Source organism: Tribolium madens, unplaced genomic scaffold (genome assembly GCF_015345945.1).
Source record: "Tribolium madens isolate multiple individuals breed KSU strain unplaced genomic scaffold, Tmad_KSU_1.1 Scaffold_19;HRSCAF=116;Tcas5.2_LG9, whole genome shotgun sequence".
Taxonomy (NCBI): domain Eukaryota; kingdom Metazoa; phylum Arthropoda; class Insecta; order Coleoptera; family Tenebrionidae; genus Tribolium; species Tribolium madens.
In genome coordinates, this window is record NW_025400983.1 from 16,565,647 (window position 1) to 16,624,275 (window position 58,629).

At 33.8% G+C, this 58,629-nt stretch overlaps 1 protein-coding gene and 1 pseudogene across 1 annotated transcript; both read left to right on the plus strand.

Annotated features, from left to right (window-relative positions):
- The first annotated feature begins 19,482 nt into the window (after positions 1-19,482).
- On the plus strand, positions 19,483-38,286 carry LOC123011865. The gene is made up of 3 exons (XM_044409552.1): positions 19,483-19,552; positions 37,688-37,924; positions 37,975-38,286. The coding sequence occupies exons 1-3, from the start codon at positions 19,483-19,485 to the stop codon at positions 38,082-38,084; spliced, it is 417 nt and encodes a 138-aa protein (XP_044265487.1). The 3' UTR covers positions 38,085-38,286.
- Positions 38,287-39,072: 786 nt separating this feature from the next.
- LOC123015714 lies at positions 39,073-40,679 on the plus strand (annotated as a pseudogene).
- The last annotated feature ends 17,950 nt before the right edge of the window (positions 40,680-58,629 follow it).

Consider the following 58,629-nt stretch of genomic DNA (forward strand, 5'->3'; position numbering starts at 1 on the left):
GGCAACTTATGCCAACACTTGTGATCTCCTCGCCACAAGTCCCTTTGGAACACCTCCTGTGTTCTTCTTCTCTTCAGCACCTCTTGTGCTCTTTGTGGCCTCCTCACCACGGATACTCCTTGGCAACTTATGCCTACACTTGTGGTCTCCCTACCACAAGTTTCTCATTGGGACACCTCCTATGTCCTCGTCATCTTCTCCCGGGCATCTTCAATCTTCGCAGATTCATTTTCTAAATTCTTGTCTTTACCTTGCTTTGTACTCATGCTCTTCTCTTTTATCTTATTATATCTTAAATTTGACACCTACAATACTTTTTCTCCTAAACATTATTAAAAAAATTATTTACTGTCAAGGAACAGATTTTCCTCCAAATCCTCCTCCAAACCACACTCATGCCGCCATTTACGAAAAAGAATTTTATGGACGAAGTCATCATATTGGCCTCGTATAGGGTTGTGTCTGCCAATAAATTAGTCTTTATTTCCTTACCTTTATCGTCTGCATCTGGACCCACCGACTTGGCAATTTTACCATGCTTTTGTTTGACTATTCCCATAAGTGAATCGCTACTGTCAGCAGTTTTGCTGATACCTTGACCCACTTTTCTTACCTCGCCTTTTCCTCTTAAAAGTTCTTCTTTGGGTTTTCTGTGGCACAACATCCTCCTATTCTAAACGTTTAAGACCAACGAACCCCCGTTGGTTACTTACTACTAATTCCCATAACATATTTACCTACTTACTAAATAGTCGTTTAAATTTACTGACAGTTATTTCCTTTGCGTCTTTTCTTCGACTTTACACGACCCATCTTTTATTTACAACACCCACATACTTCCAATCTCAACCCTTTTGCCTGTTCTACTCAATTTTCTCATTGCTAAAACTCATAAGAGACAAATATGAAGGTTTGTCCCTCCGAGAACTTAAGTTTTCGCGGTATGTGACAAGATGTCGGGTAGTTACTGTAATCCACCCTTATCAGTATGACAGTGTCATATTTGTTTTAATGCCTTTAATTTTCAATTTCTTATATAATTAAAATATTTTGTACATTATGTATTTTATAAAAAAATAAAAAATCAAGAGTGAACCTTAATATAAATATTAAATTTTTCTAAACATGATTTTTGTTGTAAAGGTCTGATTGGCTTGTTGTAACCGAAACACGTCATTATAATTTCATGAAATGTGATTGTTTTGTTTTCTTTTATAAAACTTAGCAAAGTGAACAATTTTCTGAAAAGGATTTTAGAAGCAAAATTTTGCAAATGGATGTGATGAATTGGCAAAGTGATGAAATGGGATGTGATGACGTGTCGCAGTGATGAATTGCCGCCGGGATGAAGTGTCCGTGATGAGATGTCGTGGAATCCTCGATTATTATAAATCGCTTAATTATTCTCGTTATATTAATAGCTATTATTATGATTATTTTTATGTACTTAAAAAAGAGAAATTAATAATAATAGAACATCCCAAAACATTTAAACAATTTGGTTTAGATACGATAATTTCCAAATTAAACCAAAAACCACCCATTAGGTTAAAATTTAATTTGGGGGGAATGAAATTAACAAGAGAACATTTCATTCATCGTAAAATTGCAAAATAATTCGGTTCAGCTACGTTAATTTTAAAATTAATCTCGAGTTTACGGGGGCTACACCCTCGAATTGTGCTTACGGGGGCTGTGTCTCCAATTGGGGCTAACGAGGGCTGTGCGCTCGAGTGGGGCCTACGGGGGCAGAGCTGCCGATGGGACTCACGGGGGCTGCGCCTCCAAGTTATGGTTACGGAATCTGCGTCCCCAAATGCAGCTTACAAGGGCTGTGCCCTCGAGGGGGGCTACGCATGCCAGAGCTTAAGCACTTATGATTTTGATGCGTTTCTTGTAATAATTTTTACAATAACCCTAAACCATCTCGATACGATTGTACTGACAGTGATAGGGTGGAAGTCTTAACATTTTTACTCCGTTTTTGTACAATAATTCGTCAATTTTTTAACGTTTTATAAATAGTATATTTGGTTTTATTATATCCCAGAGTTGTTTTTATTTAAATTATTGTCAAAGGGAATTTTATTATGCTTGAGCCAGAATTCTAATTTTGATTTTTTCTATGAGAAGCTGGGAACTTTTTCGACAAGGACTGAGTGGTAAGGTGCATTATCTAGGATAACGACCACTTCACCGCTGAACGATTTAAGAGCAGGCATGAGTTGCTTTTCAGTCTAGTGCTGAAAAAGTTCTCTATTCATAGTTTTGTGGTAGTCTTTACTGTTCACTTTACTATCAAAAAACAAGTCGCAATCTTCTAAAAAACCATACCTACCTCCTGCATGAAGTACAGTGAAGCGTTTACCTTCGCAAGCAAAAACTTTTTCAGGCATCCCTCTTCCGCCACATTTTCTGTTATTGACTTTTTTATATCTGTAATATATCGTTTTTAAAACCTGTTTAAATGTTGTTAAATTCGATGTGTAATTTAGTTCTTGTTTTGTAAACCGGAATAAATCAGTGGCGATAAAAAACTCATATTTTGTGTTTTTGGGATAAATGTAAGAACTTAACTTTTCTCTGAATAGGATATCGTGGTAGGATTTTGAGGAGGGTGGCCGAATTTATGTTGGGATATTATATTCTGGACTTGAGTTCTTGAACACTAATAGATTAAGAGCAATTATGAAATTCCATGGATCTAAGAGGAAACAAAAGGAAAATATAATTGTAAACATTACCAAAAACATATTTTTTACTTTCTCCTCTCAGAGGCTTTTCAGTTTAGCGAAATATTTAATAACCGCCTGTTTGATGTGTTTATTTAAACGCTTGTGTTTTTTTTTGTAGAAAAATTTATGTTGTTGGTATACACGGGTATTATTAATTTTAAATTTGAATAGAAAAATTATGAAAACTGCGCCTGTCACAACTGTTGACAAAATTTGGTTATTTCTGCTGCCAACATAGACACAATCAACACACTAGAGGTAGCGGGCTAAGTCCTAACAAATTTGAAATAAATTAAATGGCCACTATGAATTGATCGCTGGTTTAGAATGTTATTTATTATTAGAACAGGCTGAAGACGTTCGTTACAGCACATAGGTCTGTTTCAAAGTCACAGGACCCAGGCCACGGTTGACCGTACGTTGGAATGTAGCTGGTGCGTTTACTAGCCCGAATGACATACGAAGATATTCATAATGTCCATCGGCAGTAACGAATGCTGTTTTAGAATCGATCGGTATTTGGTGATATCCCGAGATAAGGTCCAGACTCGTGAAATATCGACAATCAAACAGCCTATCCAAATGTTCGTCTATGCGTGGTAGAGGATAACAATCTCTTATTGTCTTGGCATTAAGAGCCCTGTAATCCACGCACATACGCATTTCACCTGTTTTCTTCTTGATTAATAAAATAGGGCTACAATATGGAGAGTCAGAGTCTCTGATGATGTTATTTTCCTTAAGGTCATCCACAATCTTGGGAACTTCATTACGCTCGTTCAATGAAAGTTGATAAGGTCAGTACGTTACCGGTTTCTCATCGTTCAACTTAATTGACATTTCCGCTACTGTACATTTACCCAATTCAAAATTCGTGTTAGTAGCAAAACAATCGCGATATTCGTTAATGAGATCCAAGAGCCTTTGCTTCTGTACTGGGTTTATGCTGGTATCTACTTGAGTGTCCACGTTGGACAAAACAAAAGCTCTCTTTACTCTGGCCACCAAAGCAGAAACGTTTTCTGTACTTTGGACCTCGGCCTGACAACGCACACCTCGTGCAACTACCTTATTGCACTTGTAGGTCACTGGCTCTGATGACATATTTACAATGGACACGCCACCTAGTGGAGAGGACGTCACACATTGGACCACAAAATGCTCCCTCTCAGGAACCCTCTACCATCGTATCCACTGCAAGGGACCTCAATGAATTCCACAGAATTAGAAGGAATTTCAACATCCTTTCTCGCCAGAAGAGTTGTCTTCCTGGGTGAAAGCTTATCCAAAACCGCGACATCAACTTTGTCGTTCTGGATCAACCTTACATTGTCGTTCCGGGCGACCATCGTCTTATCACAAACTGTGTCCAAAAATACAGAAACACTTTGGACTATATCCTCTACGACTAATGCCTCCATGTCACTTTCTGCTAGGTCAGCTTTAAGATGACATTACACCTTACCGACCACTTTGGTCGAACTGTTGTTGTAACTGTATTGTCCGTACCCGTTGCTTATGGGTCCGTCAGATCGAGGATAACCAAGGGTTTCAACAGATCAAAGGGATAACGTTAAACTAGCTTTTATTTCGCCATGTTGTTGATGAGTTCCTGACGATTTTCTTGTTTTCTCGTTCAGCTTCTATTTGCGATCCTCTTATCTTCACGATTTTATATGGTTTCGGGTCGTAACATGGTGTGCGTTACTTGCAGAGAACTGTATCTCCGATTTTGAAGAAGATAGTCTTTGGCTTTCTTCTGGCGTTAGCTCTGTCGTTTTGATTCTGTCTATTTTGTTTTTCTATTTTAGGATTGTATTTGGATGACTTCTTTTTTTCGTCGGCCACATGAGGTAAGAAGGACTTAGTTTTTCTACCAAACATAAGTTCATACGGAATTTTCTCTCTACTTTAATAAGGATAATTCATTAAAAATCTGTGTATTTGTGAGCGATTGTTGTTTTTCGAAGTTGAGGCGGCAAATGGAATTTTTTATGGTTTTAACAAACCTTTCCACCATTCCGTTTACTTCGGGCCAATACGGGGTGACTGGATGATGTTTGATGTTATAGTTTTGTAGAAACCTTTGGAAATCTGCTCCGTTGAATGGACCTCCATTCGACAAATGTTAAAGTCGGACAACGGACCTCCGTTGTCCGACTTTAACATTTTTGGAAAACCGAACGTGGTAAAAATTTATTCAGAATGGGTTCTAAATTTTTAAAGCTGGTTGATGGTACGAACTCTGCAAAAGGAAGTCTTGTATATTCGTCAACTAGTAAGAATACGTATTTTCCGTCTGGAAAAGGACCTGCGAAGTCTACGTAAACTGATTCAAACGGGAATGTCGTGCTATCTGTGGTACGTGTTGGTTCTTTATTGTATACCGGAGTTGTAACTTGACAAGCTAAACAGCTTTTAACAGTTTTTTTCCACTAGTTTATCGAGGTTTGGGAACCATACTTTTGTTCTAAGAAGCTGTTTTGTTTTTACGACGCCTAGATGACTTGTATGTGCTAATTCAACTGCTTTTTCCTGAAGACTTGATGGCAGGATTATTCTGTGTTGCCTTAATAAGGTCCGTCGATGACTGATATTTCTCGTTGAATATTTTTAAACGGTTTCAAATTCTCTTCTTGCCATGCTTTGTCGTCGTTTTCGGTAATTGCTCGTTTTAGTTTTTGAAGAGTGGGGTCTTTGTTCGTTTCTTCTAGGACTTCTTTTGTGGATAGGGCATGTGGTGTTGCACATTTTAGTACGAACCTAGCATATTCTTCAATTCGCAAAGTTTGTTCAACTGTTTCTTCATCGTTGCTTAAGAGGTGTCGAGAGAGATAATCATCTGGATTGTTAATGCCTATTTGATGTTCAATCGTGAACTTAGATTGTTGGATTTTTAAACATAGCCGTTCAATGCGAGTACTAGGAGAAGCTTGCGGATTTGAGAGGATGGATACTGCGTCAAGGTTGTTCCTTGCAAATATATGTTGAAGTGTTGTATAGCCCATACAGCTGCTAACAATTATTTCTCGATTTAACTATACAGGGTGAGCCAAAACTCGCGCCCCAGTGAAAATTTTCAAGTAAGGTAAGATACCAGGAACATGAAAAAAATGTTTAAAAAATTCTATCTGTCAAAAATTTTTGACACTTGACATTTTTTTATGTCTATTTAGTGATACTGATGATCTTGTATGTGTTTTTTTTACAATTATTTAGTAAATGTACAAAAATATCGACAAAACCCACAAATAACATTAAACTGAGTTACAATTTCGGATACTGCTTTCTTGTTTCCTTTTTTAATAGCCTATAGCAAAAAAACGCTACATCACGTTCCCAGCTGTCGGATGCCAAGGGGACCCATCGGTGGCCGCCGTCGGTAGTTTGAAAGCGGTATCGATACCTTCCCCGCGGATTATTCGGCGGCCGGAATGTCCATAAGGGAACCGGAAGATCCATGAGTTCCGGAGCTGGTGGTAACTTTAGTACTGGCATTTGTCTTCCTCCTGGCTTTATGAGAGCCCGCCAGACCTGGAGAGACTGGCACCGGGGAGAAGGCTATTGGAGTCTTGGGGGACTCCAACCAGGCAGTCGGACTGGCCAGTACTGGGCTTGCTCCCATCTTCCGGACTAGCGCCTCTCGGAAGTAGCTGGGGTAGCTGCCACGGATGCAGCTCCAGGATCGGACTCCCTGGAGATGCCCCGAATAACTCCAAGAGTTTAGTTTCTAGGGCGCTTAACTTGACATCGTGACTATTATTAATATGCGGGTTTAAGGTCTTTTATGTGAATTCTTTTCAGAATTTGTCCGGAGGACTCATTTTTAAGGTTGTACACAACAGGAGCCCTGTTGTGAGATTTCTCCGGTTTCAAAGTTCAACACTAGTTTGTGCTCCTTGATCAAATCCATCCCTAGGATTATCGGACTTGTTAAGTTCGGACGAAGCAGAAAATTCCAGGAAAAATTTGAATCGGTAGCTTGGAATTTTATTGTGTCGACGGTCACCCCATTTGCCATCTTGGCTTGCATTCTGGAAGCTAAGAGTTGTGGTTGGACGCCTTGACTTTCACAATAATTGGTCGTCTCTTCGTTGATGTACGAGTGCACGGATCCTGTATCAATCAAAGCCGGAATCTCTTGACCTTCCAATTTTCAACGGGTACGGTTATCATTTTCGGGATAGGATTGGTTACATTGGCGGTGACTCCTACTTCCGGGGGCTGGTCGGAGCCTCGGGGGCAGTCCCCTTCGAGTTTGTCGAAATTGGCGGGCAAGGGCATTCCATGGATTTTACCCCTTTACGACCACACCGTGAAAAGACAATTTGAATAGGTGGTTGCCTACATTCCAGGCGTGTATGGCCCTGCTGTTCACATCTCCAACACAACCTCATTTTTCTAAAATCAGCTGATTTGTTGTAATTTCGTATGCATCGTGGTGCTGGTGTGGGTGATGGTTTTATTACCAGAGGGACGGGTTCCTTTTTTCCCCAACTCGAGGTGATGTTGAGACTGCTTTTAGTCTCGGATTTTGATTTCCGGATTTCCTGTGCCAAGATTCCGTATTCTTGCATCTGGGACAATAAGTCGATTACGGATTTTACATCACTGCTCCGGATGTATTGACGGTATTCGGGTAGTAAATGCATACCGGAGAAGTTCCGGTAGTGCTCGAACTAGCTGCTATCGCATATTCGTCTGCTAATTCTTCCACACGTTCTATAAGCGAAACAGCGTCACTCTTTCCATTGAACGTTATATTCCATTTTCGGATCTGGTTAACAAAGTCGAGGTGGGTCGGTGCACTAGCTTCTTTTTTTTTTTGGAGCGGCCATGGAGGAAAAAAAGTACTTGATGCACGCTCTCCATATTTTCTATTGAAGAACAGTGTGGGACTCACAGTCATCTTGATGTTGTAATGTGCTACCCATTAAAAAAACCTCCGTGTAGATTTTTTTTTATTTAACGAGCGCTTAACTGACCACTTGAAAGTAATTCGGTATAGCTTCAGATTACAAGGTCTCATAGGTGGATAAATTATTACCTTTTATCTTCTAGCTAATACGTTCTCTACTGTTCCAGATTTTGTTTTTCTCTCTCGTCTGTTTCTTTAGTTTTCATAATCATTGTTATTAAACTGCAAATTTGATCCGAAATCAGATACTACTACTGCTTTATTCCTTATTAGTACGGCCACATCTTTATGTTTATCTGTTATCCACCCTCCTTTTCTATCACGGTTTTTATTTGGTTCACACAGTATTAATATGTCGGCTTTTAAATGTAATGATGTTGCTAATGCCATATCATGAGCATTTCTCCCACGGTCTATGTTGATCTGCAATATATTTATTTTACTGATCATTTTTAGTAGACTCTTGCCCCTTCATCCTACTTATCAACTGCCTGTATACAGGGCAAACCATTAATTCCGCTCTGTGCCCCTCTTTGTTGCACAGGTAGCATTTAGTCTCGTTTTCGCATTCTTAGATTCTATGTTCAAGGCTACTGCACTTATGACACGCCTTGTCCATTTCTTTACCCGTGCACGTTTTTGCTTTATGTCCTACTCTCCAGCACCTTAAGCACCTTGGTGGGGTGAATAGATCCCTCACTCTCCACCTTTGCCGCCCATAACCTATCCTTTTTTTCGCAACACAGTACGCTGCGGCATTTGCTCCCTTTGTCACAAATGCGTATTTTTTGCCTGCACGGTTTACTTTATTTGTGATCCTAATATTAATATCATTTTCTGTTAAACGTTTGTTTTCTAATTCCTCGATTAAGACCTTTCTAACCTCGTCTTCTGTTACTGTAGGATCGAGATCCACCAGCATTACCGTTTTCTTTTTCTGTATATTGATAACTTCTGCTTTATCTTTAATTTTTTCCTTTAAAACTCTTTTGAAGTCGTCCCTGCTCTTTTCTTTCCCCCCTTTTATCTTTAGCACAATTTCTCCTCTTCCGTTCTTTGTCATACTGTCAACCCTTACATCTCTTATCTCTACCTCTTTTTTCATACTTTAAATTACTTCCACATAGTTGCGACCAGCGTTTCAGTACCCGCTTTCATTCTGTCTACGTTTGGTCTCTGTCTACAGTAAATGGTCACGTCTGACCCTTCCTTTCTGTGTGTTAGTTCTATCAGTTTCCTGATCACGATCTCATTTTGGGGGTTTTCCACGACGCATCCTGGCTTTGTTCTTCCTTGATTTCTTGTCCTCGAGCCGATTTTTTGGAGGATCGTTCTGATTTCTTCGATTGCAGTCGTCCCGTCATACCAAGTTTCTTCGGCCGTAACGTGCACTAGCTTGTCGCTAGAGACGCTAGAGGCGCAACTGACCACTCTCTGCTCGTCTAAGGTCTTTTCTTGTAAGACCTCTCTAATTTGGGGGAAACGGTCAATGACAATCACCATCCTATCTTCCCTCTGCTCTCTGCCTTTATCGAGTATTACTAGTACTTCATCCTCTGTAGGCACTTCTTCCTTGACCGTCTTACATCGGGCAAACAGGCCGTCGTCCCACCTATACCCGATGACCTTTCGTCGTCAGGGTCTGCATTAAGCGCAACGACAATTTCTGATTTTCTCCGTACCGCTTCGACGTCAGTATCATCCGGGTCATACTGGGTACCGACATCATTGCACGCAGTCGTCCTTTGTGCCGACAACTCCCTGTTCGGTTCAGAGTCTGTTTCTTTACGCTGCAGAATTGTCTGGATATCATCAGTGTTGATTTGGCTCAACAGACTAGCGATTTGCTGAGTTACTTCTTTGATCTCCACCTTGGTGTTGCAATTTCGTCAACAACTTTTTTGAGAATATTAATCCCTTTACTTAATCTTTTGATTAGGCTGATTAATTTCCCTTGGAGCTGCCCCTTTGTTCCCATCACAGTTGCCACCGTGGCTACTTCAACCTTCGGGCTGGAATCTTCCACTCTTGGTCTTTTGACCGATCTGCTTTTACGCTCTGTATCATCCCAGGTCAGATCGACATAACTTACTCGATGTTGGTGACTTGCCGGGCTTTCCTGATTTCCAATCTGGTGGGGATGATCTGGTGCACTAGCTTCTGGTCGTGTCTCTATGACCGATGGTCGAGGAGCCGTGTATATTGATGTCGGCATGGTAAGCGGTGGCGGCAGATTGGGGAGCGGTTCCCACGTCCATCCTTCTATATAAAATGGACTGGTGGAGGTGACGTTTGTCGATGTTACCTTTGGTACTGCTCCGGTATCTGTGAACGTCATCTCCTTTTGTGTTCCAGCTGGATCTGATGTTACTGTTACCCCGAATGCCACAGGACCCTCTTTGATGTACAGACGCAGCCGACGCCTCAGTTCCTGGACATTACCTGCTGTCGACAATCCAAATCTTTTCAAGTCGGTGACCAACTCATGTTTCTTCAGATGGTAAATCCAACTAACTTTAGTGTCTGCGGCCTCGTTATCAGATCCATACTCCTTGTCGGTGCTGTTACTCATGATTTCTATACTCTCTCGTTCCTTTCTTACCTTAAGACCCTTTTAACCCTTTAGTCCCTGCTCGGGCGCCAAAATTTGTAATGCTTTCTTTTCCGGGTACTCAGTCGACTGTAGGGTTCTTCGGGGATTTGGTGACTTAATAGAGAGAGTCGGAGTAAATAAAAATGTATTTTTAATTAACAATGAAATGTATGTACACAAAGTCAAATTAAACTTATTTACTATTCCTATATAAACTACGTGCCAAAAAAATTGCACCACCAAGAAGGAGTCAAGTTACAAAGCTAAAATTTTCACAGTACACTTCTCTTAAGTAAAGAATTAACTGATTTAAATTTGAAAAAAAATAACAAAAATTAAAGCAAAAAATTTAATAATGTGGCAGGTCACCACGGTTTACAATACACTCCCTAACACGCCGAGGCATGCTCCGAATAAGGTGATCAATTTCTTCCTGAGGTATCTCATTCCAAGCTTGCTGCACATGACGACGCAACTCTTCCAAAGTGTTTGCTTGTGGTCGAAATCCTCTTAAACGTCGACCCATGATATCCCACACATGTTCTATAGGATTTAAATCCGGAGAACGAGCTGGCCAAGGAAGAACTTCTACTTCTGCTTCTTATAGAAAGTTCCTACAAATCTGTGCGATATGTGGCCTGGCGTTATCTTGTGAAAAACTACCCCAGGGTGTTCCGTTTACACCATATCAAAGAGTGTCTTTTTGTACTTTGGCATGCAAAGTTTTATAATAATCGGATAAACGATAAAAAAATATTTACAAAAAATCATTTTCCATACCGATTTTCGGAAAGCTGTAATTTTTAATTTTTTTGAGTTAGGTCAGTAAATACTGTGCTCTTTATTCTCATTTGTAGAGGGGTATTCGTGATTAAAATTATGCCACACATTTTTGAAACATGCGATATAAAAAAAAAACAAACCAATATTGCAAAGATTTATTAAACGTATTTATTGTTTTTAATTGCATGTAGGCGCATTAATCTTTTGATTAATGACTCACATGTCTCCTCGAAGCTGGAAGACTCCGATGTTGACTCGAAACTGTAAAAACCACCTAATAATCGCGCCTCAACGCGCGAGCCATTTGCCGTTCCAACACAACTTGTTGTTTGTTATAAAGTTTTAATAAAATGGCTCTCTGCCCCACCTCGTGAAAGCCTCTTAAATGGCCCGGCCGAAAATGCAAGACTCCTTTTTCTAACTGGTCTGCTTCAATTAAAACTGCCTCGGCTGAAATCACAACTTTTGCATAATATTGCCGGCTAGCGCTGACCACACGCACGTTGTGAAATTTAATGATGATTTGATTGTCTTCTCGACGCTGTTGTACCTCGAGTAGAGATTTTATCAATGCATTTATTTCTGCAAAAAAAGTTTTTTTTCACTATTCTAAAGTTTTTGCATGCATACCTTTCGCCATGTTGATAACGATTAACACCACAGAAGTTGACAGAATAAACACTGATTTGCACAGATAAGGTTGGGTTAGTTATTTCTAAGTGGTGACGGCGGAGGACAACGTCCGGGCGACAAAATATGGGAATTTTGGCTCCCTCGATAAGAATACCATACAATTGAAGCCTACAAATCGTAAGAACGCGATAAACGATATGAAGAAAATTAGGGCTGATTAAAACCAATTTGGTACCTTTTGGGTGGCTTCAACGTGTGGACAACGATTTTGGTCTTGGGAACTCCAACAAATGTGAAAAAATCTCACTTACAAATCCAACTAAATACGATACTTAAATTTCCAAAGTTGATGACTTGAAATTTCCACAATAAAATTGGATTAGCCATAACCCCAACTATATGCGACACTAGAGCAGAAACAAAAATGTTCGAACGGTTTTTCCGCTCAGGGTTTTAAAAAAAGACCTGAAGAAAAAAGTGATAACGGAAGCAAAGATGTTAAATGTACGCGCCAAACAAGAGATAAGAACAAAAGTGGGGATTTTAGGAATGTAACTGAAAATGACATCTAAAGGTTAGATTCAAATTCAAAACAGAAAACTAAGTAAAGAACAACGTGGGCAATTAAACTGAGGCCCCCACAGCCCACATGGGAACCCCTAGGGCAGGCTAAAGGAAATAAGGTGGCTATTCGGCCCCAACGAATAGCATTTCCGACAATCTTCCTTGGTTATTAACAAATTACCTATTGAAACACCAATTCAAGATGTTTTTAAACAGAGACATTTACAGGCACAATGGACAATGGACACTGAGAGCCTATAGCATTCGAGTTTGCCCACGGCTGAATGCTAGACGCACCGATCTACATAAAAAAAATCATTAAGAAAACGTTTTTAGAAAGTTGACACAAAGAAAGGGACAATACAGAAGGAACATGAATTTTGACGCTACGACGTCAAGGGCATTAAAACCGCACCCTGACCCGCCCTTCTAAGTCAGGGCGAATTTTTATACGTAACAAAGGGCATTCGAAAAAAGAAGATTACGAGTAATTCATAAATTCTTATAAGTGTCCTCCATTCGCCTCCACACACGTTCTCGAACACGTCTAATAAAATTCATCCTCATGCGTCGAAGAGTCTCAACAGACAATCGTATACTTTCTACGATGTCTCTAATTCGTTGTGTTAACTCTTCGAGATTCTGAACTGAGATTGAGTAGGCCTCTTGCTTAATTTTCCTCCAAACAAAGAAATCTAATGGATTTAGGTCCGGACTTCTACGGGGCCAAATCAGTGGCGCAATATTGCCACGACCAATCCACCTGCTGGAGTGGCTGCTGAAGCCACTCTCGGACTTCCCTGTTGTAATGTGGTTGAGCTCCATGATGCATAAACCACATATTCGCTCGGGTCAATAATGGTATATCTTCTAATAAATCTTGAAGATCCCCCCTCAAAAACTTCAAATAGCGATTACCATTTCAATTTAGAGGCAATTCAATCCTCCCTAAAATATGGTCGTCCAAGACTCCCACCCAAAAATTCAGTCTAAATTTATTCTGGGTATGATTTACCACAATTGCATGTGGATTTTCATGCGCCCAGTGTTGACGATTTCTCAAATTTAATATCCCCTTTCTTTTAAATAAGGATTCATCCATGAAAAGGATTTTTAAAACAAAGGTTTCGTTTTCCTCTTGTTTATGAAGGAACCATTGACAAAACTCCAACCGTTTTAGAAAATCTCCAGGTAGCAGTCCTTAGAACTTCACTTCATGGAATGGATGACGGTGATCTCCATGAAGAACGCGCCAGATCATAGTTTGTGAACTGTTCATTTCACGACTTAACTGATTCGTACTAAGAGAATTCTCCTCTTCCACACGATTTAGAATCTCTTCTTCCAATTCCACAGTTCTGACGGTCCGGGGTCGTCCTCCACCTTGACGTTTGGGTCGAAACGATCCAGTTTCCCGAAGCTTCCGGTCAAAAGACACAATTAACGTTCTCGAAAGTCTTCTTCTGTTTGGAAACTTTCTGATATAATATTTTCTTGCAGCAAGGGTATTTCCATCACATTTCCCAAACGCCAAATGGATATCGGCCAATTCAGCAAATAAAAAGTCCCTTTCCTGACGCCGCCAAGGGCATTAAACCGCACCCTGACCCGCCCTTCTAAGTCAGGGTAAATTTTTACACGTAACAAACATAACCTGCGACATACGCAAGTGCTTGCAGTTCAAAGTCGTTATTTTCTAATAATTTTGCATCAAATGTTCCAGGTTCTAAATCCAAAAGTTCATTGTTATTTTTAGTATCGTTACGTGGAGTCTACAAATTATCATTACTTAAAAAATCCTGTAAATTATCTAAAATTGTACCCTCAGCTTTTTCACAATTCCCATTACTCTTATGTGAAATTAAGTTATTCAAAATACTAGTTTTTAATGCTGAAATGAACTGGAAACATGTAGGATTAGGATTTGTATTAGCCGCACCATGTTACCTTATTACGGAAAACATATTCTCTAATGAGTCTTGGTTTAATTGTCTGGTTTTTAAAAATTTAAAACCCGCGTTTTTACAATTATTCCAGATAAGCCGAATCGCTTTAGTATTATTTAACCATCCATTTTTAAAAGGCATGGGCACTTTAGTCTGTCCTGTATTTTCATTGACAAATTCCCACGTTTTTATTTTTGTTTCCATTTCTTGTGAAAAATGTAAATGTGTGGTCAATCCACATCTTAAAGGTGGATTCCAGTGCTTTGTATTAATCCCGCCACAGTTAAAGCAATCACAGAGATTATTAATATCATGTACAAAGTCTGCTGTTTCCAAGACATCGTGAGGCATATCAGGCAAAGTAGCAACAATTGTTTCTATTGCCGCAGCCATTGTATTACTTAATGTTTTTGTTTTTTTAATATTTTTTCTTCTCGGACAAAATTAAGCTCTAAGTGAAAGTTTCATTGTTTTATGTGTGGCGTAACGAAACGTGCGTTTACGAATTTTATTGGATCGCGCTTGCTTTGTTAAACAGTCATAACTTTCTGCTCGTTCTCGTTTTAGTGACACTTGTTTACAAGTAGTTGTTCATCTTAAAATTACATAGTAACGTAAAACTTCTTCACTAAAATCGTCGTTATGTTCACGGCGACCCACTAAACACTTAAATTCGTATTCATTTACGCTATTGATTATTTTAGTTACCGCATCTCGCTCCAAACTGGTAGTAAAAATATCACTAATAATAGAGAGTTCTTACAAATCGTTTAGTTTAACATTAACTTTAACTAAACAGAGGTACTGCCATCATATGTTTTTGACACTGACAGCGGCTTTTTGACCTTGAAAAAAATCATGTCAATTTCACAAATTTATATCGCAAAATTTAAAAAAACTCACTAAAACTTGTATTGCGCACTGCAACTCAAAGATAAAACTCTTTAATTTGCCTCAATTTAGATGAAATAATATTATAAACTTGGAAAATAGTTCAAACATTTCAATGCATAGAAACTCAAAACTCTTTAAGGTATGTGGCTAAAAAGATTAAAGAAGACAGATAGATTCAAAGATATAGGAGAGTATACGAATATGCTCTTATGTATTAGTATTACATAGTTTACCTTTTTCATTCGTAATTCCTTTTCTTCAGAAACATTTTTGCAGTATTTATAAAAAAAAAAACAGAATTATGTGTATTTATTTCTTAGCGCAACACCGCATCTAAATTCAGAAAACCATTGCCCAAAAATTCTTGAAAGTTATTTACAAGCCACCACGCACAGGCTTTGTGAACTGGGCCATACTCATCTTTATCTACATTACCATTACTACACTTTGCCACTTTTGCCTTTATTTGACCAACCTGTGAGACGTTTCTGAACTATTTCTTGGTTGTTTCGATGTATAAAAGTATGTAATATGAATTGTTCAACCCACGTTTTTTATTTATAAAATGTTTTCGGAAAGTTCCCGCCGAAATTGGCACTTATGACATTTAATGTTGACGTAATTTTTCAAGGTCAAAAAGCCGCTGTCAGTGTCAAAAACATATGATGGCAGTACCTCTGTCTATGACAGCATCTAGTACCTTAACTTTAACGACAACGTCGATTAATTGTCGTGTGTACGACTTTCAAAGGCGAAAGGTGTGTTCCGTCAATTCGAAGGCGTTTACGTGACATTTCTTAGCAACGGCCATTTGTCGTAATACGTTAAACTTTTTATTTGTTACTCATTTGTAAACGTCAATTTCCAAAAACACAATATTAATCAAGAAAGTTTATTTTACGAAGTCACTAAGTTGTAAAACTGACAGTTAACTTGTAAAAGTACTACACGTTAGTAGCATTATTTACATTAGAAAATTAGAGAATTTCATCACATTGACAACATCCAAAAATCCTAAATATTGTTACAATTTTCGCAAGCAACCACTGGTCATCAGGAGCGTCCAAAGAAATCGTTCAACCTCTTCATTACTCTTAATACCTTGGCCCTTTTTGGCGTATAACGTTAATTGGTTCGTTTAAGAAACGCTATTACCTTTTGAAATCTGCAAATGACAATTAAACGTCACATTTTTTATAACAACTTTTGAGCATAGACCATTTTGCCCATAAAGTATTAGGACTGAATCTAGCAGATAGTTGATTCACGTGGACCAGCGGTTTTCAACGTTTTTACAAATCAAGGGCCAAAAATTTTTTTTTCTGCGCAGCGGGCCTCACCATAGGTATTTTTATAAGGATTTTTTTATTTTCAATGGTCAGGATGATTAAACAAGTAGATAAGTAGAAAACATTTATTTATTGAACCAACATCAACAAAAGGGGCAAATAAAAATCAATACAATGCAATTGGTCAATGAGATGTCTGACACTGCTTATTTTTAACCAGTTTATCATTATCTGGTTTAATATTTCTGGTTGCAATCCTCAAACTGTTCTCAAGGTGAACATCGGTGATTCTGGTTCTCGTTTTGGATTTCACGTTTTTCATGCGTGAAAATAACTGCTCACATGTACAAGGTGATTTTTTTAGAGCCTACATTAGAAACTTTTTAACTTCTAATGCAGATAATAATTTGAAACTTTGTACACAACCCAAGTCGACTAGTCTAAGTTCAATTAAATTATTTTCAAAATGGCTGAACTTCCGGAACTACGAGAAATTGGCGTCAACTTTGAAATTTTAAATGGTACCCACTTAATTTTATTGCATTGTTGAATTCTCCTCTTTAAACTAAGTAAAATGTACCTAGTTGTTAGTACCTATCTGTCATAGTTTTTGACATATGTCAATTTTTTGGTCAAAATTTTCACTTGCAGGGGTTCATTCAAAACATCACAGCTCTTGAACCCTTTGCGATAAGTGAATATTTTTTTTTGCATTCGATAACCAAAGGTTCGAAAAGTTTTCTAGAATTTTCAAAATTGTCAACTGTCAAATTGTAAGGCTAGTATGATTTTTTGAAAATGATCATTACCAAACCGCTATAACTCAGTTTTTTCAAATGAAATGACTCTATTTTCTCAACGGCAATCAAAAGTACATTAATTTGTAGAGGGACTTTTATCAACATGTCCTATACCTATCTCTTACAGTTTTTGAAATAATCACGAAAAACATGTTATAATTTTTATTTTTATAGTTAATCACATTGGCTTTGAAAAAATACAATAAAGATATACCATAATTAATACAGATGTTCGATATGTTTACCATTTTTAAACATTCCAAAACTCGATGGTGAACTCATTGAGTGGCTTCCATTATTTCATTTGGTTGAAGATTATTAAATGCCGCCTCAATTCTTCGTAATTTCGAATGGGTGTTGTGTAGACTAAATCTTTAATACGTATTGATCATTTTCCAAAGCCTACGTGATTGACTATAAAAATAAAAAACAAAAACATGTTTTTCGTGATTATTTTAGAAACTGTAAGAGATGGGTATAGGACATGTTGATAAAAGTCCTTCTAGAAATCGATGTACTTTCGATTGCCGTTGAGAAAATGGGGTCATTTTATTTGAAAAAACTGAGTTATAGCTGTTTGTTAAATATCATTTTGAAAAAATCATATAAACTTTGCAATTTGACAGTTGACAATTTTGAAAATTTTAGGAAACTCTTCGGACGTTTGGTTATCGAATGCAAAAAAAAATTATTGACTTATCGCAAACGGTTCAAGAGCTGTGATGTTTTTAATAAACCTCTGCAAATGAAAATTTTGAGCAAAAAATTGACATATGTCAAAAACTATGACAGATAAGTTCTAATAACTAGATACATTTTACTCAGTTTGGAGAGGAGAATTCAAAAATGCAATCAAAATAAGTGGTTACCATTTAAAATTTCAAAGTTGGCGCCAATTTCTCGTAGTTCCGGAAGTTCAGCCATTTTTAAAATAATTTAATTGAACTTAGACTGGTCGATTTGAGATGTGTACCAAATTTTAAATTTCTATCTGCATTAGAAGTTAAAAAGTTTCTAATATAGGCCCTAAAAGAATCACCCTGTATATGTGGATCCAAAAAGTGATATTGTTTTCAGTGCATGATCTCTAATTTTGGGGAAATCTGTAATGGAGACGTATTTCGAATAGAAATCAAGCAAATCAACATCAAATTTATTTTTTAAGGTTGAATTGCACTGTAGCTCTATCAATTCCATCTGAAATTCTACTTGAACTTCTTCAACTGAAACGCTGAATGGACGAGCAAATAAATTCAGGCACTTTTCGTCTCTCCGAAAATCAAGGAATCGCGAATGGAATTGTGTTTTCAGATCCTGAAGTGCAGAAATATATTTGTCCATATTCGAAATCTGGAATAATGACAGATGAGGAAAATGCGTGGTAATGTTTCTTTGGAACTGGCAGATCCATAGTTCGAGTTTTAATTCAAACGCTTTTAAAAAATCAAGTAATTAGTGAACTAAATTATTTTTTCCTTGTAATTTCTGATTCAAGTCATTGAGTTGTGATGTGATATCGGTAAGAAAACCCAAATCGGCCAACCATTATTCATCGCTGAAATGCGGCATAGCTTTATCTGTACTTTGCATAAAATCGGCAATTTCTTTTCGCAAGTCAAAAACTCGTTTTAACATTTTACCTCGGCTCAGCCAACGAACATCGCAGAAATAAGTTATGTCATCGTATTCAGCATTGATCTCTTTTAAAAATTCCTTAAACTGCCTGTTCACTGTTTTTACTACAATACTCATAACATCATTGATATTAACAGACTTTGCACACAAGTTTTCTTGATGAATGATGCAATGGTACTGTACAAAAGAAACATCAGGATTATTTTTCTTTACTAAAGCAACAAGTCCTTCGTTTTTTCCAACCATAGCCGGAGCGCCGTCCGTAGTAATCTCAGCCAAATTTGACATATTACCTTTTGTGCTGCCTTTCATTGGAACTAAAGCAGCCATTTCTTCAATGACAACAAAATTCCTGTCAATGCCGCGAATAAACACAGCCAACTGCGCGGTATCAGTTAAGTCTGTACTCTCGTCGAGCGCAACGGAGTAATAAACGAATTGCGACGCACGTTCCGACAACATTCTTTCTATATCCCCTGCCAGGTCTTCTATCCTCCGAGCTACAGTAACACCAGACAAACTTATTTTGGAGTAAAGTGGTTTCTATAAGGGAGATAACACTTCTGCTGCATCCTCCAAACATTCTTTTATGAATTGACCGTCAGTAAATGGTTTTGACTTACGTACAATTTTTTCTGAAATAATATAGCTTACTTTTAATACTGCCTCACTGTCTTCATTATGTTTGGGGAATGAATGCTGCTGTCGTTAAAGTTGTTTCTTCAGGGACTCCACCTTATCAATACGAAGTTGTCCTTGAAAGTGAGCAAACTTACTTGAATATTTGGAATCGTAATGACGTTTGATATTATATTCCTTGGTTACAGCGACCGATTCATTGCATACGAGGCAAATCGGCTTTTCTTTAACACAAACAAACAAATATAAGTTCGTCCATTTTTCTTGAAATAATCGGCGCTTATCCGTAACTTTGCGTTTTTGACTAGTACTGGCTGCCATCGCACAACACATGCCGTGCCAACGCTCGGCACTGACTGACTAGCTAGCGAACTACGCAACGAATTTCTTAGAAAGTTTGGTATGCATGATGCCGACAGTCGAGTTATTTACAGGCTAGCGGCTAGGATAATAAAGCGACAAAAGAACGTACACAGCTGTGCAGTTTTCACTAATTTCGGCAACCTAAAGGTACTTTTTATAACTTAATTGTAGTCGTTATTGAGAGTGCTGTTGGGGGGCCGCAGAAAACATATCGGCGGGCCGCGGGTTGAAGACCCTTGGCGTAGACCAACAAAACATCTTCAGTTACCACAATCGCACTATTTTTGTTCTGATACTCACTTTTTGAAGTCGTCGTCTTCTCTCTTTCGTACCTTGAAACTGATTTTGCAGCTAATAAAATGGAAGCTACACTGCTGGCTTCCTCAATAATTTCTTTTGGCACATTTGTTTTCGCTTTCGCCAAAACAAATGAAAAGAAAAATAAACATACATGTTCATGGTAACGCTTCCATAGCTTACGACATTTACGACAAATTATTGAGAATTTTTTTCTAATCGAAATTTTAAATTTGTTTAACCTTTTTACAAATGAGAAACAAATAAAATATGTTATTAAAAATGACAAATGTTGAAAGTTTTCAGAAAATAAAGAACAAATTTACTAATCAGTGCAAATAGGCCAACTCTTTATTCTTTATTTTTTTAACAATATTATGCAATACAAGCGATCGGACCCATGCGCGCTAAGTTCCCGTGAGTCATCAGGTTCGTTCTGATCATGAGACGATAGTGATGTAACAGTAGATTTAGGGGTGTTTATGATGGGATGCTAACAAATATAAAACAATACACGCAAGGTAACGGGTTTTACTGGCTCAAGGAGGTAACTGACTCGCCTGTGGCTCGTCAGTTATATCCTCCATTCGCTAGTAAAAACCCTCTTACCTTTCTAGTAATGTTATATACTATTTACGGTTCTAATGATTTCCAATTCCATTAAAAAATTTAATATTTAATAAGATTGTGGGAAACGTTAAGTACTTCTTATTTTTTTGGCGTACAACCTCATTAAAATCCTCAGTGCCGTTGACGAGCAACGTAACCACATATAAGCAAACGCTTCATTTCCAAGTTTGGGTTAAATTAAATGGATAATCTAATTGGGTTTCGGGCCTTTAAAGATGTGGAAGGCCCTACTTCATTTTATGTTACTAAATATTTTAATATTTCAACACCGGAGACGTTGCTTCCACGTGGTGGTTTTATCAGTGAGTGTAATGACAACAGTCGAAATATCTGCCCAACTTGCACACTTTCTGGATTGCACTCTCTTGAATTCCGCATTAAATCAAAAAGTGCTGCAAATATGATGAATTTAAAGATAAAATTTAGAAATGACTACGTTGTACTTCTAAGCGGTATTGGTTCATTTTGCGTATCATAAAATACTGAAAGCCACGAACTTGTTTTGCCAAATATTGTATCAAGTTTAGAGCCGAATTAACTGTAGCAACTAAACCATTATAGGTGGACTTTGACAAGAAGAATTCAATAGGAGCAATTTCCTTCCACAGTTTTTATCCTACCGAATTTATGGAAATGATTTTGCAAACTGAGATAGTAATTTGCATACCTTATAATCATCGCTATTCAATTTAAGACCTGTTGTAGGTGAAGAAGAATTCATGATGTCAGTTATTTTATTAAGGCGCAAACAATCTTACAGTTGACTGTTAGCAGACTGATATCTTTCCATTGCCACCGTAACAGTCTTACTAAAACAACTACAATTAAAATACTACAGAAAATATGATAAAATAATTATTGATGTTTTGTTTCGTATTGGTATATTTGTAGATACTTATGTTTTGTAACTGTTTTCTGGTGTAAATCTATGACTTGGTCTTGTTTGTTACATGTAATCCGACATTTTCGCAAAGCCTTAAGCATTAAGGCTCTTCATCGTAGAAGATAACGGTAAATCCTGAACTGCAGTTGTATGTTTAATTTTTTTGTGTCATACAACATTGCAATTCGTCATTTTTAACCGATTTTCTATGCGTCAGTCGGCTATCACTTTTGCACTCATCGTTGTTCATATCTTCTTCAACGACAGCAAATTTGAAAGGCCGATAGATACGACCCGGGTACCTACTGGTAATAAAGTAATAAATTTTAGAATAGGGCCTCATCGCAGGGTGTAACCCACAAACATGATCGTTTTATTTCGTTAGTTCCAAGCAAAGATATGCATCTGCACCCCTCAAGAAGAGAATTGTTAGTTCATTTCAAAACTTCAATTTTTTAATTATTCATCTATTTAAAAATAAATTAAAAAATTGATAGGTTTAATATAAAGCCACTAAGTCCAATACGTAATCCTAACAAAACTATCGTTAAAGCTTTTGCTACATTTTATTCATACAAGCCATTTAGTTTTTTTTTTTACTTCAAACCTAGGTATTATTTTGTATAGGTGTAACTATTATTATCAAAGGGAAATCTTACTGTAATATGATTTAGTAAAGTATAGTAGGTATGTAATTTTATTTTTGTTATAATTGTTTTAACGTACTTATATGGGGTAAACAATATTAAAGCGAAAGAATTTTGTAAAATATTTATTGTAATAATATTATATATATAATACAAAATTATTTTTTAGTGTCGCAGATGTAACAGAAAAAATATTGTAAGTTTTATTTTATTTAAGTTAAAAGACAATAGTGATGCACAAACCTTTCTGTTCGCGACTTATTGCTGTTCCACTCGTTTTGTGTTTGTTCCACTTGTTTTTGTTGTTCCAATTGTTGTTGTTGTTCCATCCGCGGCCTCTTCCGCTGTCTTTTTGTTCCTGTAATAAAATACTTACTTTAAATCTCTAAAATAATAGCAACACTTTCATCTTGATGCATATTTACTTACGCGCTCTGCCTCTAATTCTTCTCTCAGCTTTCTTAACTCCTCCATTAAAAAAGCCACTTCGGGAGGCCTCGCATCAGCGGCTCCAGAATCCCTACGATCATCTGAAGCCTCCGAAGCGACTTTTGATGAAGCATCGTTTTCTTCGACATGGCTGACAGGAGAATCGATTCGTAAATTTTCTATGTTTATGTCTTGTTGTTCACTCTGTATACATACAACAATAATTGTTAAAATCTAATTCAAATACAAAACATAACACAGCAAACAATATGTTTAATTAAATTGATTTAATAAATCAAATGAAATAAAATGATTTTTTATGGAACTTACCATTATTCCAGAATATGGTGGTAGGTACACTTCAGAAAGTCAAATAATAGAATGACATATTCACTCAACATCCGACATGAATAAATAGCCCCCAACAGTATCCCTCCTACCTGGTGGGACAACAGAAATGATTGGCTAATTGGTTTGCAACAATACACAGATGAAGAAGAGGGGGGGGGGGAAACATTAAAAAAATATATTTATTAAAATATATTATTAAAATTATTTTACAATATTACAATATATAATTATTTTAATTTTAAATTGTAAGGAAACAACTAAACCAAAGATACATATTGTGAGTTAGTTGTCGGCAGAATTTTAGGAACAGCAAACTCTTTATTTTGATTAAAGAAAAACAGTAAATAAAGACTAACCAGCTAAGGCTCTTCATCGTAGAAGATAACGGTAAATCCTGAACTGCAGTTGTATGTTTAATTTTTTTGTGTCATACAACATTGCAATTCGTCATTTTTAACCGATTTTCTATGCGTCAGCCGGCTATCACTGTTGCACTCATCGGTGTTCATATCTCCTTCAACGACAGCYAATTTGAAAGGCCGATAGATACGACCCGGGTACCTACTGGTAATAAAGTAATAAATTTTAGAATAGGGCCTCATCGCAGGGTGTAACCCACAAACATGATCGAGAATTGTTAGTTCATTTCAAAACTTCAATTTTTTAATTATTCATCTATTTAAAAATAAATTAAAAAATTGATAGGTTTAATATAAAGGCACTAAGTCCAATACGTAATCCTAAAAAAACTTGATATTTATATTAATTTCACTGTGCTTAGGAATTATGTGTATTACAAAAAGTTAAAAAAAATAAAAACATTTTGAGAGACAAAAATACTTCACAAAGTACTAATTTTTTGACAATTACTTGTTATCATTTATTACTGTCGATTTGTGACTTGTACTCTCCAATCTAGTGATCGGAAAGCAGGGCACTCTCCGATTTAGCGATCGGAAAGCAGGGTACTCTCCGATCTAGCGACCGGAAAGCAGGAACCTTGTAGGGCTGAATTATTTATTTATTTATTTAGCACTTATCACAGTAACAAATGGAATAAAAAACACTAACGTTACAAGTTACAAGCGGCTGTACTTTACATAGAGCAACTATTTTTTAAACACATTTCAGCATAAGCTGGTAAATAGTGATTGTAATAAAATTGTTTGATTAAAAATTATCTGAATTTCTTCAGGAGTTTTATTAATTACTTTCAAAACATCTTTGCACAACACAACCATAATCACCATCCGCTTCTTCAGTAATTTTTCTTCTGTTTACTAGATTGTTGTCATTATTTTTATTTAATTTTCGTTTTAAATTATTTGCTTTTATTTTTTGTTGTGCATTTACATATTTAGTAGTATAATATCCCGGACTTTTTTGATTTACAGCCTTTTTCAAACTATGTAAATATTTACCTTTAGAATTATATGAAATCAAAGTAGCATTCCCCCGCAATTAGTACTTCAAATTTAAATTTATTTAGAAACAGCAAATAGGAAAATAAGCCTCTTCTCTACCTACATACCTTCAAGCAATAAACAGTATTTTGTTATGAAGACAATAAGTACTACACAGAGAGAACAGTTTTTTACTAGTTAAAGATTTAGCTTAAATGTAAACTAATAATTTTTTAGAATACGGCGGAAGAAACTATTGTTATCAGAGAATAAATAATTTGTTTGGAATTTCTACACAGCATTTCTTGGTTTTTAAGTGATTCTGATTTTATAAAAACTTAATATCTACTTCAATATTATCATTGCAATGTTAATAATAAGAAATATTTATTAACAAGAAAGAAGGATCATTAAAGATTAATAATCTCGCATTAGATATTAAAAAATGTGTTCTTGATAGTTAAGAAGTATATCTTAAAGGGAAAAATATTTTTTAGGTAAAAATATACCGGATTGCTAATCAGTATAGCCACCAGCAGATATATAAACCTAACAAAAAAATAAAATTGTACATATATTATTTAGAACAATTTATTAAGAAAAATAATAAACATATAAAACATCATTAAGTACAAATTATGTATTTAGTACAGCACGGGGACGGGGATGCCAGGACGTCAATCACTGCATTAACACTCATAAATTAAAAAAATAAACTTCAAAATTGAAAAACTTAACCAAAGATGCAGATTTGTACTCTTTAATATGCCGCATCAATTTGAATTGGTCATCAAATTTTGGCACCAGCTGGGGAAGGAAACTCTGAACAAGATCCAGCAAAATATCATATGTCATTCCTTCATCTGAATAAGAAAAACCAAGAAGTAGATAGTTAGATTCCATCAGTTTAACATTAAATATAATTGCTTAATATTTAACAAAAGTTTTTATCGACAATATACTACATTATTTACAAAATGAAATTATTGCAGTTGAAATAACATTATGGAGAATGTAGTTTGCAACAGTCCAAATCAGCCACTGCTCGAATCTATTGATCATAAAAATATTTTTATCTTAATACGCACAGCGTGTTGCAATTAAAAATTTCTGGTGGTGGCTGATCCGGCGATTGTAAATATCATTATACTAACCTTCAAATTTTTGCCACTGCTTCAGCAGCTTTTGGCACTTTTCGTCAAACGTATACCTGCACTCCTCAAAGCACAAATACAACAGAAAAAACAAATGACCATTAAACTATTCGTTCATGGAAAGACTCGTTTGAACAAAGTTGGAGCACATTCACCACACACAACGTGCAACTGCATGTTATGGTGAGCATGCGCGCAATTTTTCCAAGTAATATTTACGTATTTACATTTGAAGTTCCGTTTGTTATATGTTAAGATCTTTATGCTGGTTAAAAAAGAATAAACTGTTGTTGAATAATCGTTTCCATTGGTTATCATGTAAAGAAAATACATTATTGACTAAAGAAAAATTTAAATAGATTTATTAACTATTAAATTATTACTTATTTATTACGATCTATAGTTTACATACTAAATAACAATACCGTAAAGAATATTTTGTTCAATAATAATAAATCAATAACCAATAAAATAATAATGGAAAACCCGACATCTTATTTTCCAATGTTGGTTATTGCTTGAGAACATACATGGATTAGTATTAAACTTTTCTTAGTCAAACTAATCTATCATTTAGCTGTTACTATTCATTTTTCTCAGTGTACTTTTGTAAACTTCATCATATCAGTAACTACCCCTAACGGATAAAAAAACACATAGTAGGTATCCAGTAGGAAAAAAGGCCTTCAAGTTATTCCTAACATTTCTGTATAATAATTAGACTTAATTTTTGGTGAAAAATAGAATTATCTGGTGTAAATACATTGTCTTATTAAATGTATTCATCTTTTACATCAGTTCTTAAAATGACCTAATTTTACAGCTTGTACTTTTAGTTGTTTCCTTATAGATGCGAAACATCCCTTGTAAGGTCATAAATCAGATAAAACCGGTGATGGGGGTCTGCTTAGGGTAAGCTCAGTTTGTTGTGAAAAAGAACTAGGGTTGAGAGAGACAAGACGATTTTCACACTACGAAAGTTAATAATATTTTCCACAAGAGATTTTACAGTTATTAATTATCCGAATGATTTCATTTTTTTTTTCTTAAGGTCTTTGGTACATGTAGGAAGGACATTGTTAGTTTCCATATAAATACTATAATTTTATTATAAAAAATAAGTTAAAAAATATATAAAGAATAAGAATTTAAATTAGGTACATAACAATATCCCTAGAAATATCTAAAATGGTTTCATCAAAAAAATAAAAACCAAAAAATTCCTTATAATAGCCGAGAAAAACCTTTTCGAAAAATGCATTGAAATTCCCTATCTTGGCAAACGATAAGTTAAGCCTTAAAGTGGCAATGGCAGAATGTGGTTGGTTTGCACTGTGTCAGTGACATTTCTTTTGCTTAAGAATCACCCTAAAGCCTGAATGTTATTTTTCACAAATGGTTGCTAAATAAAGACCAACAAATAGTCACCTAGGGTGTTTCTTTGGCCCTTAGGAGTGTGCTCGTCTAAGTTGACAAAACCACAAATCTTCATTGTTTCTTTGTTAAAATACTTTGATGGAGTGATTTTGCATTCGTCAGCCCACAATAGCCCTATGTCTTTCGCACAGCGCATAATTTTAAGTTTTCTCTTTAATAACTTGAAATAGGTCTGGTTTAAAACCGAAATTTGCGTCTATTGTTTTGATATATTTAACAAGAGTAATTTTGCTAGGAATCGGTATGATGTTGTTTCGTAAGTGGGAATACAGTTTGGGACTTTTAGTTTTCATAATAACGCAGGAATAAACCCAATGTAATGTATATCTCGGTTCTTTTAGTTCCTGCGGCAAGGCAGGTATTAACGAGTCTCTTCTGTTCTTCAGGCAATGTTTCGATTTTTTTTTATTTTGTTAAATAGTTGTTTTCACGTTTTAACTTTAAATCCTTTAGTTTTATATTAGTGTTGTAGTTTGTTTGATAAAAAAAAATATTTTTGTATTATATTTGCTTTTATTTACTAGGACTAAATGTTTTTCTAAGTTAAAAATATTTGTGTACGCAGTATTGTCTCGTATTTTTCATTCCTTCTTATTGATGTGAATGTAACTTTAAATCCTTATGTTTTAAATTAGTGTTCTAGTTTCTTTGATAAAAAAATATTTTTGTATTATATTTGTGCTTTAATGTAATACTGCTTTTATTTACTAGGACTAAAAGTTTTTCTAAGTTATTAATATTTGTGTACGCAGAATTGTCTTGTATTTTTCTTTCCTCCTCACTGATGTGAATGTAAACTTCTAAATTTCTGTTTAAACAGACAGAGCGCTCAACTTCTGATTAAGGTGGTGTAGCAGTTTTTAGGTTTAAAAAAGTTATGTACCTCTTTGGTTTTAACCATATTCCACTCATCGGGGAGGAAAACAGGTCAAACAGGGATGAGTTCGCCATCTTATTGAAGGACTCATTTAGGATTTTTGGTTGACTTTGAGTTCTACAAAAAAGTAAAAACCATGTATTTGCAATTTTTACGCAATATTACATTGTTAAAACCTTTAAAATTACATGTTTCAATTTGTATACAAAGGTAGTAAAATTGTACGTATGTAGGTGTTTATAAGGAAAAAAATTTCTTTCTTCAATTCAAAGCAATGTAATAAACTGTAAATTGTTTGTGTTTTTGTTTTTTTTATTCTGATGAAATAAATTTGGTTATTTTAACCAAATAATAATATGCCCCATAAATTATATATTTTCGGAAATCACCTATCAGACCGCATTAAATGCCGTCTTTAAATTGGCGTATAAATGTCATGTGTCAAAATAACGATAGTCAACTGTTTTTTTTTTTAAATAGGACGGTATATGTTTGGATACATATTTTAATAGAACACGTTTTTCTGAATACGTGTATGCACAATTATTTTATTTTTTGAGACAAGTGTTTTTTAACAAATAAACATGCTATGACTTGTAAAAATAAATAATAAAGAAATTTAATGAATAATAGTATTTTTTTCATGACATAAAAATGACATTTAGAGTACTGTCATTTGTGAACGAAATAAGTATGTATTCAAGAAGTGCTACACCGAGCACAAATATGTTTGGAAACAGATGGCGCTCACTGCCCGCATTTAATAGAATAAGTTAACTTATTTTCTGCACGGATTCCACAAATTACAAAATAAAAACGTTTTGGTTTATGTTTTTTTTATTGCGTTAAGAAAACATTCATAAATGACAGTACTCTAAAAGTCATTTTTTATATCATGACAAAAAGTACTATTATTCATTAATTTTCCTTATTATTTATTTTTACATGACAGAGCATGTTTATTCATTAAAAAAAATTTTTGTCACAAAAAATGTTCTATTAAAATATGTAACCAAACAGAACTTTTTGACTAAAAACAAGAGCAAACTAGTTAAATAGTCGTCTATTAAGGTAAACCATTTTTTGTATGTCTGATTCACTGATAACTGAACTAGCTGATGTTACTGCTTTAGACCTTCGTTTAGATAATTGAGGATGTCTTCTTAGAAATCCTTTAAAACATTCTGTGCCCGGAGTGTTTTCGTGGTACTTGGTCTAGAAACTCTTCAACAATTGCAGCAATATCTTTTTAACGTCTTGGGAATCTTTTTTTGACAAGTAGTAATCCAAGTAACTAGAATTTCTTCTTCTTCTGTTAGTACAGGTTTTGGTCCTTGAGTAGTTTTCGTAAATCGGTCACTTAAGCGGAAAATAGTCGTCCTGTGAATACCAAATACTTTTGAAGCTTTTTTAGACATTCCATTTCTTACGGCGTTTAGGGCCAAATATTCTTTCGAATCTTTTAGTTTTGTAGACATGATTTTTTACCATCAAAAATGTTAGTTATGGTCACCCTTAATAACAGTTATTGACGCGTGCCCAACTGTGGTGTCAGCAAGTGTTCTAAACATTAAGGATTTCGTAATTATGTAAAAAAAGAGAGCAAAATGTGAAAATAAGTGTTTAAAAGCGAAAAACCGACATGACAATAAGAGCTATGTATAGTTATTGACACGCAGGTGTCAATAACTGTTGGGATATTTAATATTCTTAAATGAAAACGATTAAATCTATGTAGAGTGTTTACGGTCTTGGAGTTGAAAATTGATGTAGTAATAGAAGAATACAAAAATCCTGTAACAGAAAAAAACTCACACATTCTTTATTATTAAGAATGTTATTTAACTCCAAAAAATTGGTATACGGTTTGAGGTTTGAGGGTCACTGGAATTATTTCCTTGTTCACAGAGAATTGTTGCAACAAATAAAAAAATTGTATCTGTGACAATGAAAGAGAAAAGTCACTTCATAGTTTTGACACTGTCATCATTTGATTTGCGTTTGCTTTAGTTTTTAGCAAAATTCGAAGGTCTTCTGTTCCAATAGGTTTGATTCGTTTTTCTTATTTTTTTCCAATTTTATGAGCATGGATGACAAATAATATTAAAATAATAAATAGGTTGTCGTGATTATGAATTACGGTGAAACAGCTACTAATCATACTAATGGCCATTCTTGCAGCCGAAGCAGCAATTCTCAAACGAATAATATAAAATGAATAATTTTGGTCCTGAAATAATTCAATGCTGTAACCGTTCATTCAGCATTACAACATTTATTTATAAAAAGTAGATATAAAAAACAGAAATCACTATAACCATATTCTTTAAATAAATGATGATGTTAACCTTACTTTTTTAGTGACAAATTTCGTTCTTTTATATGTTAGGCTCTTTTCACATTTAAAGAGCAATTTACACAATCATGGCTTATGTTATGCCAATTTTAAAGAAATGGTTTATATGCTGTAAAGTGTTTAGAACAAAATGCAGGACTGGGTTTAGGAAATACCTTTTTCAACAAATAGAATATGGAAAACGCTTTACGAGCAGCTCTTGTGCATTGAATGCTCCACGACAATTTGTTGTCTACCACAACTCCTAGATCTAATTGATTATCAACCACTTTTATGTTTACGTTGTTTAGTTTGTTTTCGGGTTATTTGTACCAAGATGCATAACCGAACACTTATTGACATTAATAGGTAGTGCCAATTTGCTACACCAGCTATCAACAATATTTAATACGTTTTGTAAATTACCGTTTAAAGGATTGGGAAAGATTTTTAAATCATCTGCGTATGCAAGGTGAGAGCAAGTAAGTGAATTTAAGTGTAAATAACATACAACAGTGGCCCCAACACAGACCGTTGTGGTACACACCACTTCTTACTGGTTCAACTGGTTGAGAAGTAGAAGAGTGTCCAGCTCTGACTACAAATGTTCGATCACTCAAAAAAGATTTAGCCCAATTTAGAAATTTCCCATTAACACCAAAAATGTTTAATTGTAAATTATCAAACTATTTACGAGGCACTCTGTCAAATGTTTTGCTAAAATCCAAAAAACAATGTCTAGCTTTTCACCTGTGTCCAGAATTTTACTCCATTGACTGCATGCAGACAATAAATTTGCAGATTGTAGAACGACTGCGTAGAAACCCTTGTTGTGTGTCTGCAATAAAATTCCGACGACTTAAACATTTGAAGATATTTCTTGCTATAAGAGGTTTCGAAGATTTTAACAAGTTGGTTTTTTATAAAATTGGGAAATAAGCCATCTGGACCTGCTGCACTGATATCAGACAGTTTCGAAATAGTTTTAAGAAGCATGTCTTTATCTAGCGTAACAGTTGAGAGAGCGTCACTGGTAGTCATGTTTGAATTACTGTTAGAAACGTTCAAAAAACGAAAACTTCTAGGATGTGCAAAACTTCCGGAAAAAAACAGACGACAATACGTTGGCAGTGTCAGAATCATTATAGCACAATAAACCTGCGCTATTTCGAACCACTAGAATTGATATCGAGACGCTACGTGCTTACGCAGATAACTATAAAAAGCCTTTGATTAATTTAAAAGACTTTGTTTATAAAATATACAAGTTATAAATGTTAAACCTTTTTAATGCTTTTAGACTTAAATACATATCTAAAGACTGGGTTATGGTTCTTGTAACCCTTCATACATAACTCCCACGTCCTGAGCTGTACCCCAGAACTTAAGATATTCAAAAATTATACCTAATATTTCTGAATTCTTATAAAGTTCTGTGCTATGCCGTTGTGAGCCAGTTTTTGTCATACGTTCTCTTTATGAAAGATATAAATTACCGTTTAGAATATTTTAAAGATCCTTTATTTTGCTATTAAATTAAACCCAGCAGTGTTCAGCTCAGGTCAGGTATAAGCCTGAGAACCATAAAAAGAACACAAACAGGAACAATTTATTTTTTCTTCTAATGTTTTTACAATACATCCCGACAATATTGCAATTGATGCCGACATTATCCTAAAGTCTGTATCATTTCCATCGACTCGTAAACTTTTAATGTTTTCTTCTATGGAATCAGGTAATCGTATTAGTACCTTTTGTTTCCTATGTGACCTACATCTGAAATTGTGAGTGGTGGACTTATATGACTTGTGAATGATGTATTGCTAGATCTGTTTGCTGATGGTGCAGTATGTATTATACTAGATCGACGAATTTGTCTAATAATAAAAAGCAGTTTTAGCATCATCATGAACAGCATCAGAACTGAAAGATCTTGTTAATACAAAATAACAATTATTTTCATTTAATAAATATTTCACACAGTCACTAGTACTTTGTGCGGTAAATAAAGGGTGATTGATTTTGAGGTGAACATAAACACAATTTAACACAACACAAACTTTTATTTCAAACACGACGCGTTTCAACCACAAAGTGGTCATCTTCAGGTGAGAATAAAACTGAAAGGTCATGTGATATCACACCCCTAGACTTTTTTTGGGGCCATGTAAAGCAAGTGTTTGATGTTTGATAACTTTTTTTTTGCGACTCTCCAATTTTTTTAAGAATGTTGACTTTTTCCGTAGTTTGTGGAATCGTAATTACATTTTAAAACAAAAATTAAAATTACTCATCGCTTTGCAGGGTGCAGGGGTCCGGAATATTACAGTATATTATCAAGTTTCTCGTTTAATAAAATTTCATAAAACTTTTTAACATCTGTAACATATTCTGTTGCACCCATATTTTGTCTTTGCCCAAATTTACCCCATAAGGAATTTAAGCATATTGTCGCAACAGCCCTCTTTCCAGGATTATTTTCTATTTTACCCAATTCAATACTTAGATTTTCTTTTACAGCTTTTCTATATTCTTCTTCTGATTCAAAATCATCCTGCCAAGGGCTTGTTTCTAATTTAATTTTCATAAACGCTTTCACATATCCTTTAAATAAATTTGATGATTTTTCGTAAAAATGCCAAACCTCATCAATAGTTATTATTTTGTAACCCTTTTCAATTGCTTTTTTTACTTCGTTGGTACACCAGGTTCCTCTGATAATTCTTTGAGATTCCGTATGAGTACATTTATCTTTTTGATTATTTAATTTTGCGCACAATTGACATAATGGAAATGTTAGTTTTTCATCACCAGATTTGGTTTTATTCTTAACAGGTAAAACGGGGTGATACAAACCTTTTGATGCTAAAATTGCACATTTTATTAAACCATACCAATCTGAATTATACGTACGAGGTTTGAATATTTTAGTAAGATGTCCAACTGGATAATCATCGTAACATTGTACTGTTGGATATAAACTGCAAATATCTATATACATATTTCATTTTTTGCCCCTTAAACGCGCAATTTTGTTGCATTCGTTCTTCCTCCAAAGAATGCGTTTCTAGGATTAAGTTCTTCCAATTCCTTAATTTCTTCTTCAATTTGTTTCATTTCTTTCTTATATTCTTTTGACTTCGTCCACTCACATTCCCACATTTCTATTAAGTTATAACCAGCTTTTTTTAATTTCTCGCTTCTTTCTATTGTTTTCTCATAAAGATCTTCCATAGTTGTTTRATTCTTATTATTAWTAAAATCMGAACTATAYCATTTAGTACAACCATGCCAAAAACASCRGTGATATTGGTAAACAGTATTGGATTTTTTATCAAATCTGTCAACTTTTGATCCACATATTTTCACTTCACCATTGTTTAATGCGTGTTTTATATTTGGATTATGAAAACTATTTAACCATGAAATTGATTGTTGAGAATATTGATCTTTTTTCGGATTATCAACAACAGCTATTGTATCTTTCTTAATATATTTTGATCTATATATAGCCAAGCAAACACCTGCAATAGTAATATATCTAAAAGGATCTATAGTCCAATTATTTTTTAATTTATTTCGAAATATATCAACATAATGAGACAATCTAACTCTATCACCTACCTCAAATTTAAGTTTTTTATTTGTAATAGAGTAATTATAAACAGAAGTTAATAATAATTTTTCGTTATTTTTATTTACTTGAGATGGTTTCATTTTAATTGTACTATGAATTGTGTTGTTATAATTTTTTATTACTGTAGGTAAAGCATCTAACCAGGCTCCTGTTTTAAATAATATTGGTTTCATTTTTTCACCAAAATTTCTATTATATCTTTCAACAATGGAAGCTTTATTTGCAGTACCTGTGCTATATAATGTTCTAAAACCATTTCTTTAAAAATTTTGCTAAAGATACCTCTTTCTTTATCACAATGAATATACAGGGTGCGCCGCTTTTTCTTCGATCTGATACAGATTAACAAACCGATAAATGAATTTTAGAGCTTGAAAACTAGTGTGTTATCTTTATGAAACAAAGAAGCAAATGAGAGTGAGAGACCAGAAAAACATGAAGAAGTACGCAAGTCTCTTTATTTACTTTAATGCAAAATTAACAGAAAAATGTACTTTTTAGAAAGGGAGTCACGTTATGTTGAAATTAGTTGATATTATTGACAAACCACATAATTCCTCGAAAGACAAGCCCACAAATTCACCGAAAAGCGTTGCTGAAATGCCCTCGGAATTAAAACATTTGGATTTTACTTTCCAGCAGCAAAAATGCTCATTTTTCGTACTAAACACCAACACCGCAACATTCTTCTGGATTTTTTAATGAAAAAGCAGCCAAGGGGTTATAATAGTAAGCTCATGTTAGTGGAAGAAAGCAACAATAAATTTTGAGGTTAGAATTTCTCTCCTGGACAAAAATGCCTAAATACGAGAGTAAAACTACAATTTTAATATTAAAATTAGTAACCTTTCTTATAGAAAGTACATCTTTCTGTTAATTTTGCATTAAAGTAGATAAAGAAACTTTCGTACTTCTTCATGTTTTCCTGGTCTCTCACTCTCATTTGCTTCTTTGTTTCATAAAGATAACGCACTAGTTTTCAAGCTCTAAAATTCATTTATCGGTTTGTTAATCTGTATCAGATCGAAGAAAAAGTTGAGAAGGAACAATACCTGTGAAGAAGTCGGTTCATCAGGAATTTCCAGAATGTTTCAAAATAATTTTTGATAATTGTTGATAATAATTAACGATTCTGTCTCATTATACTCGTGTATAATGCGACGTGTATATGCGAGAAAAATACTGCAAACTAGCAGGTAATGTCACCCACAAATTAATAAATGTCAAACTAAAAATTCCAGTAGACCAGCTATTTAATGAAAATTCTGGGCAAATTGGTATTATTTTCGTAACCTAGCAACGGATATAATTTTTCAAGCACACCTTGAGGTGCCCTTCTGGGATTGGTGGATTTAAGAGTCTAATAACTCTCTTATACAAGCAAAAATTACTTCTTCGGCTGCATTTTTTGGCGACCTATTGCCGCCGGCATTTGACATTTTTCTCTGGGGCGCGAGTTCTGGCGCACCCTGTATATTGGTATTATACCAGAAGATTTAATAATTGAAATAAAAGCATTTGCTAATTCAATACCTGATTTAGTTTTGATTGGTACGGACCATACATATTTTGAAAATATATCTATGACATTCTTACTCCAATATAACCATTGTTTAATTTTTTTGGTTTTTTAAAGTCACTATTATTTTTATCATATTCGCTTTTAAATCTGGGTCTTCTACTTTTTTTTCTGATCTATAGAAAAAATATAAGTCAGTTTAATAAGTGTTACCTATTCCTACTTGAATAGTTTTTCTGGTTGGATACCTTTTTCTTGTTGGTTTAAATAATTCTTTAATTTCTATATCTTCTGGTGATTTTGATATATTATTTTTTTCTGATTTACAAATTGTACAAATGGATTTTCTGAACCATTTTTTTCGCTTTTTAATAAATTCTGGTTTCCCTATACTTTTCGTTTAGATTTTACATTTTCTACAATAATCCACTTATTTTACAAATTTCTTGGACTAGTGCGTAGCATGTGAATAGGTAAAGTATTTATTTCTGAAGTGTATACCGTTTGGGCATACACCAAATTTTCCTATACCTTAAAACGGGGGGTTTCACGATTTTTTCTGCTTTTCTGTTTACCATTAAAAATCGGGGTGTTTTCCTTAAAAAAAGCTGTGTGCCCAGTGGACCCACTTACTACTAATTAGAGAGAAAACACATTTCGATAGAGCATTGGAAACGTAGTAGCAAAGGTTTCGTATAGTAATTATTAAATTACGATTTAGGGCCGGTTGATACATAGACGCGTCATTACCTTTATTGCAATCAAACGTTAGATTAACTGCACAGGTGACCAAATTGAACCAACGAAATACTCAGATTCACGGGTTCATCGCACTTTTACTCAGTTTTACAAACTTTTAACACAAATTAATTTCTAATTCGCCTTCTATCTATAAATCGGCCCAGTGGATTAATGTAAATATAAAAATAACGTATGTCATTAGTTTTAAATATGCTTTTATTTTGTTCGAAAAATAATGTACATATATTTATATTATTTTAAGCATTTTTCCCCACTCAAAATAATAAAAATGTGATTCGAAAATGATATTTCAATCTTCATAAACTGTTAATTTGATTACGTTTAATAAAATAAATAAATAGGTATTTTTATTACTGCTTTTTTTAAATATATTCCTCCAATAAATTCCACATTATTAATTTGATCTGGTTTTATAGGCCTTCCTGAAGTACCCGAGTCTACGTAAAAATGTCGTTCCTGTACTCTTTCAAAATGAAAAAACTGAACCCCGTCCTATTGCAAGCCCGCAAGCCCAAATGAATCCCGTCTTGTTGCAAACCCAAAAGAACCACGTCCTATTGTAACCCTAAATGAACCCCGTCCTATTGCAAGCCCAAATAAAAGAGAGATCGACCCAATTAAAAAGACTTAAAACTGAAGGCCATCTGTACAATATAGCCTCTGTTGATACCCTAACACTCCCTCCCAGCTGGTCTCAAATTATTCCTATCCAAAGTAATATTATTGTCTTTGAAAATTTTACATTAGGCCCAAATTCTAAAAGTCAGTGGCATATTGTCCTTTTAAAGAAATTTCAATTGACAAATATGATGAAATTATTTTCAAATGCCTTGGGAAAACAATTACATTTACCAAGCAAAAAATAAGTACCACTGTTTTATTAAAAGAACTGATTCAAAATTTTGACAAAAGTAGGATTTGCGAGGGTACAAAAGTAAGTTATAGTGATACTAAAAATAGTATGCGCGATATTCGAGGCGATTTGCGACACAAGCAGTGCCCAATGGTTATCAAGAAAAATATGATGGTGTGTTATTTTTGTCCAAAGGAAAGAAAATACAAGAAACTTGCTATTCACCTACAAAAAAAATAATCTGCGACAAAAGTTTGCAGTACTCCGCCAATAAACAACGAAATGAAACTGCCAAGATTCACCGACATAAAAAAAATTAGCACATTAAATAAAATGATAAAGAAATATGAACATAGGGCACAAAATGAAAGTTCCTGGGAAATCACTTTGGATAAACAACCCAATGTTACAGCAAATGAAAAAATTGCGGTAAAAGAAATTATGTCTGCTGCGGCACACAAACTTAAAGGGAGACGTTATTCGGACCATTGGGTTTTGTTGTGCATTTTAATGCATGCACATTAGATCACCTGGTGGATACAACTTTTTAAGAAATATGCAAATATTACCCTTACCGACATCAAAAACGCTAAGAAATTATTTAAAACTTATTGATAGAAAATGCGGTTTTGACGAAAAAATATTTGGCTTATTCAAACTCAATATTCTTAAAAAAAACAGAATTTCAAAGACATGGAATTTTGATGTTTGACGAAATTCAAGTGCGGGAAAGTGTAAGCGTCAATTCGAAGAAACTGACTTACGTTGGTCTCTCTGATTTTGGAAATGATATGCTCGAAAAGCACGGATTGGATTTCAACGAGAAAGCAACTCATGCTCTAGTTTTCATGTTTCAATCTTTAGCAGACCGATATACTCAACCTATTGGTGTTTTTGCTTCCAAAGGGCCAGTTGATGGTACAATTTTGATTTTACTCTTTCTATCTATTTTTTGATTTCTTTTGAAGGTACTACTTTAGCTCAGTTAATAATTAAGGCCGTAGTATTACTCGAAAAAGCAGGTGCCTATGTGCATGCTTTTATCGCAGACGGGGCGCTAACGAATAGAATGGCTTGAAGTATGTTAGGAATTGATGGGCGAAAAAACTCATTAAAGAATTCTTTTGAACATCCACTAGTTCCCGAAAGGAAAATTTTTGCATTTTCAAATACTCCTCACTTAATTAAGTGCATTAGAAACCGATTATACAACGAGAAAATTCTTCAAGTAAGTAAAGCAAGAATTTCACTCATCTTTCACAACACAAGAGGCAATGAAATTCAAATTGATAACCAGTCGTGTTTAAAAATAAAATAACGAAGACCTTACTTTTGAATACAACTATAAATTATATAATAAATTATTCAGGTTACTGATGCTGAGGAAGGATTTGTACAATGGGAGCATTTTAGAGCACTTCATGAAGCAGACATTAAACTTCCTGGAAACTTAAGAGTTTGCCCTACAATTACTACCAATCATTTTAATTTAAACTCCATTCAGAAAATGCGCGTAAAGTTGCCTACTCAGGTAATTTAAAATAATGATGCTATATAAATAACAATAACACAACAACAAAACAAGAATAACACGTACAATAACAAACAAGAATACATACAGTAACAAAATAAAAACGTCCTTAATATAATATTGTACTTAAGGTCTTCAGCAAGTCAATGGCAGATGGCTTGAAGTTCTATGCATCCCATAACATACCTGGACTTACAAACTGTGATGCTACAATCGCATTTTGTGAACAAATCAATGATATGTTTGATGCACTTAATCGTAAAATTCCTTTGTGTGCCCTTAAGTCGAACTCTAATGATTTTAAGGTCAGTACAAACACAAAAACAAAACAAAACTGATCAAAACAGAAACCAATTTTAAGATTTTAAAATCATTCATCGAGTGGCTAGATTGTTGGGAAAACAAGGTGGAAAGTGGAAATATTTCTCCAAAAGGGTTTTTATCAAAAAACACTTCGTAAGGGTTATGAATTACTTTGCATTCGGCAACAGAGTTGTGCAATTATTTAAAAGAAAAATACAATTTTTCATATTTATTAACCGGGAAAATTAACCAAGATTTATTAGAGGTATACTGCATGGATATTGTATTAATTTATTTGTGTGAAACTTTTCTCTTTCAGAAATTTTTTGGAATTATAAGACAAGCTGGTGGACAAAATGACCATCCTGCAACACCCACCTTCTTACAATTGTATAAACTTCTATCGGTGTATTCCGTTCTAAAACCTCCGAAATCTGGAAATTGCACAGTTAGAACAGACCTTCCTCCATCGACTAATTTAATATCTATAGAGGACATAAAAAATATTTATAATAACGAAGCTGTAAATGCACCAAAGATTCTTAAAGAAAAACTCGATGGGATAATAGTAACAACAGAATGGTAACCTGATGATATTGTAGAAGGCGATATTTCTTATGCAGAAACTATTGACTGTGTAATTTATTATGTTACCGGATATCTTTGTAAGCAAGTGAAAAAGCATATGAAATGTAACACATGTTTACAAAGTATTACGAGGGAGAACGAATATTCGCGAGAAAATGTTGCACAACTGACAAATTTAAAAACCTACGGCGGTTTGATACACCCGAATATGACATTCTTCAAATTCATAGTGAAAGTGGAAGAAATTTTTTCACGGTTTGCCAACGACGGCGACGTTTTTGAGAAAACCCTGGACTTCATGCTAGACAACATTTCATTTACATTTCCTTGTGAAGAACACAAACATGAAGTTATGGTTTTTATTATTAGGTATTACCTTTGCATGAATATGCGCCAGCATACCAGGGCTCATAACCAAGAATTAGCCAAATTAAATTCAGACAAAAAGAAAAAATCTAAATTTTGCTTGTCATAAATCTAGGTACAATCAGCGTAGAAAAGATTAAAGCCATAAACCACAACAATAAATGTCATATCTTATTCAACAGTATATTTAATTTGAAGTGAAGCTCAGTTACCGATTTTACTTTCAATTTATTAAATAACAGATTATTTAAAAAAAAATCATCTTTTCTACTCTGATTGTACATTTAACGACTAGGGTAAAGTTCGTCTAAAGATATAGCGATTTTATGGTCTTTAAGGGCATTTAACTTTGCGGCTCGTTTTATGTTGGAATTGTAAAACCCTCATAGTGATTAGTACGTGGTAGTTGTAAAATAGCTACATCTTTGTACGAATTTTTTAGTAGGGTTCTATGACATATGTGTATCATTCTAAGTAATATTTTTGTTATGTTCTTTTCACAAATGAGTCCTCTTGTCTTGTATATCAAGTTTCTAAAAATGTACCTATTTATACCTTTACTCTGTTTACAAAGTTCACACTTACCACAAAAACAGACCCTGAACAGATCCTGAACTTGTGTTCATTGTGACTGTTGTTTATTTCTTCATTATTCAAACAATTTTGCCCTAGGGAGATCTGACCCAGTGAAAATAAGAGAAAAATCTTGTAAGATTACCTTCTCAAAATCCACCACAACTCTTCTAAAATTTAGCACTAACGTTTATCCCTACATTATTTGTTAGGATTAGACAACTGCAAAATAACTTATGTATAAAATCAATAATGACTTAATGACGATAATTTAATCACTGATATGACTAGAATGTCTATAACAGAATCGAGTAAGAGGTACACGGGACTTTTCTACTATAATTCTGTTACTTTTTATAAATTCCTTTTTGTACGTTGTAATAAAATTTTAGATTTAGTATTTGTTTGGTATTAGAAATATGTGTAGCATATTTTCCAAACAATTAGTCAGTTATAAAGTGTAAAAATTCATTGAATAAACGTTATGATGTGTCGGTGTTTTATTTAAAAGAACCGCCAAAAATAGACCAGTGATATAATACGCCCAGATAAATGGATCAAAAGTGGAAACAAAGTGTTTGTTTTGTTGCTATAGGAATGTTGACTTCAAAGCGTATATAAAGGAGAACGGGCCGCCACACCGACGCCTCAGCAGCGTCTTTGTCCCTTGTAACCATAGATATAAGTTTTAAACTGTAAAACCAAACAATAAACGATTGTTAAATTGGAATTGGCCACACCGGCAGATTCACTTGAGTCTCCTTCCGGACATCTTCGGACGAAATCACCAGGACCTCTCTTGGTGGAATAACTTCAGGACGGCTTCTGAAGGATTGTACTCTTTGGACATCTTCAAAGAATACGGTCGACGGGACCTTCTTCCGTCGTTAAACCACACCTGCCTCAGGACAGTTTCTGGGAGCCGAGTTCACCTCTGAACACGGGCCACGGGATCCCTTCCGTGGTAAGGGCTTAACATCTGGGACAGTTTCCAGGTGGTATAATTTCTTGGACCTCTTCAGGAAAAGCAATCGACGGGACTTCTCCCCTCAAATTCACCCACGGAGGACGTCTTCTCCAAGGGCTAGGGTTCACTAGGTCCAAGTTAGATTTTGTTTTGTAAAGTTTGTTATTTTATCTGTTGTTACTGTTGTTATGGTTACTAAATAAATTTCTCTTTTCAATCACCTGTGTTTAATTCAATCGAACCTCCCCATTCCTCTCCACTGTATAAAAGCTGGCCGGAAAGGCATTCTTATGTAGTGTAAACCTGGAGAACATCTCCAAATGGTTCTTTTCCAACTTTTAGGAAAAAGTTGGTGGCGCCCGGTTTAAATAAGTAAAATAGTAAATAAAAGAAAACACATTACAACGTAAAAACAGTCAAGTTTTTTGTCTTTACATTCGTCAATAGGGTCCACTTACGTAACTTTAAAAAACTTGTAAAATTAAATTTACTTACCAACATTATTTTTAATTTATTCTTTAACCATAACCTTTTCTCCAGGTCTTTTTTGAAGGTCCTGTATTATCACAGGTAGCAGGATAGCATGAACGTTATCCCAAAAACTGCAGATTTATTTAAAAGTTAAAGAATGTTCCGGGTTCTCTCTATCATCAAAAAATGTAAAACCGACAAGACCACAATAACCTAACAAATTTTAACAAGCGCTAATTTAATATTTGCCATTATTTACGCACGGCGACGTCATTTTTCGTTCATAAATACGCAGTAATTATCGTAGTATCCAGTAGAGGCACCACGGGTATAGTTGCCCTCACTTTTGAAACACGAGTTTCCAGACATGTCTATTTTACGATCGTGGTCCCAACTACGTGACTGTTCTGCAAGAAAAAGTTGCCCTCTTTCGGATTTAATTCATAACCAGGTTAGAGGAGGTTTAAATTATCTCAGTGGAAGATTTCTTGCTTTGGTGGAATATGTAGTAGAAGTAGCCTTAGAAGTACTACAAAAAAAAAGCACTGACTTTATATTAAAAAAATAATAGGATCATATTTAATTCACAACCCCTTATTATTATGTTATGAGCATTATCGTTTGGTCTGCACCAAAATGATTGAGAAATTGGTGCCGCCTTTTTTACTAAATTATTGTACTCAACAACACGACGGGCCGTATAAGAGTCCATTATTAAGCGAGTAAGATGGCTATATGGTGACGTCAGTGGAGTTTTGCTCGATCAGCCGCAGGTTTCAGACTGCCAGATTAAGGGGGCCAACGTCCTGATTTAGTCAGGACATGTTTAGGTTTTTATTGTCTTGTCTTGTTTTACATTTATGTCCTGATTTGTCTCGATTTAAGGACCAACACACCTAAGTGTGCAATTTTTTGAGATTTTCATTTGCAGTGAAAACAAAGTTTTTTTCAAGTTAAAGTCTTCTTTTTGTCATCAATTTTGATTATGAATTTCTGAAGTTCACCTTTTGTCAGATTTCAGATTTGTGTTATTATTATTGTGTTGCATCTTGCACTATTTACTACATCTTCCTTTATAGATCTTTTATGCTTCTAGCCTTATTTTTAGCTTTATTACTCAATAATGCAAAAACTATGCGTCGCAGAGTATTTTAACCTGTTGCATCGTGTTCAGCTGGTAATTTTACGTCTAAAAAAACATATTTCAAGCGTTTTTAAACTCAAAAAATTCGTGAGCTTTTAAACTTGACCCAATAACATTTTATGCACTATTTTGAGTCTTTAAGATCACTAGAAATGTAAAAAACGTTATTTGGATCGATTTTAAAGTTAATTTTTTTTAATTTTTGTCTGGATTTTGGTCGATTTTTGGCACCCGGAGCGCTCTATTTATAGTAACTTCGGACTTCTTGGTGATAACCGCTTATGTTTGATACCATTGGAAAGAACATTTAATTTTCTATCATATACAAACAAGATCAGTGTTCTATGATAAATATGTATCGAGAAAATTTCTGATAAACTAACAAAGAAAAAATGAATAAAATTATAAATTAAAATATTGCAAGTTTTAGCAAAATAAATTTATATTTTTTTATCAATGTGTATTTTACCGTTAATAAAAAATATTTTATCAGTATTTATTTTACGGAGTTCTAGTTTTTTAACTTAATATGTTTGGTTACTTATCCTATTTTTGAGCGAAACCTCCAGTGACGTCAATTCGCGCGAATAATGCGCACACGTGATTGGTGCAAAGTTACGAGGCAACCTTCTTACTTTAGAAGAATTAGTGCCGCCATATTGGTAAGCTATGGGCAACTCGTACTAAACTATGCAATCAACAATACACCTTTGCACAACAATAGTACTAAAATAGGGGCGTTTTAGCACTAAATTTCTCGCTGGAATCCAGGGAACACAGAAATCTTTTTTTTATATAAAAAATTTAAATTTGTGACATATTTGACTCTAAAGAATGTAAATAAATGTAGTCTGTTTTTTTTTAAATAACGGTTTGAAATTAAATTTAGAACTAAACTTTCAAAAAAAACGTCATTAAACATAAGCAAAAGATCTATAACAATCATATTAAACACAAAACTTTTTTTTTAAACTATATTATGCATACATCTACTAAAAAATTAGACAGCCAAGATCTGTTGATCTCTCCTGGAAATTCGTACAAACAATCAAAATCTTCAATTCGTAAATCATTGTAGGGCAATAAATTATTATAAAAACTTACAATAAAAGGTATGGTATTTTTTTTGTAATAGCCTTCATTTTTCACTAACCCATTCGGGAAGAAATCTAATTTTACATTAACATTATTAAAAAATGACGATTCATTGTATTTTAAAACCTGCGAAACTTTATCATATTTTTGGGTAAGAATGTCACAATCAGAATTTTCAGTAATGCTTTTTTTTGAGACATTTTCTAACTCACTGAAGATTTTCATAGCAGATGTAAAATAAGTGCTGTGTTCTGGTTTTTCAGGGGTTTTACCTTTTCGTTTCCACACTTCGGTAGCAAGCATTTTCTTATTTTTATTAACTTCATTGCTTTTACCACTAGAGGAGTTGCCAGTGCCGCTTCTGTCGAGGATCGAGGGTCTCTACCTGCCCTCGTCCCGACCCAAGCAAAGGACGGATTTCGGTCAGCTTTATTATGTAATTAGCATAATACTAATCAGTAATCAGTTAATATGATTACAGAACTAGAAGCAGAAACGTTTGACGTAAAATAAAAAAACAGAACAAAAAATAAAGATAATCAAATATTATATATAGACACAACGGCTTGTTTTTTGAATTTGAAGTTTACCCCATTTTTTTTCCGAAAAAATGTGTGCTTTGTAGGCATGTAAGATTATTTATTATCTATAAGAGTTTTAATAAATGGCAACAATAATCAGAAAAAATAATTTATTATACAATATTATCAATAATGGAATAACTATGACAGATAAAAATCTCTAATAGGTAGATTGCGTTTTCGCCGCGAATCAAGTATTTCAGGGAGAAGAGCCCCGTAATAAAATTTTGTCAGTTTCTCCACCATTTTCTTACATAATTCATCGTCCCTATAAATTGATTTGATTTTTCTTCAACTCAATTTTGCCATTTACCAGATTGGCAAATTTAATCCTTTTTGATCGTACGGCTTCTTCTGGGGTGACATTTCTTGATGTAGCTGGACATTTAATTTCCACAAGTGCAGAGTTGTCTTCTAAAACTCTGTCTGGCGTGGCTGCCAAAAATGGTCTCCTTGCATCAATTATTAGACCAACTTCTTTTGTTTTCAGTAAGGTAATTTTTTCAAAAGCAGTAACTGCTTTGCTCTCACTGCATTGACCATACCTGGTATTTGCATTTCCACAAAAAGATCCATAAAGAAGATTCTCTATTATTTTTTTGTGGAGGTGGTTTTCCTTAATTTAAAAACACGTCCAAAATTTGACGCTGTAATTCTGATTTTCGTTTCTCTGACCCACAGTTCAGACAGTGCTTGGTTTTTTGTATTAGTTTCTATGTCGGCAATATTTTTTCCCAACTTTTTTAAAAACTCTTTTTTCAACAAATCGAACTTACTTTCTTCTAGGTCCTCTAAATTGCCACCGCATAAGCCGTAATTCAAATCGGGCCCAGCCGTTTTTTATTTTTTCCATAGCTTCTTTTCCGCAATCTTTCTTTGATTTTTTGGATTTTCTTACAGTATTTTTAAGTATATTTGCCTATACCCCTTGACAAAATCCGTTTCTGAATTTCGTTGTGATAACTTCCATGTTTCGAATTGAAGGAAACTGCTGCGGCTTCACAACGTAATTTATAGCTTCCGCTACCAGAAAAAATTATTCTTTTTCCTCCGACATACGGTGCAGATTGTAGAAGATTTCTGTAAACACTACTATCCCCGTCTCCAATTAATTTTCCATATATCAATCCGTACATCTCAAATGATTTGCGAAATCCTTCCAAAATCACATCAGCTTCCATYMCAGTGGATGGTCCCTTATAATTTTTGAAACACAAATGATGAACTGTGGAGTTTGTTTTCCCGACACTCTCTTTATCACATGTTGTGCAATACTTATTTCTCACTCCCAAAAACAAATTTTTTTTAGTTTTGGCACCGYTGATGGAAGCAACTCCCGACGCAGCATTATAGTTCGTACGGTACGATCGTTTGGACCATGCTCCATCAGCAATTACTGCTATAATCGGAGTCCCATTTTCATCAACGTCCCCASATTCGATGGRCAAWTGTTTTTCTTCTGTAGCTGCAGCTTGCATTTTTTCCCATAAGCTTTCTTGAATTTTGTTAGAGATAGTTCGAGAATGAGCAGTAAATGTCTTGTGGCACATGAAAGGAATGTCGATAGCAGAAAATAACTCTTCAGACTGAGAATATCCAATCCCAATTGAAATACCACCGGAAACAGCTAGTGACTTTAGACAACCATCTTCCTTATCGGTAGTATTTTTTTCATTTTTTAAACACATCCGGCATTTAAAATAAAAAGTGCTCACTAAACTATAATTTTTTTCATTGACCAACTCTAAATCTTTAAATGAGCAGCCAAAGCCTGTGTAATTAATTGACTTTGACTTAGGTTTAGGTAATATAACTTTATTATTTTTTAATAAATGCACGGCAGAAGTTTGGAACCAAAAATATTATTTCGAGTGGCAATTATAAAAAAAAACCTTCGACAGGTCGATTTTGCTAATAATTTGTTCGCTATAAAAAATTGATTTGACCCGTCACGATTTTTTTAATATGACATGCCTTTTTTGTAACTATAAATGAAAACTTCGCAGTTTTTTGTAGTTAGAGTTACCCATAAGTATAATCAATGACAAAAAATTTGCAATGGTAAACAAGGACACTTATAAACAAAGTCGACGTGTCTAAAGGTAGTTTTCAGAAATGTCCCGCCAAAAAATATCAACTTTATTCCAGATTTTTAGTGATATATTAGATATTTGGATATATCCCTTTAAAATTTTTTTGACTATTGTAACCGTAATAATTTTAATTTGTGTGATATTATACATACCAGAAACAGATGATCAAAATTTCATTTCCATTGAAAATAAAACTTTGTTATACCTACCTGTGAGCCCTGCTTTCTAATTAGTAAATAGGTATCAGGTACAGTTCATGGAATGGTTAATATATCGACTTCTTTTGAAGTTACAAAATTCAAAACAATGTTTAACTTTCTAAGAAGTTTTTGGAGCCACTTCTACAAATTGAACGGATTAAAATGTTAGTTAAATGTCCTTTTACAATTTATTACCCTTACTACCCCAATCTCTGAACGCAGGTAAAGACTGAGTTTGGACTCTGTCTAGGGTGTATTGCTGGTTGCTTTTGGAAATGAGTAATAAGTGCCGAAAACCGAGTTGCTCGCTCACTCCCGGACAGCCTTAAGGGTGTTATGTAGTGAAGTAAAATTTTAGTTTTCGGAAATATGCAAACCAAATTGCAGGGCGTTTAGGCTTGCATTGGCAGCTGTCAATCAACGGATTAAAAGACCGCCTGTGGCGACGGTAGCTAAGACCACACTAGACCGAATCTTTTAAAATAATCCTAGTAAAATTTTCAGAATGTGCACTTCCACTTATTTTCATATACGATAATAATACTAATAACACAAGGCGACAAAAAAAGTCATGTCGTGACAACTTGACAAATTTTATGTCATTTTGTTCGCCTCAGTGAGATAAATAAAATGCACTAAAAAAATTCAAAAAGTTCACACACTTTGAACTAAATAATTTTTTTTCTAATTTAAATGAATTTAAAATACAGTGCGATCAAGAAGTCTTTCTATCAAGTAGGCGTACTAGTTGAGGACGTATGTCGCTTGGAAGTTTGTATGTCAGCTAGATGTCAAAAAAGTATTTTATCAAAATTAAAATATTGATCTAAACAAATTGAATTACTGTATGAAACGTCTTAAAACACCCTAAAATGAGATGTAGTTGGAGTTTATTCATACAAATCGTTCACCACGATTTGTTATTATAGTTTACAAAAAAAATATTTTGACATTTCTTATTTACCATTGCGACACATTTTATCTTCGGCAGACACACGTTTTAAATTTCTAGGCTTGCTTGATAGATAAACTTTTTGATCGCACTGTACTTTAACTTTAACAAATCATTACTCAATAACTATTAGGCCGATTTCCTTCAAATAAAAACCATTCTAAAGGGATGGACTTGCCCTTTAGAATGATATGCAATTTGAAGTTGAATATTGGCAAACTTTTCTTCGAACAGTGTTCGAAGAAGTTCGAAGTAAATCGAAGTAATCTAAGAAAAACCCTACGAGTAATTGTTTTTTCTTCATCACTATCGGAGAGCATCTTTTTATTAGTAGGAATCCAAATTTCTAAAATAATATACCGAGTAGTTTTTAAGATATGAATTTTTGAAGTTAAGGTTTGCTATTCACAACATTCAACAAATGCATGTTAATCTTACTTAAAATTGCATTTTTATAAAAGAATTTGTTTTAAGGCTCTTCTTCTGCTTAAAAATGGTCAATTGCACCTTCTTTGTTCTAATTAGAATAAACAAAAACTGTTTCTTTACTTAAAACAAACAAAAAGTACCTGCATACTAATTAAAGCAAATAAAGAGTTTTTTTGTTCTAAAAATGATCACTGATCATTGAGCAAAAAGGATTTAGAAGTTTAAAGTAGTAGCTTTAAATATAAGAACAAATCTTTTTCAAATTAAATGACTTTCCATTCAGATTCTAACTTGTTCACTTTGTTCTAGCTTTCTGAACTTTTTTTTGAAAATGTTCTCAGCAAATGCTTTTTCATCACTTTCTACTGATGTTGAATGCAATAAGTCAGTTGCTTCGTGTGCAACTGTTATCACAACAACTACTACCTACAAGCTAACTGAAGCTAGTCGTAGAATGTACCAACAAAATAAATCAGGTGACTTTTTGCATTTAACATCACTCGAAAGTGGTGAGAAAGCATTTGCCTAGAACATTTTCAAAAAAAGTTCAGAAAGCTAGAACAAAGAGAACAAGTCGAAATCTGAATGGAAAGTGATTTGATTTGAAATAGATTTGTCCTTATATTTAAGACTCGTGCCTTAAACTTCTAGATCTAAAATTTATGGTGCTATTCTGTAAAAAAAAAATACGTGCTATAGCGCTATAACTCTTTAAGCTATCGACTATAAGTAAAAATCGAATTCTCTAAGGAAATATTTCTCTATACCTAAAATTCTATAAGCTTAAAGTCTCTATAAAGTTATGGCGAGAAATTTGCTGACCGTAAAGACTTATAGTCTTTATAACGATATATTGTCATAGTAACAATGTCACTCCTCAATAATTTATTATAAGTACTTCTCTCCGTATTTCGCCAGTGATGCTAATTTGTGTTCTCTTATAATTATTGGTATCGTGTAAAGTTAATAATAAGTACATAGTTCAGTGATGGATCGTAATAATATTACACTAATTGCATTATATTTATTATTAAATGAAGAAAAAAGAAGGTAATGTTGTGGACAATAATGAGCTTCTTACTACAAAATCTTTAATAAAAAGAGTGTCTATTTAGAAAAAAGTTATTTTGTAAAAGGTACAAGCAGGTTTTATGAAAATCGGTAATAAATTTTTGTGTAATTTATTAATATGAGCTCAAAGTTGATGCATTTTCTAAATTCTCCTTCGGCTTTAGTTTCAAAATTGTTACTTCTTCAACTCGTCCTTCAAAAACGTTGCAAACAATCCTACTAATTTAATTACGTTTTTTTCTCTTTGATGTTTATGTTGTATTCTCATTAATTTCTTACTAAAAATTAGAGAATGTTTAGCAAATTTACATTACAAATTGTGTCTAAATTTTCGCGGTAGTCCTTTTCTGACTTTTCGTCTTCAAATTTCCAAAAACAGTTCGCGATACTCAATTTGTTCCCGTTTTTGTGTTTTCATTTCTAAATTTTCTTAGACGATTTTTTTGCTGAATGCCATTTGTAATTACCATGAATAAATTTGTTAAGACTGTTTGACATTTCCACTTAATAAAAAACAGACTTTAGGGTAATTACAGCGCTATAATTCGAATGTTTACATAGACGCTTAGAGAATACCAATTTTGATACGATTCTATAAGGACTTCAAAAAATTTATATACAGAGCTCTATTAGCTATGGAATATACCAGCTTATAGACTATAGCAGATTTTTAGAGAATAGCCTAATTAAATGCAGTTAAATGTTCTATAAATTAGCCATAATGCTATTAGACTTCAAAAAAATGTAACTAAAACCAGATATGATCAGTTTGAAATTCAACAAAAAGGAGAGCTTCTTGCAGGTACCGCTTATGTAAAATCATTATTAGGGGTTAAGCGCTCGATGGGGGGTAATAACCGCTGTAAATCATGGAAGAAGCTTGAGATTTTCGCCCCAAGAGTAATGGGGGTTGCGAGGTGCATTTTTTAATTATCTACATGCCTATAAAAAAATTGTTTTAAGATGTTGCACCGTTACAAAGAAAAACCCGGGCAAAGTTTTACAATAATGGTAATTTTTTAGGAAATCTAAGTAATATTTTGAAAAAAATACATCATAGCGGGGTACGTTATACTATTATTTACAGATAGAGACATGGATCTTTTTGTAGAATTAAAAAATACAGATTTTACACATGGGTGAAATTTGTATATTTTTCCGTATAAATTTTAGACACTAATGGAGAGCCTTAAGGCAAAACTAAAATCAACCACAACAATGTCAAAGAGGGGCCAAACTAATTTCTTTGACTGATTTACAAAAGCCTCAAATGCCATTTCAAGTTACCATTTCAAAAACTGGACAGATTTGTTGATGAGAATCTCGATGTATTACACCTGAATAGTAATAAACGCGCTTTGAAGTTCCAGAAAGAGGATGCACCACATTTCCTGTAGCATCTAAATGTAATATCATTTGGTTAACTTTTTACTGTTTGAACAAATTCGAGTTGATCTTTGCTAAAAACATAAACAGTTAACGGAAAAAAAACTCGATAAATATCATTTCCATTTTCTCGTTGCATTTTTATTAAATCAAGAAATTCATTTTTGTCACGATCTAAAATTGCCAATTCTTCGCTCTTAATTTTTTTATAAACATTTACCGACTTTATGTCTCTCAAATTGACGTTAACAATTTGTACTGACGAAGTATCATTAATATGATTTGAACGAACTTTAAATGGAGTGGAATGTTTTAAGTCGTTGCCAAGAAGCCGTCGCTCAAACCCTCGAACGTAACAAGTTTTTTTTTGAAGTCCGTGATTAAAATTTTTGGAAGAACTAAACACAGAACCTAATATATATTTCATTTTCTTTTACTTCTAAAATAATTTTATAAAGTTTACAGTTGTCGTGGCAACACATTGCAAAAATTGTATATTTATTTTTCGATTTGTTCGAACTATTAGATTTGAACTTTATTGGACATATATTATTAACCATCTCAAACTTGCGTCGTATTGTAATTTGATAATTTAGCAGTTTTTTGTCCACTAAAATATCTTGAAATTCCTTAAAAAGTACAATTTTTAAAGCAAATTTTACCATTTCTTTTTGGCCTTTCAGTTGTTAAATCGTTAGTGCTACCTTGAGGTAAGGCTTCTATATTTTAATTTTTTTTCTAGTACAAATTTTTTATTAAATCAGGCATTTTCTCTATTGCATTTGTTGTAACATTACTTTTTTTATTGCTAATATTAATCGAGACAAATGATGGTTTCGGCGTTTGGGGTACACTAAAATCGTGTGACGATTGAGGTTCAAAAGTTTCTAAGAAAGAAATTGAACTAATTTCTGGTGATAGAGGAGCGGATTGAGTCTCAAAATTATTTTCAACGGAACCAGTTGTCGTTATGGGCGACATGCTCAAAAAATGCTCAGAAATATTGTGAGAATTTCTGAGCAACTTGCATTTTATCGCTTTTTTTGTTTTTCTTATTTTTTCGAAAGAAACGTGACCAGATTTTAGAAGATAAATAGCACATTCTTCAAAAATACTGTCACTACTAGGCAAGCTTTGAAAATATTTAAACGATTTACAAGGCCTAGCTTCCTTTAAAAAAGAAGCAACCTCACGAATAGCAAAATGAGATTTCATCTTGTGAAATAGAAACCCGCTATGTAATCCGATAAAAATGAAAAAACAAGCTTAATTCTACAATCAAAAATAAAAAAAACACCTACTATCTAAGTCAAAAACTAACTAATAAAAAAAGGAAAAAAAATAGCTACTTAAAAAAATCATCAGTTTCACAAGAGACAAAAATTTTACCACTTTTCTGCTAGACTTGAAGCACAAAACTGAATGGAAATATACACTTTAAGAGAAAGAAGAACAATATCTCCAGCTAGTGTGCCATTCATTCGATTCCCGCTTTTTTAATTAAGGTACGTCCACACTTGCAACATGCATCTCGCTGTTGTTAAAAAAGTAGGGATGTGTGAATCTGTGTAAAATATATGGTGAACCACCTCAGAGATGCATTTAAGCGATTCAGACATTGCTAATCTGAACGCAGCTTTAGCGGTGTTGGATATTTCCAGTTAGAGACTGGAAGGTCCACTTTTATCAGTTTTCAGAAAACCACAGTTCCGCACTTTATTTGTATGAAAAAACAAAATCAAATACAAACAATCTATTACTCAAATAAACTGAAATATGAACCTAAATAAGTGTTGGTTATAATTTATAAAATATCGAAAAAAAATTAAGCTCTGGGAAGGGGTTGGAATGTTTGATTTTTTTGGAATTTTATGGACTTTTATTTTTTTTCTACGTGTTATCGACAATGTGCCACTTTCTTATTACTACAGGTTCAAAGGGCATTAAAAACTCTACATTGTATAAATATTTTTAAAAAATCGAGCCCTGGAAAGGGGTTGGAAAGTTTGATTTTTTATGAATTTTAAGGATTTTTATTTATTTTTTTATTTGTTATCGACGATGTGCCACTTTTTTATTGTTGCAAGTTAAGGCTGTCCGGGAGTGAACGGGCAGGTCGGTTTTCAGCACTTATTATTCTTTTTCAAAAACAACCAGCAATACACCCTAAACAGGGTCCAAACTCAGTCTTTACCTGCGTTCAGGGGTTGGGTTAGTAAGGGTAATAAATTGTAATAAAAGTAAAAGATCAGTTCGCTAATATTTTTATGCCTTGAATTTGTGGAAGTTGTCCAAGAAATTTCTTAGAAAGCTAAATATTGATTTGACTTTTGGATTTAAAAAAAAATCTAATCATAATTATTCTATTTACCTGATAGGTTGTATATATTTACTAATTAGAAAACTCACAGGTTCCATTTTCATTGGAAATTAAATTTTTGTATGGGGTAAGAAGACATATAGTAATATTCTTTGAATTTTTCCCGTTTATCGTAAAACTGTGTCAAATAACAATCCCATGCGCTAATAGTTTTGTCTTTGTTGTTACTATGCGAATGAGTGAGACAAATGCAAACGGTCACGCGTAGCTGAAAATAGGAGGGACCACCAGTCGTTCTCAAACTACTACTACTACCACTAAGCTGAAATTTGTTATTATTATTATTACTTTTTTAATAAATTAATAAGTCTTGTATGTTTTCAAGCAAAACAAAATGTTAACAGTCTGTTTATTTTATTAAACATCCATTCATTAATTGTCAATTTCTCTTGCTACATTTTTTAACCTATTGAAAACGTTATGCCGCTCTCTGGTCCCACCAGTGGTATGTTGTCTTTCTCGTACTTAGGTAGTTTAAAAGAGACGGCAAACTTTAGCACGCCTATCTACTTCACTCAACCAAAACATAACAGTGATTCTCAATAGGTTAAAAAATGCAGCAAAAGAAATTGACAATTAATGAATGGATGTTTAATAAAATAAATACACTGTTAACATTTTGTTTTGCTTGAAAACATACAAGACTTATTAATTTATTAAAAAAGTAATAATAATAATAATAACAAATTTTAGTTTTGTGGCGTCTCATAGTTTGAGAACGACTGGTGGCCCCTCCTTTTTTCAGCTACGCTTGACCGTTTGCATTTTGTCTCACTCATTCGCATAAGAACAACAAAGACAAAACTATTAGCGCATGGGATTGTGTTATTTGACACAGTTTTACGATAAACGGGAAAAATTAAAAGAATATTATAGCTATATACTATAGCTTCTTCATTTTGAACTATGCGCGCCGTTCTGGGAACACCTCTAATTTCTTTTCGGTCTAGTAGGACTTGAGCGCTCTTGCACCCTGGCAATGGCCCTCAATGTGACCTTATAGCATGGGCGATTTCTGTCAGGAAAACGTTCGGAAAATATCCTAGCTGCCTCCCTGGCGTTACGCCAACACTTTCCAAAAATGGTTATTATCTCCAAATAATCAGCGGCTAATTACATGGTTAAAACTTATTAACTGAAACCACACAATTGACATCTAACACAAATTCAAACCATTACATACTCGTGTACAACCTCTTTGGGGAGAAAAATATTCGAAAATAGCGTAACCCAGCAACAGATATAATTTTTCAATACCATTGGATTGGCGGAATTAAGGGTCTAATAACTTTCTTATGCAAACAAAAGTTACTTCTTCGGCTGCACTTTGTGGCGACCCGTTGCCGCCGGCACTTGACATTTTTCTCTGGGGCGCGAATTCTGGCGCACCTGTATAGTCACTGCTCCTACCTACTTACTTGAAGAGCGAGAGAGACAACAAAGTTTTATGACATTCGGGTAAAATTAAAAGAATTCTACCATATAATTCCATAAATTAAAATTTTTACAATCGGAAAAATTACAAATTTATGCAATTGTGGACTCAAAATTTTGGACATCAAGTTATGTCAATTAAAAAAATATCAACGTAAGCCACGCTTTAGTGTCATTATGATTGACGTTTGGATCTAAAACTTGCAAGTTTTAGTTGAAATTTATTTTTGGCGTCGATTTCCTAATACATACAATAATGCCAGCAGTTGCAGTATATAATTCTTATTTTTTATTATTATTTTGAATTATTGTCATTTTTATTTAGCTGTCAGCATAAAAACTACAAAAATCAAAAAAAAGTGGCACATAAAGTCAGTTTTACAGTTTATGTCAACCGAGTGACAAATTGTTCAAAATTTTGTGTACTTGATTTCCATTGCAATTTTTTGTCATTGACCACATTTATGGGTACCTCTAATCGTAGAAAAATGCGAAGTTTTCATTTATAGTTATGTTTTATAAAAAAAAAAGTTTGTGATAGGACGAATCATTTTTTATGAAGAACAACGATAAATTAAAAAACAAAAACGATCTCTTCAATGTTTTTTTTTTCATAGTTGCGCCTCTAAAAAACTATTTGTTTTAGACTTCTGGCGAGCATTTGTTTAAAAGTAATAATTTTTTTGTATACGCTTTCGAAACAAGCTGAGTCTTTGCTGGACCCAATAAAATAGTATGAAAAATGGTTATATTAGGTATTCAATACCCTAAATACAGTTTTTGAGAACGGATAAGTCAATTTAGTTACTATGGTAGCGAAATTTGTTTAATTAATAATAGGTGTAAATTTGTTGTATAATAAATTATTTTGTCTGATTATTGTTGCTATTCATTAAAACTCTCATAGATAATAAATAATCTTAGATCCCCACAAAGCACACATTTTTTCGAAAAAAAAATGGTCAGGTCTACTAAACACAGGAAATTCGATAGAAGTACAAATCCAACAAAATTAGCTTATTTTTTCATTTCACGTCAAATGTTTCTGCTTCTAATTTTCTAATAATAATAAGTGAAAATTATTATGCTAATTACATGATAAAGATGACCATAATCCGTTATTTGCTTGGGTTGGTACAACGGCAGGTAGAGACCCTCGATCCTCCAACGCCTTTAGTGGTAAAAGCAATGAACTAGGAGGCATTTTTGGGCAAAATATATTTATTAATAATTTAAAAACAACAGTGTTTTATTACATGGTGTTTGTTGAATCTGTTAAGAATTAATATTTTGTAATAAATACCAAATCCCTAAAACGAATCTTTAGGTCTACCGTTAAATATCGTGACTTTTATATCAATCACAATATCTCAAAAACTAAACACTTTTTTCAAAAAAGGGCAACGCATCGGCCTATAGAATATTCTTTTAAATTATCTTACAAAAACGAAAATTGATTACTTGAAAAGTAAGTTAAAGTTGTTTTCAAGTTCACCATTTACGCATTCTTGTTCTTTTTTTTAAAGTATTGAATTTTTTTTTTAAATCTCAACCTATCGGCCTGTAGATTTAAAAAACCTTTATTTTTATGTATAATACATGAAATTATGTTGCATATTAAGAGAGTAATTTTGTTTTCAATATACTAACGTCTCGAATCGTTGGTCGCGGACACCCTTAAAAGGGCATTAATAACTTTACAAAATAAAAAATTGTGAGCAAAATCCAGCCCTGGGAAGAATTCGACGACAAGAAGATTACCGTAGGCCATTATCACATTTTTTTTTAAATAAACCATAATTTTATTTATAATAATTGTGACAAATACAAAAGGCCCACTTTTTAAAAAGGTTAGGGGTCGTTTAGAGTTTATTGTCTTTATTTTATTCAATTTGTAAAGGATAACTAAGACTGAACTGGTCCGCTGTAATTCTATACTTGCCAGCAAGTAGCTACTTGCTATCTTCACCGAGCTTCTCTACTTAGTAGAGATGGGAACATCGAAAAATATATATCGATGTTCTGTGACATCGATGATGGAATAAGAAATCATCGATGTGATATATATCACCCCAAAACATCGATACTTAAAAAAAATCGATGTTTTTTATTGAAAAAAAAATCATTTACCAATTTTTTTAACAATAAATTTTTGGAACATAAAAAAATACAAATACAAACATATTTTTTACAATTCTTGCATAAAACATAAACAAATGCAAACTTCAAACACAAAACTTAACCACCTATCATCGTTAATTTTGTTAAAAAACATCGAATTCTCCATACATCGAATTTAAATTTACGAATGAAATTTTAAAATTAAAAAAACTAAAGATAATTTAACTGAACCAATTTCGATGTATCGAAGTAAAAACATCGATATTTAAAAAAATACTTACACATTTTTAAATCGATGTTTTTACATCGATGTATTTGACCAATATTCGATGTTTGAAAAACATCGATACTTTTCGCCCATCTCTACTACTTAGGCGTCCTATCTAGTAGGTAATCTGTGGTACGTAGTTTTATGGTGTTTGGTGTTTGTGCTCTTAAATTCGAAAGATATTAAAATAGTAATTTGCGTATGCATAAATTCTGTAGTATATTTCTATATTATTTTGTATCATATAGATTAAAGGAAGTGTTCTATTAATTATCGTTCTTGGCTTGGACACACATCAAAATACATAACTTTAGTCTGTGGCGCGGTAATGACATTGGTGGTTTTTGTTGGTTGATTTCGACGAGAATTAAGTGCAGTGGACAATGTGGGGATTTGGTAGAATGCAATTAGCGTAAAGGTTTATCGAGTAGCACCCAAAAAGGGTAAGTTTTTATTTTTGTAATGCGGTAGCAGCTAGTTATCTTTATTTGAGGTTATCTGTCACAGACCTAAAAGAAATATAGATCACTAGATCAGTGGCGTAGGAAAATTCAATTGTTAGAAGGGTGGTTTGGCTAATAGCTGGTTTGTTAATCGACTGACAATTAAAAACAAAAATATGTAGTCTACCACTTTAGCTTTACTGCAAGAAAACTAAAAATGTTAAACAAAAATATTTATTTAATAATTGTATCTTTTTCTCGATGGCGCGAATTCTGAGACAGTCTGAATAAAAAATGTTAACCGAGAATTTCAAAATAATATCGTATTTACAATAGTTGTCTTTTTTTTATCATTATCAAAAATGGAATAAAACAAATCTTAAATGGTATTTTTCGTTAGCTACAAACGAAATGAAAGAATTAGCACAAAAAGTCTTTGATCAATGGGAATCTGTTTCATATTTAAAGTTTGAGTACTGGCACAGCCAGCCCAGAGCCGTAGGCGAGTATGTACAATAGTGTTAAACCGGACATACTTATTTCATTTTCTAATACGCTGTTTCAATACTATAATCATAATTCACGGTGTCAAAGAGGAATATGTTCTAACAGTTTTGACGGAAAAGGTAATGTTTTAGCACATGGCTTCTTTCCAAATAATGATGAATGTTTAGGAATTCATTTTGATAAATCAGAAAATTGGTATTTTGGTGAATCAACACCTGATGATCAAACTAATTTTTATACTGTTTTATTACACGAAATCGGACTCACGTTAGGTATTGAACATTCTGCAAATAATAATTCAATTATGTACGCCTGTTATAAAGGTGATATTGATAAATTAACTCAAGACGATATGTGGGCAAATCAGTATTTATATGGACGACCTGAACGATTAAAATATGAATTAATACCAACAACAACAGTTAAACCTACTGTAAGCAAAGTCTGGCAAAGCGTCCCTGAAGTCGGAGTTAAAGATGCAGTTGGTAATTCGTCTTCGACTCATGAGCCTTTGGTGAATTTATGTGATTTTAATAAAGAAATTGATACATTTTTAATTGCAAATCATTATATGTATATTTTTTATAAGAAATTTGTTTGGTTAGTCAATTTAAAAGACATGACTTATGATAAAGAACCGAAATTAATTACAGATTATTTATATTTTTTGAAGATTTTAAAGAAATTTTGCATATTTATCAAATACCTTCAGGTGATGTT

Excerpts from the sequence above, each read along its gene's own strand:
- LOC123011865 (XM_044409552.1), top strand. The coding sequence starts at position 19,483 with ATGAATGCTGCTGTCGTTAAAGTTGTTTCTTCAGGGACTCCACCTTAT. Across the intron at positions 19,553-37,687 it reads ATACGAAGTTGTCCTTGAAA|AATTTCAAAGACATGGAATT; the intron begins GTGAGCAAACTT and ends TAAAAAAAACAG. Across the intron at positions 37,925-37,974 it reads TTCCAAAGGGCCAGTTGATG|GTACTACTTTAGCTCAGTTA; the intron begins GTACAATTTTGA and ends TTTCTTTTGAAG.